Source organism: Erigeron canadensis, chromosome 4 (genome assembly GCF_010389155.1).
Source record: "Erigeron canadensis isolate Cc75 chromosome 4, C_canadensis_v1, whole genome shotgun sequence".
Lineage (NCBI taxonomy): Eukaryota > Viridiplantae > Streptophyta > Magnoliopsida > Asterales > Asteraceae > Erigeron > Erigeron canadensis.
The window spans coordinates 20,052,014-20,124,102 of NC_057764.1; the positions used below are offsets into that span (position 1 = coordinate 20,052,014).

General features: G+C 32.3%; 5 protein-coding genes and 2 long non-coding RNA genes across 7 annotated transcripts in view; 6 read left to right on the forward strand and 1 right to left on the reverse strand.

The window, feature by feature from the left end:
- Window positions 1-337: 337 nt before the first annotated feature.
- LOC122594848 lies at window positions 338-3,210 on the reverse strand. Its single transcript, XR_006323124.1, has 5 exons — window positions 3,112-3,210; window positions 2,953-3,005; window positions 2,431-2,550; window positions 1,003-1,060; window positions 338-691 (listed from the first exon to the last, which is right to left on the reverse strand). It is a non-coding gene; the product is annotated as an uncharacterized LOC122594848 (long non-coding RNA).
- A 12,769-nt stretch (window positions 3,211-15,979) lies between these two features.
- On the forward strand, window positions 15,980-16,963 carry LOC122596156 (VQ motif-containing protein 4). Its single transcript, XM_043768686.1, has one exon. The coding sequence runs from the start codon at window positions 16,063-16,065 to the stop codon at window positions 16,687-16,689; it is 627 nt and encodes a 208-aa protein (XP_043624621.1). The 5' UTR covers window positions 15,980-16,062; the 3' UTR covers window positions 16,690-16,963.
- A 3,436-nt stretch (window positions 16,964-20,399) lies between these two features.
- On the forward strand, window positions 20,400-24,252 carry LOC122597115. Its single transcript, XM_043769747.1, has 3 exons — window positions 20,400-20,598; window positions 20,687-22,279; window positions 22,328-24,252. Exons 1-3 carry the CDS (start codon window positions 20,400-20,402, stop codon window positions 24,250-24,252), a joined length of 3,717 nt encoding a protein of 1,238 aa, XP_043625682.1.
- A 3,026-nt stretch (window positions 24,253-27,278) lies between these two features.
- Window positions 27,279-27,815, forward strand: LOC122597116 (secreted RxLR effector protein 161-like). The gene has a single exon (XM_043769748.1). It carries the CDS (start codon window positions 27,279-27,281, stop codon window positions 27,813-27,815), a length of 537 nt encoding a protein of 178 aa, XP_043625683.1.
- A 17,312-nt stretch (window positions 27,816-45,127) lies between these two features.
- Window positions 45,128-45,855, forward strand: LOC122598587. Its single transcript, XR_006323656.1, has 3 exons — window positions 45,128-45,372; window positions 45,560-45,616; window positions 45,735-45,855. It is a non-coding gene; the product is annotated as an uncharacterized LOC122598587 (long non-coding RNA).
- A 15,164-nt stretch (window positions 45,856-61,019) lies between these two features.
- Window positions 61,020-65,917, forward strand: LOC122598494 (protein SMG7L). Its single transcript, XM_043771088.1, has 6 exons — window positions 61,020-61,196; window positions 62,014-62,147; window positions 62,251-62,802; window positions 62,910-63,032; window positions 63,412-63,623; window positions 64,129-65,917. Exons 2-6 carry the CDS (start codon window positions 62,085-62,087, stop codon window positions 65,783-65,785), a joined length of 2,607 nt encoding a protein of 868 aa, XP_043627023.1. The 5' UTR covers window positions 61,020-61,196; window positions 62,014-62,084; the 3' UTR covers window positions 65,786-65,917.
- Window positions 65,918-66,783: 866 nt separating this feature from the next.
- Window positions 66,784-72,089, forward strand: part of LOC122598031 — a 5,643-nt gene continuing 337 nt past the window's right edge. The window contains exons 1-3 of the mRNA XM_043770636.1: window positions 66,784-67,052; window positions 67,131-67,288; window positions 72,026-72,089. The exon at window positions 72,026-72,089 is cut by the window's right edge and continues 337 nt beyond it. Of these exons, the coding sequence (XP_043626571.1) occupies window positions 66,969-67,052; window positions 67,131-67,288; window positions 72,026-72,089 (306 nt within the window). The 5' untranslated portion in view covers window positions 66,784-66,968. The remainder of the gene's footprint in view (window positions 67,053-67,130; window positions 67,289-72,025) is intronic.

Genomic DNA, 72,089 nt, shown 5'->3' on the forward strand with positions numbered 1-72,089 from the left:
TGCAATTACATTTCTTATACTAGGTCTTTGTGTTTAATTTGTTCAAAACTAGAAGAGTACCCGCACGTCGCAGCGGTGACAGTCTACAACATGTGAGATGTTATTAGGACAATAATTTCAAACAAATATTTCTAAAATACAATAACATTTTTACAACCTGAGGATAGATGGGATATAAAGACACAGAACTATCACCGTACTAAATCTCAATGAATATATTTAGAAGTCATGTGGATGATGATCAAACATATGATAAAGGTATTGAAAGTTTGTCAACTTCACAGCAAACGTTTGATTTTGTAGTCCATGAAAACTCATAAAAAGAACTTGATGCACATTTCCAAATATTTGATCTAATTGGAGTATAATATGCAAATAAACCATATGAAAAAAATTCAATATCATGGCCCAAATACAACATTAATGGTATACTTGGTAGCCTTGCAGAGTTATACTTGATGAAAAACATCCGTTGACAAACTTGAATAATAAAATCAGCAGTATACTCGGTATTTGCAAGCGTGGTGAATAAGCTATTAATATGACTTGAACTCCCCAATATCGCATAAGGGACATTTGGCTTTCAATGAACATTTGTTAGTTGGTCAGTTTGGAAAACACCAAGTTCTCCAAGTAATGGGCAGTAACATCCAACAGCTTATGCAGCCTTTTCAACTATGGTATCTATAAGCTATAGCCGAAAAGAGTACACTATTAGTTTATATAATACGATAGTAGTAAGTCAACTGCCTCAAAATATACCACCATTTGTTGACCATTTGACCTAAAATGCAATTCTACAAGAAAGTAATTTTTTTTTCCAAATCAATCCAACTTCCAACCCCATTGGTCATATTATAACGTTGTACTAAAAATGACCTGATACAACTAAAAACTTTTTGACAGTTTACCCATCCCGCCTGACCCAAAGTTCAATAATAGTCCTTAACCCAAAGTTCAATAACTTATAATTTTGTGACACACACAATCAAAGCAACTTACCATAAGTTGAAACGAATTTGCAATTGAAACTTAATAGTTTATCTTGAGACTTTAAAATCTATAAACAGATATAAAAGGAATTATATTAGAGAGGAAGTGTTATTTAAGAACCCACAAATAAAAAAAAAACTCAAGAACTACTGGATCACACATTCATTCTCTCGTTCTCTCTCTTCAATTAAATAATAAAATTCACCCAAATCATTTAAAAAGTTTTATCTCCCAAACCGTAAATCGTTAGACGAAACAAAAAACATAGGTAGTCTTAAAATTTCGTCCTCTTTCAGTAGAGATGCAATTCGATATACTTTTGACGAGTTTTTAATTTTTGTTTTTTTTCCTCTTGTACTTGTGTACCTACACATGTGCAGGATCATTATTTTCACATATAAATTAGTAAATAAACATATGTACACAACAATGAAGGTTAAGGGTGGAGTCAGTCAATCGAGGGCGGAGCCATGGTGGCCAAGGGCGGAGCCCGTTAAGTAGATTACCCATCACCGGTCACCCCTATGACCTATCACCCTCTATGACTTATCACCCTCAATGACCTATCACCCTCAATGACCTATCACTCCCACCAGCTTTGGTTTATGAATATCCTTGATGGCGAAGCCTGATCCGAATCATAATTTTTGTTCAACCTACACATGTGAAAGTTATGTGTAAGTACCAAAATGAAAACGAAAATTAAAAAGTCGTCAAAAGTATATCGAATTGGATCTCTAATGAAAAAGGACGAAAGTTTAAGACTACCCATGCTTTTTGTTTCGTTTAACGATTTACGGTTTGTGAGATAAAACATTTTGAATGATTTTGGTGAATTTTATTATTTAATTGAAAAGGGGGAAAGAGAGAAATAATGTGTGATCCAGAATGATTTCTTGAGTTTTTTTTATTTTATAAGTTATCAAAATAACTCACTCCTTATATTAAATGGGAAAAGCTCAGCCCCAAACAAATAAAAAAAAAATAAAAAATCACACCCTAAGATATAGACACGTAAAACATCTCAGTGCTTCTATATGTTTTAAAAATGTAAATAACTTGTAACAATGACAGACTTGGCTTATTGACACATTAAGCATTTTTAGTTCATCACTTAATCTCCTTTAATAGTATTTGTAGATGTAAATAACTTGTAACAATGACAGACTTGGCTTACGAAAATCATATGCTTGTGGCTACCAAAAAAAAAAATAAAGTCAACATGAACACTACCCATAACATGAACACTACTAAATTCAGTCAACTTGTAGGCATTTATAAAATAATAAGCATTGATCATTTAATTAAGTGCTTCCTAACACGGATATCTTAATTCATAGCAAATATAGGAACCAGACTTAAATGACTCGAGAGTGTTACAGCGGTATACAAATGCCATTAAGCATATATAGCTGTGAAACAAATTCAAGGGCTTACCATAAGTCCAACTTGATGCTTTCAATAATTTGCATTGCCAGCAGATCACTTTCCGAATCGTGAATCAGAGGTAACATTATGATTCAATGAGCAGGGATCACTTTTCGGGAGTTGGTGCCCCTGTTGCGCAGCATACATTAATAATTAAACTAAGTTATGATTGGATAAAAAACCTTTAAACATCTCGGCCAATAAAAGTCGTTTTATATCTTAATATGGTTGAAGTGAGAGGAAGGTATGGATACAGAAAGAAAAAAGCAAATGCATTGCTTACATACAATCAGTTAGTAGCCCAGTTTTTGCAAAAAAAAAAAAAAAAAGAATAATCTCACACAATTTCTACAGCAAAAAACAACAGACTTTCAACAAAACCGTTACCTTGCTTTTTTCGATATGCAAATGAAAGATAAATCCTTTTTGATAGTTAAAAACCCCAAAAACTTTTATATCTAAGAAATATCAAGCTTATAAATATTCAAAGCCTTGAAGAATACGCAAGAGATGGTGGTGATATAAACATACCTGAAGAATGGACTATTTTAATCCACAAAAATTCTTCATCGGGAATAAGAAATCTGCAAAAAAAAAAAGAATAATAAACAGTAACATTTAAACAATCACATCTGACAAAATATACAATCAGATCTAACAAAAAACTGATTGGATGGAGGAAAAACCGACATTTTATGGTATCCAGGGGTAGTATAGGAATAACAAAAGACTTGGAAAGATGGGGATGGCGAGAATGTGTATGCGTGAGAAAGAGATCGAGAGAAAAGAATTGAGTTTATGGTATTCAGGGCTAGTATTGGAATAACTGAAAAGAGCGGGCTTAGAGTATAGATAGATTTGACTTAATAAAAAAATTGATTTTTAATAGGATTATTAACACAACTTAAATTTATATTAGTAACTAGATTATTATCCCGCGTATTACGCGGGCTAAATTATACGATTAGTTACATGTTAAAGTTTCATAATGATGTACATCTATAGTTTAATACATTATATGTTAAAAAGATAAGTTAAAAAAAAAAAACTAAGAAAATAAAAATGACATTTTATTATATAATTATGAAAATTGATAATGACAGCGTAAGAGGTGTCACTGGTAATTTATTACATGAATAAAAGTTGATCGATACTATATTAAACACTAATAATACGAAAGAGTTATTTACAAAGAAATAAAATTACTATATAATATATCATGTATTAATTTTTTTAATTAATTTTTTATTTTTTTGAAACAACAAAAAAGTCATGTAATTAATTATTGACTTGATATATATACTATTAGTCTATTAGAAATTAAAACCAAGAGCCTCTATTGGGTATAGAGCACAGAACATTAGCCACGAACATATATAGTTCGTTTCAAAATGATTTAGCACAATTAAGGTTAATGTACTAATGTAGTTTAGCATTAAAATAATATTAATAATAAATTAGTAAACAGATTTAAAAAAGGAAAATGAGGTAAGCAAACAATCTAAGGGTTAGAATTTTATATTATTTTTCATTTAAGGGTTATGATTTTTTCAAAAATGATTTTAGAAGACTTTTTTATACTTATTCGAAGATTATTTTTAAGCAATAACTTAACAAATTTATTGAAGAATGTTTAACTAGTGGATAACCAAATAATTTCACAAAATATTGGGCTAGCCCGTTTAGTAGACAACTTTTCAAAAAGACCTGAATGATACGTGTGCTTTTAAGTTTCAAAAAAGCAATGAACTTCAGAGCAAACACAAGAAAGATTATTGCTGCTGAAATCTCAAGGGCTGCTGATGACAATCAATGGACCACGTTTGCAATCAAGCTTCATCGTGAACTAAGACTTTGTTGATGAAAACCCCTTACATAAGATGTTGACGTTAATCGATTAGAGAAGGGTAGAGTTTGCCAGATCAGTTTGATGCTCTTGAAGTCGGTGAAGGTAATGCTCCAGATCTCTACCTGGTCTTCCACCCGATCGTGAGGTCGAGTTCTCTATTGAGCTTATGCCTAGTGCTACTCATATTGCTAAGCACCTTATCGTCTTACTCCTACAGAAATGATAAAGTTTTTTAGTTATCTTCACTCTAGAGTCTAGTCTAGCCTAATGCTACATCTTTTTCCTTTGAAAAGTATAATAGCAAACTTGCATATCCTCCAATCTAGCTCCAAAATTGTTCCTAGCATAACTGAGCATGAACCAAGTTTTTGATACCTCTAAATTATGATGCCTCTTGTGGTTGTTCACTTAGCATATTGGTTTCTCTAAAAATTTTTGCATCTCTAACTTATAATCTCGGCCCACTCTTGTGATTATTATGTATTATTCAGTGTCAGCTTAAGATTTTTGATGTCTTAAGTGAGATTAATTTTGTGGCCTTGTTCATTAGCATACAAGTTATAGTAAATAAAAAAAAGCAAAAAGAAAGGTAATTCGACTTATGTTATCGAACTATTAGTAATAAAAAGATGCAGATGTTGATGTAAAAACCAATAAGATTGTTATTGCAATGTAAATTATATAATGATATCCAGTCCAAACATTAAGTCTAGTATACAAAATGTTGAGACCTTTGATTTTTAAAGGTCTAAAGTCATAGTTGATTCGCATAATATTGTTGAGCTACGTCTGATGTTAGTAAAAAGATCTTGGGACTCCGAATAATTTTACTGATACATGAGCACACATTCACGCTACTGATGCTACCTATATAATCTATATATTAAATGACTTCGCTATAAATTCTCAAATTTCGCTGATTCTTTGAATTGCACGCCAGTAAATGGTACAAAATCTTCAACGTGTGGTGTACACGTAATGTTGATGATAATTCGACTTCCATCATTAACGACAATTGTTAGTCGAGCCCTAGGCATTACAAGAACACACGATTTTAGTAAAGGTTTTGTGATAGGCGCTTTTAAATCTGTTGCAAGTAGAAAATAAAATTGTTACTTACATTGGTCGGAGACTTGTATGTTAGATAATGTGTAATTAACTTTTGACTTAATTTAACTATGTTTTCCTTTGCTGGATTAGGAGATCTTATGTAAAGAAATTGCATATATCTATACTACTATATAAAGCAAACTGTCTTTCCCCTTTAAGTAATTAAGAACCTGAAATGACCATATTACCATTCTTATTTATTCACTAATTTAAACATCTTTACCTATATACCTATAATACCCTTAATAAAATAAACTACAACATCGATTCTCGAATCCTTAAATAACCATATTAACCCTTACCGCCGCACATCATCGCCAGAATTGCCGCAGCCACACCTTTGTCGTTACCACCATCATCGTTGCATCGCGCGGGCACCCCGTCTCGTTAATTATTAAGTAGTATATCTTTGACACATTTGTAGTTCTTAAGTTGCTCTTGTAGTCAAAGATAAGCCTCCGGGTTGTATTTAACGTACGACAAATGTAAGACAAAACTAAATGCCAAAAGGTTTTATGTATACTACTATATAAAGCAAACTGCCCTTCCCCTTTAAGTAATTAAGAACCTGAAATGACCATATTACCCTTCTTATTTATTCACTAATTTAAACATCTTACTTATATACATATAATACCTTTAATAAAATAAACTACAAAATAGATTCTCCAATCCTTAAATAACCATATTAACCCTTACCGCCGCACATTATCGCCACAATTGCCGCAGCCACACCTTTGTCGTTACCACCATCACCGCTGCATCGCGCGGGCACCCCGTCTCGTAATCTGAATAGAAAGTAGAAAACATAAACTAAATCCAAATTAAATTTTGTTTAAGTTATATGAAATATGAAGAACGACTAACAATATCAAATCTAAATGAAAATGAAAACATCTAAGCCTAAATCAGAAGCCAAATTAGTAAAAAACAAGGAATAACAGGCACGTTGTGTTTATATCTTTCAAATTCTGTTAAAGTATACCAAAAAACTAAATAGTTACAAATTGCACATATTGATTTATACAAATGTCAGGAACAATTATTTTGATTATCATTGAAACACCGATAATCAGAGTGATTCTTCACTCTGACGCATATACTTGGAATAGAAAACGAAATTTCATACAACACAATAGAATAAACATTACCGAGAATTTTGAATGGGCCTAAAAAGACAAACAAACCCCAAACAAAGCCCAACAAACGAAAAAAATAAAAACGCAAAGAACTCATAAAATAGAGTGTCTTTGGGAATTGGGACTAAAAATTGACGTTCTTCTTGTTTAAAACTTATGTTGCCAAGGTGTGTTGTAACTTGTAAGTTATATATATATATATATATATATGGGGATTGGAATATATAAGGCTGTTAAGTAATTAAACTTAGATGTGAAATACTCACATATTATTTTTTTAATTCATAAAATTCATGGGGCTCAAACATATGTTCATTAATCAAAAAATATTATAAATTTTTTTTATGAAAGGTTTCACACCTAAACTTAGGTACCGAACAACCTTATATTCACTTTTTCATATATATATATATATATATATATATATAGGTATGGTTTAACAGTCCATTTATGTTTGTATCTCTGCAGTTCATTTGTATTTGGATTTTAATTTGGTCCATCTAATTTTGCTTGTGAGTTAATAACATGGAGCTGGCCTTACATGTACCATTTCATCAATATTTCTGCTAATGCCAAATTAAATTGGTCAAATTAAAATAAAGCAAATAGCAGAATTTTACATCAAGTAATTCTTCTAATACTTGCAAGTAATGTGTGTAAACTTCGTGTGGTTTAGTACTTTTCATGCTCTAAAATAAAGCAAAGGAACACTCCATGCAATATAAAGACTTACGTCAATTAATCTAACATTGTTGCTTTCAGCCTCACTCCGAAAATTATAGGCCTCGACACAACCTTCTTTTTCATCGAATTCATTCCATAGTGTTCATAGCACAGATCATCCTTTTAAGGAATTGAAGGCTTTCACTTACCGTTCGACTTTGTTGCACATGGGAATTTTCTGCAACCTGTGAAGCGGCTTGCTTTTTTTTTCTCGTTAGATATACAGTTCATTGAACAGGATAACAGGATCAAGCTAATCATATAAAATGACTACGTTTTCATTTATATTTTTCATTCTACTATTAATTAATTATTATATAAAATTATCACACTTTCATCTGTTATCTCCTACAATTAATTCCAAGAATGATTCTTATATCATACGCTCGCATACGACATCATAGATTACCGGGGTTTGGAATTACATTTTAATTATTTAATTATTAAGTTCGTAAAATGCAAATAATCTAATAATACATTTGGATGCAAAAGTGATTATTTGTTATAGCATAATGCAAAATTTATTTTTAAAACAGCAACAACAAAGTTAACACAAAGGTTATACAAAATAATTGTAATATTTATATTGATATAGAATACAATTATTGGTAAAGTTATACATGCTAATTTAATATAATAGTTATGGATATGCATATTTATACATATATATATATATTTTTTTAATCAAAGTAAACACCAATAAGTAGTAAACTCCATGTGTAACTATGATATTTTCAATATGATATCCCTACTAGATTTAGGCCCGTCGAATATACGGGCTTACAATTTTATCAATATTAGATGCTAGTTTAGTATGATTTAAAATTTAGTTTATAATTTTTAGTAAAAAATATTGATTTATATGATAAGACTTTGAGTTTTATAGTGAAATATTTTTTAAAATATGTTTATCAAAGTTGTTTACAGTGACATACGATATTTGAATATTACAAAATCATCAAATGTCCATTCAAGTTATGAATTGTTACATACTTAGCGATATTTGAATATCAAAAAATCACATAGGTCGCTATCATTTTATTTGATTTATTGATACGCGAGATGATATAACATTCTTATTTTACACTTTCAAAAATTATATCTTATATGTAGATGAAACATATTCTAAATATATCAATTAGAATATGACAATGTTATTTTTTTTCCAATAAAGATTACATTTTTACATTCTTTGTTTTTCGTATACGTGTCATCATGACAATTAATAAAAGAAAAGTTCAAAAAAAAAGAATAATAGTACAATTACTTTTAAAATCTTAATATATTTACATTAAACTTTATTTACTTTTTAGTAGTTTAATTTATATTTATATGATACAACGTATAATTATGATATATAATAGCTATTATTCAATCGAATATATGTTATCTATTATTTTATTTGGATATGTATTAGTTATTATTCTTTATCTATTATATTGTAATTAATGGTTAAAAAATGTAAATTTATAAATGAAAACAAAAAGTGTAAATCAAAGTCAATATTAAAAACAAAAGTCAAACTTTAAAAAATAATCGAGAGTTGTGATTAGTAAATAAGTTTTAGAGAAAATGTTACAAATGGTCCCTGTGGTTGTTCATATTAGCATTTTGCCCCTTGTATTTTTTTTCGTTGCTAATGGTCCCTTGGTTTTTCAATTTCATTGTTAGCAGTCCCTGCCACTAACATCTGTTAAATTTGACCATTAAATAAGGGTATATTAGTCCTTTCAAGTTTAACATTTCTCTCATCCCTATCAATTATCATCTTCATCATCAGAACCTAAATCACATAACACAAACTTTTAATTTTTACTCATTCAAATTCAACCTAATAATAAGTCGATAAATCAATATACATCTAAACTCAAATTTTAATTGTGAAGCATTTAAAATCGGTATCACCTGAACACATAATCAAAACCCAACCCAAAATTATTCATCCATTTTTTCTCGTTCGTATTTTCTTCTTCAATCATCATCGTCATCATGATGTAAATTATATTTTGTAACACGCAATAGCAAACTATAAACATTGTAGACCCATAAATAGCAGATCTCAAAGCAATTAATTAGAAAGCATTGCAAATCCTTATAATGCATCTAACGAGAGCTATAAAAAAATAGATATAAATATTAAACTATAACAATTGGTTTATGATATTAATTTTATGTAGAGATAGGCCTGTACATGGACATCAAGCAAAGTGGGGATGTATATATATATGTATATATATAGATGTAATCAAACAAAGGGGATTTGGGTTTTAATTGGGCATCGAAAAACAGAGAGCCACAATAAAGAAAAAGGGATCGAAAAAAAGACACACAGGCGTTGCTGCTGTTCTATTTCCCACTGCTATTTGTTGCCGTTGTTGTTCCTACATCTATGTGTGTTTTGTATGTTTTGTGTATACATGTGTGTTGTGGTAGATATATATCAAATCATATTTGGATTGTATCATGGTTTTACTTTAATTTTGCTTATGTGCAGTGGGTTTGATTTAAAATTAGTTTCTTTGGATATGATTTTGATTACATTTGAAAGTGGTCCATTTCATTATTAATCTAGGATTTTTGAATTAAAAGGGGTGATTTTGGAATCAAATGTATAGATACGTATAATATACCGATATTGTTTTGGAAATAAATGTGTTGGGAAAGAAATGGTTGAAAAGACTACAATACCTTCATGTGCCATGCAAATGAGGGTTTTAACGGCCTTAATTTAACAGATGTTAGTGGTAGGGACTGTTAGCAACGAAATTGAAAAACCAAAGGAGAATTAGCAACGAAAAAAAATGGAATCAAATGTATAGATACGTATAATATACCGATATTGTTTTGGAAATAAATGTGTTGGGAAAGAAATGGTTGAAAAGACTACAATACCTTCATGTGCCATGCAAATGAGGGTTTTAACGGCCTTAATTTAACAGATGTTAGTGGTAGGGACTGTTAGCAACGAAATTGAAAAACCAAAGGAGAATTAGCAACGAAAAAAAAGTATAAGGGGCAACATGCTAAAATGAACAACCACAGGGACCATTTGTGACATTTTCTCTAAGTTTTAAGAGCAGCGGCCTTTTGGTATATTAAAAGAAAAAGATTTTATGGAAGAAAAAAATATATATAAAGTTAAACTTTTTTTAATTAGTTAAATGATGAAATCTAAAACAAAATTCTCAAGTTTAGTACAAATTGTAATAATTAATTAACTATTTAGTGAGGATTGAGACATCAAGCAAAGTGGGGATGTATACATATATATAGATGTAATCAAACAAAGGGGATTTGGGTTTTAATTGGGCATCGAAAAACAGAGAGCCACAATAAAGAAAAAGGGATCGAAAAAAAGACACACAGGCGTTGCTGCTGTTCTATTTCCCACTGCTATTTGTTGCCGTTGTTGTTCCTACATCTATGTGTGTTTTGTATGTTTTGTGTATACATGTGTGTTGTGGTAGATATATATCAAATCATATTTGGATTGTATCATGGTTTTACTTTAATTTTGCTTATGTGCAGTGGGTTTGATTTAAAATTAGTTTCTTTGGATATGATTTTGATTACATTTGAAAGTGGTCCATTTCATTATTAATCTAGGATTTTTGAATTAAAAGGGGTGATTTTGGAATCAAATGTATAGATACGTATAATATACCGATATTGTTTTGGAAATAAATGTGTTGGGAAAGAAATGGTTGAAAAGACTACAATACCTTCATGTGCCATGCAAATGAGGGTTTTAACGGCCTTAATTTAACAGATGTTAGTGGTAGGGACTGTTAGCAACGAAATTGAAAAACCAAAGGAGAATTAGCAACGAAAAAAAAGTATAAGGGCAACATGCTAAAATGAACAACCACAGGGACCATTTGTGACATTTTCTCTAAGTTTTAAGAGCAGCGGCCTTTTGGTATATTAAAAGAAAAAGATTTTATGGAAGAAAAAAATATATATAAAGTTAAACTTTTTTTAATTAGTTAAATGATGAAATCTAAAACAAAATTCTCAAGTTTAGTACAAATTGTAATAATTAATTAACTATTTAGTGAGGATTGATAACTACAAATTGTAATAATTATAAATTAAGTATTTAGTAAGGGTAAAAAGTGTAAATTATTGATGGAAAACAGAAAACTGTAAATTAAGTATTTAGTGAAGGTAAAAAGTATAAATTATTGATAGAAAACAGAAAACTATAAATTAGTGAGATTTTTTATACAAATATTAATATAAAAATAATATACTAATATATTTGGATAATGATAATTAATATTTTTGATTTATTATTAAATTAATAATGATATCATCAATTTTCAATTTGATAAAATCAAAAGCTATGATTGGTTAATAAGTTATTAGGTCAGCTGTCTTTTATTATATATAAAGATGAAGATAAAATAAAGATTTATAAGTATAATAATATAGTAAAATTCATAATAACACATGGGGCTTTTTACTGGTCGGGGAAAGTAAAATTTTAAACAGTATCTGGATTTAGAAACGATATTCGTTTTCTTCGAATTTGCATACTTGCGTATGTTTAAAATATCAAGTAGTGTAAAAATATTAAATCGTTTTTAATCCAAAAAGATAAGGAGGTTGTAGAAGTGAAGAGTCTGAAAAGTCAATGGGCAGACTTGAACCTTGTTTGACATTTTCGCCGTTCTGGGCCCCACCGCCTGCTTTGTATCGTCCTCACTGTCTACAGTAACGCGTGTGTGGCACTCTCCATAACTTCTTCACTATAGTTTACATGAGGGTTTAATGATGCAAACTCAAGCCCAACCATTGAGGACTAGGCTCTTTTGTTTTTAGAAAATCAAGACAAAAAGAGGCCATCATAAAATTGGGTATAACTTTTGCTAGAAGGCTCCGTTTTGGGCGTGTGACCAGTCAAAACGACCGCAGAAACGAGACGCATCAAGTTGCAAACGTCAAAGGCGGTTTGGTCGACTTTCGAGCTCTGAAACGGCCTTTTTCTATGAGTTTTAGACCATTTTGTATGTTTTTTCGGTTTTTTTGGACTTTCTTTTCGTTATAACTTTCGGCCCACTTGTATTTTAAGGCCCATTCGAATTTTGCAGCTTTATTTATATGTATCTAGACATGGGGAAATGATCAGTTCATGTTAAATCAAAAATTCATTTTTTCCCCCTTACACGTGTGCGTGTTTGTGTGAAAATCCCTAAATTTCGGTATTCTTTTTAAAATCAACGAATTTTAGAAGAATTGTTTCTGGGTATTCGTTGAATCAACAGAATCCATTGTTTATCTTTATTCTGTCTGCGTCAGTTTTTCTCTGGCATTTAGCTGATTTTCTCCATAACAGTAGTGGAACTTTCACCGCCAGTCATGTCCTCGATTGACTGTGCTGGTGACGTGGTCGATCTTTAACGGACGATAAAGAGGCATGCCGCTGAGTCCAATCACTATTACTGTTTTAAAAAAAAAATACCATATAAAAGAGGAAAAGATAACATAATTGTATAACTTAATAAACATTTTCTAGACTTTAAGTTTCAAATTGATTCTTTACTTTATGATTTGGCAAAAACTCAAAATATATCTTGCGAATTTGACTTTTATTGTAGATTTGGATGTCTTATCTCTTAATGATTAATTCCAAAGTTTCATGTCTATAAAAATATTTCTTTGTTTCGATGGTAGGTTTTTTTTATCATTTGAAGAGAGAAATTTTCTGCGACCTTAATGCAAGTGCTATAAAGTTTTGTTCTAGTAAAACTCTTTAACCATTTTCCTATACCATATTAATTATTTAGGGGGTGTTTGGTTAATTGAATTCCTAGGAATTCATTAGCATTGAAATTTGAATTTCATGCTTTACTATGTTTGATTTGAGAAAACTATGAATTGGAATTTAAAATTTTCTATTGAATTCCCAAAAACAAAGAATTTACAATTCCATCACTTATGCCATGGAAAGTTTGAATTCCAATGGACTTCAAAGATTTTGACAAACTAACCCTTTCTATGCAAAGTTACAAACTTTTGTATCCCACTGAACTCTGTTCTTCCTTTCATCTATTGACTGAACACGACTCACCGGCCACCATCTACCACCACCGCTGAACACCATCCACCACCACCACCACCGTCGTGGCTGCTCTTGAATTCCGGCTATTAACTACCACAACCATATATGAAGTTATCAACGTTACCTTATAAAGGAATATTAACCGCTACATAATATTAATCATTGTCAGCCATTAATATTGGTAGCCATGTAAACGGCGGCCGACAAAAAATGGTGATATAGAATTAGGGTTTTGTTATATGTCTTCAAAATAAACAATAACTGGCTGAAATTTACTTACTATTGGTATCAATTTACTCCGTATCATATTTTTTGCTTCTTGTTTTTGTTTGTACATGGATTCAAAAATATGGTTGAGTAATAATTTTGAAGATCGAGAGGATGGGTTTGACTATCGGTTGGATACTTGGATGTGGAAATATTTGGGGCCTGTGTATTGTCATATGTATATCAGTATATGTAATCAATCAATATCAATATCAATATTATAATATATATGTTTTATTAAAATGAAAAGATAATTATTATTTATAAAGAATATATAAAAGTATAATATTGTCTTTTAACATAGCTGGTATATGATTTTTCTAATTGAATTCCATTGAATTTTGTTAATCAAACACAATGTCAGATTTTAAAACTTTCAAATTTCAATTCTTTCAAATTCCAATTACTTTAACAAATTCCAATTCTTTCGAAAACATTCTGTGAACTAAACTGCCCTTATTATCTTCGGTTTTTTTTTTCTTAATACAACTCTACAATTTATTTACTACTTAAATGAGTGATAATTCGTATAAGGTCCAAGAGTGCATCATATCTTCTGTTGCTAAAGTGATATTATGACTTTTTGATGGATATCTAAGCCAATCCAAGTATGTATGCTTTGTATATCTACAACAAAAATTCTTTCAGATTAATTATTCAGAATTACTACAATTTTTTCTTAAATAATTTAACTTTAGTAAAATTTTCAAATAACAACTTTTATTCACCTTCAGATTTACTAAGTCAACTTTACTGCATATGAACGGGTACACTGCTTGAGAATGTACAGTAGTAAGTAGTTAGGTAATTCGTGTTTATAAATTAAAGACTAGAAATTACACATCATCCTACATCAGACCACACAACGAATAGCAAAATTAAAAAAGTCAGTCAGCATGCATGCTAGCATTTAGATTGTGAATCGAGGAAAGATCAACACCATGTTAGCTAATATTGCATGTTCCAATTACGAAACCCCTATGCAATTCATATCGTCTAAGGTGATACTTTTCTATTCAGTTTTAGATTGATCATTAGCTTCAGCCTTATTGTACCCTGCAACAATGTCCACATATAAGTACACATTACAAATAATATTATAATTATCTATAATTTTAGTTAGCATAAGCAAATAATAAAAGTTTGTCACCTTTTTATATATGTAAAACTATTAAACTAAAAGTGTATAGATAGTTATCTACACCAAAAAGTGAGAAGTTTTAAAAATTCAAAATTTTATGTGTGAACTTTCATGTTTAATTTGTCACACTACTTTTGTCGACGCTAACTATTATAATTAGTGTGGATAAAAATAGTGTTACAAATTAAATATAAAAGTTCACACATAAAATTGTGAATTTTAAAAACTCTCCACTTTTTAGTGTGCCCTATGCCCCTATACTTCATGAGCTTTAATATATACAATTGGAATTTTTGAAAGCAAACTCTGTTTACGATAATGCTCTACTCTTGAAAATCTAACCACATCTAGAAAGGGATTAATACTCTCCATCAAAACAGTTTTAAGGTTATCAATAAGATTAATCATGTTTGTAACCCTTACAACACGAACAAAGCCAAATCAAGAGCCTGATTTGGATACCTTTAAAGGAATATACTCATCAAGCTATCTTTTCCCATGTGTGACGTGAGTAAGAGATCTTTAGTCATCACCTTCCAAGGGATATTTGAAAAAAGATTGACGTAAAGATTTATCCACATCTGCTATATTTGATCGCCCGTTTATACCTTTCCTCATATCTGTTAAATTCCTATCGAACGCCCAATTTTGACTCCCTTCTGATCCCATTATGATAATACCATTAATGAAGAAATTTCCGTTGTTAACAAGCCACCGCTCGCCATAACCTTAGTAGAGAACCATCGTCGTAAGGGTTTACGATCCCCATGAGAAAATCTCATTCGTTTATAGACCCATCATTTCTTAAATACTTTCTAAAACATAAGATTTTCAAACACCATCACTTATCACTTAACCAATATGGTATTGATATCCTAACAAACATCATCATCTTGTCAAGACAGAATTACATATCTTGTCGAGAGAGAATTACATATTTTAACGAATAAGCTTGCATAACTACGTGGCTTAAATGATGACCATTTTGTCAAATTGGCAAACTAATTAGGCAACTAAAACATTCATTTTTCTTAACTAATCATTAATTCAAACGTTAAACATAAAACGGTCATTAGACCAAACAACCTTTTCAAGTCGGCATCAATAGTCAAAAAAACTACTTGGTCCAACCCAACTACCGAAGTATTGTTGACTCTCTCATAGATGCGAGTAAGCAAAGTTAAAAGAGCAGTAGATCCAAATTAAGTCCCACCAATACATTTCCTACCAAATCAAAACAAATTAAAAGCCAAACCATTTTTTCTCATTTCATCTTGTTTTTCAATCTTTCCAAATTTCACACAAAAACACACACTTTTTTTCTCCATTTCTTTCTCTAAAAAAAAAAATGGAGAACAAATGTTCACCTAGACCTACAGATACCACAAAAAACCCATCACCACCATCAACACCAATCCCAAGATCCGACCCGAATAACGCCTACCCAACTACTTTTGTCCAAGCTGACACTACTTCTTTCAAGAAAGTTGTCCAAATGCTAACCGGATCCTCAGAAACAGTCAAAGCTGCTTCAACCCGACCCGATCCACCAACCCGAAACCCAATTCCTCCAATGAAAACGGGTCAGAACAAAAAACCCACATCAAAACTATACGAAAGAAGAAACAGTATGAAGAATTTCAAGATCAGTCCTTTAGTACCCGGATTTGTAAACGGGTCGGGGTTTTCTGGGTCGCCAAGAAGACCCAGTACGCCGGAGATACTATCCCCCGGAATTCTTAACTTTCCAGGGTTGGCTCTTAGTCCGGTGACACCACTTGTGCCTGATCTTTTTAGGTCTCCGGTGACCGGAGATGGCTCAAATTTGAACGTTGAAGCTGAAGATAAAGCGATTGCTAAAAAGGGTTTTTATTTACATCCATCGCCGGCGAATACTCCGAGGAGAGATTCGGAGCCCCGACTTTTACCTTTGTTTCCGGTAACATCACCTAGGGTGTCATCAGGTTCATCTTGAATGTTAATGAGTTTTAATTTTTTTTTACTTTTTTTTTTAATGATTGTTAATGTAATTGTTTTTAATGTAGTAGTTGAGCTGAATTTTCTGTAACAAATTGGTCAAAATTTGGAGGTAAAAGAAGGTAAAAAAAAATAAAAATAATATTGACCTAGTCAGAAAAGTTACAACTTGCAATGAACAATGTACAAGGCACTAATGCAGTGTTGTGAGAAAAAGAGGAGTTTTACCATGAAATATTTTTTGCTCTTATTTAATGTACATGTTCGTACCATTTTTACTTGTGTAATTGTGTTCTCGATTTCAAGCCCAGTTTCAGAAATGTGTCTATACTCTAATAGTGTATTAAGATTTCGGTATTTCATCCAGATAATCTATATTTCTGGTGTAACCTAACTTAAGATAAAAATGAGTTTATATTTTCGGTATTTCACAAGTATAAACACACATATAGTTTCTAGTTCCTACTTTGTAAATCACCAAAAGCACCCATCATTTTTCTAGTTATTTTTTCTAGTATAGTAAAAGTTAATCTTGCAATTCATTGTATGATAATATAAAAATTATGGTTTGGAAAGAATTGTTCTACATTTTAATATTTTATTTGTACTTGTGAAACGAGTGTAAAATGGATGAGATAGCCAGATAGCCGTGAATAAGAAATACTAACAATTTTTCTGTTCTTTGTGTTGTCATTTGTCAATTGGGTTAAATTGTCATAGTGACCAAATCCAATGCAAAGGTACAAATTCCTATGCATCAAGGTACAAGTCAATTTAGTAAATATCGATGGAGAAAGGTACCACCTCAGGACAATTTTTTTCCATGTTGCAACAAGCAATGTACATTTTGTATCGAGAATTGTATGTTTGTGAAGGTTGAAAAAGATGCTAAATTACAAAAGGGTCAATTTTATTGAGCGAGTGAAAAAGAGTAAAAAAAATTACTATATTTTTGTATGTGTTTGTCATGAAATAGCAGTAGAAGAGTTTTATGATGATATTTAAATAAAAAAATTTACTATTCTATTAATTGATGATATTTAAGTAAAATTTTATGGTATTAATATGCTCATAAAAATGTTTGTTGTTTTTATTAAATAGTGTGTTAGATTGTTGACAAACGGTTGAATTGAATAATTCATATGAAGGATATTGTAGGTATTGAATTTGACCAATTCTTAATAGGAAGCACCAAGAACCATATTGAATGAACAAGACTTTTATTGTATATATTTGTTGGTATGTTCTTGGAGTTCATTAAAGCTTGACATAAATGTGAATTTCGAATTCAAATTTTTTATTTTTATTTTTAATAGTTAACCCATCTGAAAAAAATTTCAAACCATAGCTGGATTTGTTCATAAGAGGGAGTAAAAGTTCTTCCAAAGTAAAGAAAAAACATTAAAGGGACCATATGGCTTATGAAGAATGTATGAACTAGTTATAGATAAGCATTGCCTACTCTAGATATGGAATCCAAAGGATAATATTGTTACAAATGTAAAACCAAAGTCAAGAATGCCTTTTAGTTAGTACCTTTGAAATTTGGCATGTAAATCATGTAATGGGTACTTGCTTTCGACATATCTCAACATACTCAAGTCCACTTTTTGACCTCAAAACATATAAAAGAGACCAAAGCATAATGAATAAAGACATGAGAAAGTGAAATGGTAGGGAAAGTGGAAGCTTGTGATGATGAAAGGCAAGAAAGAAGTGGTGCAAGGCATGAATGATTGATAACACTCATTTTTGGTTGAAGTGGTGGTCCTTTTTGTTGCATTTACACACCTAGAAACTTCAAATTACAAGTTTGAAAACGTAACTTGTAGGTTTGATGTTTATAAGTTATAAAGAAAAATATCTTAGTGAATTCTTTTTTATTTGTTTGACTAGAAAAACAAAATATGTATGTACTTGTGTGGGTGTGATTTGAGTGGAGATTGGACCTAAAGGGATAGGGATTTGTGGGTCATTTGATTTGAAAACTTTCATGTGGTGTGTTTGGGTCATCCTCAATTTTGCCAATCATATGTCTCTATCTTGATTAGTTGTTGATGCCCATATGGTTGGTGCTCATTGTTTGACCATCTATGTCAATATGCTAGTTTTATGTTTGATATTGACACTCAATTATCTAATGTACTTACGACTTTAAGCACATAAAATACATAAATTATAAACAATTTAGCAAGTAAATTTCTCAACTTCTTTGTTTTTTCTTTTTCTCCTATTTAATTAAATTTTTTCTCCGATTTAATTAAATTGTGAAGAGAATATATGCATAAGTCGACCTTTACAATGCTTTTGTTTGAGATAACATTTTAAAGTCAACTACACTTCGATTATAAGTCACCCGGAAAGAAAGTCAATCTTATTGCTTTTCATTCACCTTGCACTTTAGCTTTGGAATAGAACAAAGTGTTGCATACATAATGTATTCTTATACTATTTTATGGGTTAGCTTTATATTTTGTAGTGCGTGTTTTGTATATTAGCATTTGTATTGTCCTTTGTGTTTATTAAAGATTTGTTGAAGGATTTATCATGTAATTAACTATGTACTTGTTTGTAATTATGAAGGGGGTTTAAGTACAATTTATATGCCTATATAAACCCCCCACATGAAATGAAACTTAACCTTTTGCCCAATTAATTATTGCATGTTCTAATACCTACTTTCTCTCTAAATACCTACTTTCCCATTTCATATAAAGGTTCACTACACATTTTAGCATAGTTTACACTTGGTATCAGAGCAAAATCACAACGTGTGAGAGATCCATTGCTTGATTTTGTTCATCCTTGTGCTAACTTGTGTTTTTATTTCCTTTCCGAAATCCTCAATCTTTTCCCCTTTACCATGTTAAAGTAATCGAATTTCTTGTGCTAATCCACTCATTATCATCCCAAGATATCACCCATAAAGTATCAAATCCTAACTCAAATCACAATGTCTTGAAATCAATTTTTTAAGCTTCTGATCCAAATACCGGATTTCATCCCGGTTTTGTTTAGTAGTTCTAAAACCGGGTTTCTGTCGGGAGTTGCTTGTACTAAAACCGGGTTCCATACTGGTTTTCATTGTCTCAATTACTTTTAATTGTAATAAAAATACTTGGTTTACACCAAAACCGGTATTTGTTCTCTCATTCATAAATAGTTAATTCTCGTTATTATCTTAATTTTATTTTCAGAAAACCGGTTTTCTGTTTTCTTCAGAATACTGGTATTAGTTCTTCAATACTACTTTATATGTTATAATACCTGGTTTATCTCAAAACCGGTATTTGTTCTTCTAATATCTAATTTTCAAGCTGTTATAATCTTGAAATTTCTCGAAGAAAACCGGTATTAGTTCCCTTATTATTGAATACCAGTTTTAGTAAAGGATTGTTGGTTGTAGTTGTGCTTTGAATGTATTAATACCTGGTTTACTCCAAAACCGGTATTAGTTCCTCCATTAATCATTTTTCTTAACCAATACTCTGTTCAATTGGTTTCCTAAAAACCGGTATTCTTACATACGAATACCGGTATTAGTTCTTCCATTTCTGAAAAACCGGTTTCTGTCGTGCTTTGCTGTGTGGTTGTGTGTTGTAATACCTGGTTTACATCAAAACCGGTATTAGTGCTCTTTTCATCAATTTTGTGGAAAAGTTACGCTGCTCAATTTTCAGCTTGAATACTAGTTCCTCACACTGTGTAATGGCTACTCAAGACTCCTTAATCATCGGTTCCGAATCTCGCCCACCTGTCCTCTATCGTGACTGCTATCCCCAATGGAGAAATCGTTTTCTGAACTGGGTTGCTAAACAACCTAATGGTGCTGATGTAAAAACATCTCGCAAAGAAGGACTTGCTGTTCACAGAAATCTCGTAACTAAAGAACTTCTACCACCTCAAAGTTAGAATACCACACAGAGAAACCGATCCCAAGCAGATGATCTTGCTGTTACATATCTGTACTTTGCTCTTCCAAATGAGATCTATAGAAACGTTGATTCCTATACCACTGGGAAAGAAATATGGGATGAACTTGAAGGGGGAACCATTAGTGAAAACATATGATCGATTATGCAATGTGATCAATGATTTAAGGAAAGAAAAGGTGAACAAAACAGAGATTGAGCTCAATGTGAAGTTTCTCCGATGCTTAGAAGAAGTCTGGGAACCTTATGGCACACAGATAAATGTTCAACCAGACTTCAACAAGCTCAACATTCACAATCTCTATGAGAAGTTGAGATTGAATGAAAAAGTTGTCCTGAAACAACAAGCAAAAATTCAAGAAAGTTCCTCTTCTGATCCTCTTGCTCTTGTGGCCAACAGAATGTCACATCTCTCCATAAACTCAAATGTTGAAGACACCTTTTCTGAATTTGGTGATAATGACCTCATCGAAGTCAACATGGATGACAAAGAAAAGGAGATGTACAGAGACGTTGCATATTTAACTCGATCCTTCAAGAAAAAGTATATGACAAGGAGGCCGACCAATAATCAGCTTCGAACATCTTCTGTTTCATCTTATGTCAAGAACAACCAAGCTCCCAAATTTGATTATTATCCGGGAAGCACAACTGGTGAAAAGAAGTTTGAAACTCCAAGATCATTTGAGAAGAAAGTTGCTGAAAGGAAACCTGAAGAAAGGAAATGCTACAACTGTGGACAAACTGGTCATCTAGCAATCAATTGTACCAAGCCTCGTCAGAAGAACTCGACCTACTATCAAAACAAACTCATGCTAGTAAAGCAACAAGAAAGTGGTGTCGCTCTTCTTGCTGAAGATGATAAATGGCTACATCTCTCTGATGAAGAAACAGAACAACTTGCTGTTAATGTGTGCTTCATGACTAAGATCAAGCGTTCCAATGAGCTGGAAGATGAAGGTAACAAATCTGAGACTGATGATGATGAGGTATGCGAATTTCCAAAACTTGCTTTAGAACAATTATTGCATGAATGTGAACAAACTGCTCGCACAAATACCTCTCTAAAAGAAGAAGTAGCTAACTTAACCAATGCTTTACAAGAAAAAGAAAACTCTTTAACTGATATTCAAAACAAATTTCAAATCCTTCAAAAGGACTTTAAAGATCTTTTAACTAATAATGCATTGGTTTCTTTTACTGCTTCTTCTGAATTACATCTTGCTAATCAAGAACTTGAGCTCAAAGTATTTGAACTAAACAAACATGTCAAAGAATTAAAAATTGCTCAATCAAGTGAAATGTTTAGAACAAATGCTTTGGCCGAAGATCTTGAAGCTCTTCAGTCTAAGATCAACGATTCCAACCCTTCTGTGAAAGAATTACAAAATTTAATTTCTGATTTAAATCATGCATGTTGCATCAAAGATTCTCAGAACCAAAAACTTGAAATTAAAATTGATGAACTCACTGATGAAATCAAGTTTTATAAAGTTAAGGTTTATAGAATTGATCAATCCAACAAGCAAATCTTTTTAAACAAACCAAGAGATTTTGATGATTTTACTAAAGGGTTAGGATTTGAAGATCCAAAGAACTTAATCACGGGTCAACTCATTGTACCACCCCTGTATGATGAAAACATGATGCGATATGGTTTGCTCAGTCAATTTGTTTGACCTAGTTATGATGATTTTGATACAGAAGAACAGTTATCCAAATGTGAAACCAAAATTAACTATGATCATATCAATGATTCATATGATTTGTTTAATCTTCCACTTTGTCCTAAAATTAAAAAACACTCTGTTATTATAGTCGAACTGGATGAAAACTCAAGTGAAGACTCAACTGAAAAACAATCTGTTGTTCATACAAGTGAGTCCAAACCTGAAAAAGAAATCGTTCTTCCAAAACCAGCTCCAGTTCGACCATATATTCCACAAAGTGTTTTGGAAAAACAAATAAAAGATTTGAAACAAATTCTAAATGAAAAACAAGATGTGATAAATGCGCTTTTGTTTCAAAATCACCATAACATATCTGTCCCCAATAGCTCATCAAGTGTTGTTTATGACTGTACTGATCTTAGTCAACTAATGTGTGTCATTGTGAATCCCACCAATTGCTCTTTAAATGATGAAGTGTGTGACATTGAGGATGTCTCTGTGCAACCCAACTGGGATTCTATTAAGACCAACTCTGTTGCCATTCAAACTGAAGATGATTGTGTTTCTAACATTGATTGTGTGTATGATGAAGAGTATGATGAACAAATGTCGGTGGATAAAATTGAACACATTTACTGGGATTCTATTAAGACCAACTCTGTTGCCATTCAAACTGAAGATGATTGTGTTTCTAACATTGATTGTGTGTATGATGAAGACTATGACGAACAAATGTCGGTGGATAAAATTGAACACATTTTTCCAAATCTCTTTGATACTGAGCCACTTAAGTTTTCTGAGGAAACCGAGTCTTATTGTAACGAGTTTAACTCTCTTTCCAAACAATATGAATTTGAGAGAAATCAAAGACTGAATTTGCTCACTGAACTCAATAAACTTAAGATGGAAATGGAGTATAAGAACATTATACTTCAAGCTTTTGTGGATAACAACACTAAAAAAGCAACAAAGTTACTGTCATCAGGTCAATTTTCAAAACTTGTGTCCAATTTGACTCCACCTAATTCATCACATGAGTCAAAGTCATCTACCGATACTTCATGCTCTTCCATCAACTCGACCACCTCTCAAATAAATGTCCAAGTATATTTGGATGAAATTGATGCATTGAACATCTCATTAGAAAAAGTCAAAAAGGAACTTCAAATCAAGTCAACTCTTTTTGAAACAAGAGAAAAGCGATACTGTAAAATCATTCAAGATCTAATGAGCCAACAACCCGTTGTTCAAAATGACAATGCATCAACCTCATACAAAGAGACTTCCAGACCTCTGAAAACTACTGTCCCTAATGTGACTGTGGATTCCGATTCAAAGAACAACGGTTTTGATCTAAATATTTCTAAAATCCTTGATCTAAACACATTTTTGGAAGAAAATAATACTTATGATCCAGATTTTGAAAATAAATTTGTTAAGAAGAACAAACCTTCTTTGAAGAAGACTCCACCCTCACATCCCTCAAAAGCAGCTTCATTACCAAGGAAGACACCAAAACAAAAGATCATCATTACCAGTTCAAAGATGTTGCCTGATAGCTGCAAGAACAAAACCGAACCCCAGACTCCTACCGTGGTCACTAATCCATCTCCCAAAACTAAAATGAAACTCCAAAAGCAACACAAGGATCAAAAGTTTTCTAGCTACCCTAAACAATCTCTAACCACCCCTAGGTGCACTTTAAAAGTTTTTAGAGATGAAGCTGTAGGAATAACTAGATACCAAGATCAATATGGATGGTTTTCTTCCACTCCAAAGAAACAAGTGTCATCTGTCAATAAAACTTTCAACAGAAAACCAAATGTGTACAATCATAAACAGTCTTCTTCTAATTCTAAAACTATTCATGTTTCAGGTGACTTGTGCTTAAACTGTCGAAGTGTTTGGCTTCCTAAAGATAGACATTTACATGCATCTAGGAAAGTCAAGTCTGATTAAAAGTCACCTTCTGAGAAACAAGTTTGGGTTTGGCGTAGCACTAGTTCTCTAGATAGTTTCAAGTCTTGTAGGACTAGCTCCGATTAATTTTCATCCTTCTGAAAACATTTTCATATTCCTTTGTCTGTAATTTGTACTTTCTGTTTGAAATCGTTTATGTGTGCCTTTATTTTTCAATAAATGGTTGGATATGTTGTGTGCTTGTTATGTTATATATGCATCTTCAGTCATGTTATGTTCATGTTTCTGTTTCTATGATCCTATATCTTCCTGTTATCTTACTTTATTCCGCATAATCCTCTAACCACTTATGGACCCAGTTTAAGTGGGGACCTAAACCCATACCTCCTGTTTTGACAGGAATTTCTTATTTGTGTCTGGTATATCGACTCCGGATGTTCCAGACACATGACTGGCAATAAATCCCTACTTCGGAACTTTGTTGAAAAGTTTATGGGCACAGTCCGTTTTGGAAATGATCATATTGCTCCTATACTTGGTTATGGTGACATTATTCAGAATGGGATCACTATCAAACGTGTTTCATATGTTGAAGGTCTTGGTCACAATGTCTTCAGTGTTGGTCAATTCTGTGACAACGATCTTCAAGTTCTTTTCAAAAGATATGAGTGCAAAGTACAAATTGAAGACGGAATTGATATTCTCACTGGGTCCAGGGATGACAACCTATTTACCATAGATCTGAATAACATTCGTTCTCCTTCTTCTGAGATTTGCCTTCTTTCAAAAGCCTCAGCACAACAATCTTGGTTATGGCATAGACGCCTTTCTCATCTTAACTTTCATACTATCAATGTTCTTGTAGACAAACAGCTTGTTGATGGTCTACCTGACTTCAAATATGACACCAATCATGTTTGGTCTGCATGTGCCGTTGGTAAACTTAAGAAAGCGTCTCATCGTCCAAAGAAATACTTGAGCACTGAAGCCCCTCTTCATCTTCTCCACATGGATTTATGTGGTCCCATGCGTGTTCAAAGCATCAATAGGAAACGTTACATTCTGGTTATTGTTGATGACTACTCTCGTTATACTTGGGTTTACTTTCTTCATGAAAAGAGTGACGCTCCTCAAGTCATCATCGACTTCATAAAACGAACTGAAGTTAACCTCCAATCCACTGTTCGTATTGTTCGCTGTGACAACGGTACCGAATTCAAGAATGCCACTCTTGAAAATTTCTTCTCCTCAGTGAGCATCACTCATCAATTCTCCACTGTGCGTACACCTCAACAAAATGGAGTAGTTGAGCGTCGTAATCGTACTCTTGTTGAAGCTGCAAGAACTATGCTTGCCCATTCCCGTCTTCCTCCTAACTTATGGGCCGAAGCTATTGCTACAACATGTTTTACCCAAAATCGATCAATCATCAACAAGAGGTTTAGTAAAACTCCATATGAAGTCATCAACAGTAGAAAACCAAATGTGAATTTCTTCCATATCTTTGGTTGTGTGTGCTATGTTCTAAATGATCATGATAATCTTGGAAAGTTTGAACCAAAAGGAGATGAAACTTACTTTATTGGTTATTCTAGGGAATCAATTGCTTATCGTGTGTACAACAGTCGCACCAAGAGAATTCAGGAAAGTATGAATGTTAAATTTGACGAACTTTCAGGAATGTTTCTTGAACAAAACTTTTCTCCTCCTGTTCATTCTTATCCACAAACTTCCGCCCCTAACTCTATCTCCCCTCTGATGAATTCCTTTCCAACTCCAACGTCCGCCGAGTTAGATACTGTTTTTGACGAATTCTATCATGATCACCCTTCTCAAACACCTCCTACATCATCTATGTCCGATAATTCTGGTATCAATATCAATCAAACTGAGAGCTCATCTTCTGATCAACAAAGTTCATCTCCCTCATCTACCTCACCTGTGTTAACTCCTCCACCCATTGAAAATTCTCCTGCAACAATCGCATCATCTTCCTTTGACTCTACTATCACTTCTCCACCTCTTGCATCCTCTCAAGCAAATAGCACTAGATCTGAAGAAGAAGAAACCATGATTCTACCTGCTGAACCCACGTTTGAGCAAGTTACTGAACAACACTCTCAAGGCTTTACCAATTCTGATGAGGACAATGTACCGGCTGCAACACTTCCTCACTCCCGAAAGTGGTCTCGCTCCATGCTTCCTCATCCGCCTAGTCAAATTATTGGAGATCCAAATGCTGGTCGGACCACTCGTGTTGCTTCCGCTAACGAATGCTTATTTGTCAACTTCTTAAGTATCGTCGAACCCAGTAACGTCAAAGACCCATTACAAGATCCCGATTGGGTGAAAGCTATGCAAGATGAATTATCACAATTTGAGCGTCTTGAAGTGTGGAAATTGGTTCCAAATCCGTATTCTCACAAAGAACCAATTAAGACAAAGTGGATCTTCAAAAACAAGAAGGATGAAAGTGGTGTTGTTGTTCGTAACAAGGCTCGCCTTGTAGCCAAAGGTTTTTCTCAACAAGACGGTATGGATTACGATGAAACATTTGCTCCTATTGCTCGAATTGAGGCCATTCGTATATTCTTGCCTATGCTGCCTTCAAGAACTTCACAGTCTATCAAATGGATGTCAAGTCTGCTTTTCTCAATGGAATCTTGAAAGAAGAAGTTTATGTTGAGCAACCTGAGGCCTTCGTTGATCCAAAACATCCGATTTATGTCTACAAGTTAGATAAAGCTCTTTATGGTCTAAAACAAGCCCCTCGTGCATGGTATGATGCTCTCTCTACTTATCTTCTGAGATCTGGATTCTCCAAAGGTACCATTGACACTACCTTGTTTATTAAAAAGCAAGGTAATGATATTCTGTTAATCCAAATCTATGTTGACGACATCATATTCGGGTCTACTAATCCTACATATTGCAAAAACTTTGCTGCTCTAATGGTTAAACATTTCGAAATGAGTATGATGGGTGAATTAAACTTTTTTCTTGGTCTTCAAGTCAAACAACTGTCAAACGGTATTTTTATTTATCAAAATATATAAATTATTGACATGCTGAAAAAGTTTGATATGTCTTACTGTCAACCAATTGGGACACCCATGGAAGTTCGTACCAAAATTCATGCTGATTTACATGGAAAACTGTTTAACCAGAAATTGTATCGCAGTATGATAGGATCCCTACTTTATCTAACTGCTAGTCGCTCGGATATTATGTTTGCAACATGTATGTGTGCTAGATTTCAAGCTAACCCTATGGACAGCCATGCTCAAGCTGTTAAACGAATCTTTCGGTATCTTAAGAGCACTATTAAGCTTGGTTTATGGTACCCGAAAGAAACCGGTTTCGAATTAAGTGATTTCTCAAATGCAGATCATGCAGGGTTTAAGTTAGACCGCAAAAGCACTTCTGGCAGTGTGCAATTCCTTGGTGACAAGTTAGTTGGGTGGTCTTCAAAGAAACAAACTTGTGTTTCTAGCTCAACGGTTGAAGCTGAATATGTCGCTGCTGCTAGTTGTTGTCAAAATCTGTGGATGAAGACTCAACTCTCTGACTATGGCTTTAAGTATGAGCATATTCCGATCTAATGTGACTCCAAAAGTGTAATTGCAATTTCTTGCAATCCCGTTCAGCATACAAAGACAAAGCATATCGATGTAAGGTACCATTTCATAAAAGATCACGTCGAAAAAGGTAACATCGAACTCTACTTTGTCCCTACTGACTACCAACTTGCGGACCTTTTCACTTAATCCTTAGATGAACAAAGGTTTAATTTTTTGAAAACCAAGTTGGGTATGCTAAATCTTCAAGCTTAATTGCCATCCTGTCATGCTATCTATGTTTATTTTCTTTTTCAAACACTTGATGTATGTTTACATGCTTTTTACATGCAATGTTTGAGGGGGAGAACAAGGGTAGATTACATGATTCTAGGGGGAGTCTGTAGATTTCTATCTGTTTATCTGAATGCATGTTCCTAGGGGGAGTTTGTGTATATCTGTGCTCTCTTTTGATAATGTGTTTCCCAACTTTTCCTATTAAAAAAATAAAATAAAATAAACGGTTTTGACCACTATATAAACCGGTTTTGAAGTCATTTGACCCTTTCGCAAAATTTTCTAAGTATTTTTATCTTTCACAAATACCGGTATTCTCTCAGTCAAAACCGGCTTTCTTCACCAAAATCCCGGTTTTAGTTCTTCTTTATCCAAAACTCTTTCATCAGAAACGAATCCCGGTATTATAACATCCAAGTTTTGGAATCCCAGTATTAGTTCATCCATTCTTCAAAACGCATTCAGGTTTTTCTATTTACTTTTACCGGTTTTCCTCTTTTTCAATGCTTTAATACCAGTTTCCTATTATTCAACGCTTTAATACCGGTTTTCCTATTTTTCAATGCTTTAATACCGGTTTTCTATTCCATATACTTAGAATTTGTGTTTTTTTATCTTTCAGGGGTGATTATTTCTCGTTTACGTGATACATTACTATCTTTCATCTTATTTACGTATTCGGGTATCTTATTTCTTCTATTTTCATTTCTTTTTACTTAATGATTAATTGCCTTATGTGTCTTTTATGTGCCGTTTTTGCTCTGTATACTTATTTATCTTATCTGCATGCTTATATGTGTTTTTCTTGCTTTGCATTCACTTTATGCCATATTAGTTTCCACAAGTGCATCGATAACAAGTTTCAACTTGATATCTTGATGCTTTGCAAAATACCGGGAATTAAAACACCGGTATTTGCTCTTACAAACTCATTTTTATGAAATGTCACTCTGTCCAAATTTTCTCTAATCATACCGGTCTTTCAATTTTCAATCATAATATACTAGTTTTGTCACCATAAAATTCATTTTTCCACATATAATTCACAAATTTTTCTAATAATGCTAATTCAAATATTTTGCTACACAAATATGTGTGACCTCAAATCACTCTATTTGTGAACAATCTAATGCTCATAAATTCTCTTGGGTCCACAGACACTCTTGTCGCACAATCTCCTTTTGTACATTCATTCTCTTGATTATCCATTTGTTTTCCTTAAGAAGTAAGGTATTGAACGCCTTGATGTACTACCTTTACATCTTTCGTGAACAACAGATGTATAATTAACATTTTCTTTTATCAAACCTTGTTATACTTTTCATACATCGGGTTTCCTTTAGAAGCAAGACATTGAACGCCTTGATGTACTGTCTTTGCATCTTATGTGAAACAAGGTGTATGATTAATTCTTTCAATAAAATCTATTTTTCATAATCGTACATTGATTTTCCCTAAGACGTGAGGTATTGAACGCCTTGTTGTACTACCTTTACATCTTTTGTGAAAAACAGTGTATGATTAATCTTTTCTAACCTTGGAAACGATGTTTCCCATTCGTATACTTGTTAATTTCAGAATGGAGTTTCTTAAAGATGGTGCCACAGAACGAAAGACGAATAATCTTCGTCTTATGATACCGTTTACCTGTCCATTTGGCATAATCCCAGTCATGCTCACGTATCATCCGTTGATAAATATTTTCACTATCACGGCTGAAGGCATTGAAGAAGAACTTCTATAGCAAATGTGGCGGACAATCGAGTATGTTCCCGCAAGAGGAAGAGCATGTCCATTCTTCCGGTTCTCTCTTCAAACAACAAATGGAGCTTCATAGCAATTCACATTCAATCTGGATGATTTCCGGACAATTCTTCGCTTTCCATCTGCTGATTCAAGACCGGGAGAAACAAGCTTTGTTGAAACTCCACCAACTTTTGAGATGCTTCATCGAGTACACGAGTTGGGTTACAATGGTGACGTCTCTGCTCTAAGGGGCATTAAAAAGAAGGATTTTCATCTGTTGTGGCATACTCTTTGTTCCATCATCAACAACTGCTTGTCACCATCAAGAAAAGGTCAAGATGACTTCACCAAGGCCACTCTAACATATCTCTTTGGAATCGCGTTCAATGTCCATCTTGATTTCGCTGCCATTATGTTTGATCATCTTCGGCTTCAAGTTAACAGTAAACATACTGCCAACAAGAAATATATCGCGTTTATCCGTTTCTTGTCTGTTATTATGCAGCATTTTGTCAACAATCACAACAACATCAAACGTTTTCCTGCTTCAAGACGTGTCGTTATCTCAAGTTTCCGTCACGTATATACGAACAACCGGATTGCTCACATTAACTTCATGCCAATTCCTGAATCTCTGCTCTGCCAGGTGCCCATAGATAATCCTGATCTCAGGATTTACAGAGAGTATTTAGCCGGGTGTATGGCCACTCAACACCGAGATGTGCCTTCCCCATGCCCGCATAGGTCACCTAGTGAGGGTATTAGGTCAAGGAAAAGAAAAGAGGGGGGCGCCTGGCTTCTCTGTTCCTTCTTCTTCTCCTACCGATCTTCTTGCATTTTTTGCACCTCCACCAAAGAAACGCAAGTCTCGTCATCACTCTAAATCCAAATCAAAGTCAAAATCAATTTCATCAACTTTCTCTGCTCCTTCTCCTCTCACTTCTTCATCTTATTCTTCCGATCCTCTTTCCTCACCATCTCCTTCATCCACCACCGTTGGGCAACTCCCAATTCATGTGAGATCTCCACTTCAACCAATTCCTGAGGAATCGCATGATGAACGATCTTCCTCTCATCACGACGATATTCAAGATGATATTCCTTTTTGTGATGATGTGTTTGATATTCCGGAGGTACAAGGTGGTCCTGAGGGAGGGGTTGAAAAACATAATGGAGAGGATGAGAGGTCAGGGCTAAGCATAGGGCAAAAAGAAAACGATGGCCCTCCGATAGTTGAAACAACTAGCCGGGATGACACCATTAGGAAAGAAGCCAAGGATTCCCCACCCTCGCATGATTCACCTTCTCGCCACTCTGGATTCTCTTTACAGAATCCAGTTTCATTTTTGCACAGGCACCAACCACGTCCTCTATCAATTCCTCACTCGGAGGATGTCGATATTGAAGCTGCGGAGACTCTTGCCTCTCTCCCACTTTCATTTCCTCTCACAATTGAGTCTAGATCTCCTAGGTCACATGTGTCGGAGCACGCACATCCTTTGGATGTTGCATCAACAGACCGAGAGTCGGTGATTCCACCTTCTCAAGGAGTGTCTGGAAGTCCTGCTCATGACAGGCGTTGAGGATACAATTCCCAGCACAACGGGCAATCTTGGAAAACCCAGTAGTCCCACCATCCGGAACATTGCGCTCGACACTTGTGTAGAGCCAATTAGTTCTGAAACAACCAATGTCAAGCACTTGCTTCTTAAATCATTGGGAAGTCCTGGTGGCCAACACCATTCAGGCCACACTGTAAACCCACTGGAGCCTACAAGTGTGCAAACGACATCTAGGTCGGTCATTCCTGTTCTTCCAACTCAACCGTCACCAACCGAAGTGCTCCGTCCACCTATTGATAAAGGTAAAGCCCCAGTCACATCCCCATCATCATCATCAACAACTAGCCCTCCTCCAAATCCTGACGGCATTAGACTTAAAGCCAATCCAGAAGAAAGACAACTCTTTATGGACCTTGAAGCTGCTGGCCTTCTTCCGCATACTAATCCTCATAAATCTCCACCACACTCGTCACATTCCGAATCCTCCTCACATCAAATCCGCCATCCCCAAAATTCACCTCCTCACCGTACTCCATCTCCTCGCTCAACTGTCAATGTCATTTATGGTGACTTATATGCCGCCCTCATATCTCTAGATAATCAAGCCGATGCATTTGACAAAGCCATTCTCGCAACTCTTCAAGCACGCTTTGACCATCAACATCAACTCTTGCTTCAAAAACAAAATGCCGAACAAGAAAAGTTTCTTGCTGACGCTCAACTTGAGGCAGCACTGAAAAGAATTGCTGAATTAGAAGAAACTTGCAGAGAAGCAGCAGTCGTCCATCGTAGACGTGATGACCCTGATGATCAGGATCAACACGAGGGGGAGAACAGAGAAGATGCGAAGGCTGAAGTAAGGGCTAGTGCTGATACAAAAATTATTGGAAGCAACGAAGTTGTTGGAGATGAAGCTCAATCTAGAGATGCTCCTCATGATGCTGGAAATGTTGATGATCAAATGAATGAGAATATAGAGCACACTGAAGAAAGGATTCAATCTCGATCCTGCTGTTATTGTTGAAGATGTTGATGTTAATGATGATGAACTTCAAGATACTTTTGATGTTGGAGGCAATGATGTTGATCCAAATGATGAAAATGATTCTTCTGACAATGATGAGCGTCCTCCCCCTGGCTTTGATAACTATCCAACTGTTCCTCAACCCAATCCATCCCTTAATCAATTAAAACTTCGTCAACTTATTCACCACCTCAATCATCCTCAAATTCAAGATCACACTAGAATTCCACCCATACAAATCAATGAAGGAGGTTTTCAATCAAATAAAAGAAGTAGAGTCAATTATCTTGTCCTTCATCCTCATTTGTTCAGATTGACTAAGTTTTTTGAAGAAAAAGCTTCGCAGATTTTCTCTGAAAAAAAAAGAGCTGAAAAAGATCGACATTGACGAATTAAGGGCTCGTAGAGCATATGATTTAGAGCTTCATAGGGCAAAGTATTTGAAAGATCTCGTCACTGCCAAAAACATCAAAGCTAATAAAGAATGGAAGAAGCAATTTGAACTCAAGATTGTTGATGTTGTGGGTATTCACTTCAAAGAATGGCGTGATCCTGGATTTGCAAGACCTCCTGGCTTGATCTGGTTAGTGGTTCGACGTGAGGATGATCGTCAATATATGTTTGGGGAAGCTCGCTTCAACTATCTTTCTGCCGATGATCTCATCTTCCTTCTTCATCACTTTGCTCGAAAGCTTATTCAGCCTGATCCTGAAAATCAAGAGGCCTATTATGCAGTAAAAAGGTATATGGATAGTCTTATTCTTAGCCAAACCCAAAAAGACTTCCAAATGGCCATTGAGAAGAGGAGAAAGAAAGTTAACCTCACCATACCAAATTAAAGAATCAGGGGCATAAATTTAGAAAACTTCAGCAACGGAGCAGTGTTTGATAACCCAAGAGGTTTTGTATTTGAAAGCAATCAAGGTCATAAGATTTTTATACGGCTAGACGAACTTGCCAAGTATTCTGATGGAACGTTGAAACTATGTTTGACCGTTTTTGAAAGCCTTTTTGAGTTCGAAGAGTCAGAAAAGGAAAAGAAAAGACTGATGAAAGTGATTGGAAAGATCAAGTCTAGGCTAGAACATAGAGAAAGATCAAGACGAATCATAGCTGCCAGACTTCCAAAAGAACAGAAAGGGGTCATTCATGTTCCAGAAGACACTTGTGTTAGATATTCGCCGAATAACGAACAAGGAATTCATAATATGCCCCCAGTTAACTTTGTCGACAACATCATAGAACCACCAGACTGCCCTGAGAATCCAAAATACCATTTTGTGCCAAAGAAGTTTTGGAAGGAGTCAAAACACAAGTACGAGAAAAGAGTATTCAAATCTCAAACTGACACTCATGACAAACCCGAATAATCAACAAAGAAGCAAAATAGACGTCAAAGGAAGAAGAAGAGAGCTCACCAATGATCATTTACAAAACAGCACTAAGGAGGAGATTGTTAGCTTTATATTTTGTAGTGCGTGTTTTGTATATTAGCATTTGTATTGTCCTTTGTGTTTATTAAAGATTTGTTGAAGGGTTTATCATGTAATTAACCATGTACTTGTTTGTAATTATGAAGGGGGTTTAAGTGCAATTTATATGCCTATATAAACCCCCCACATGAAATGAAACTTAACCTTTTGCCCAATTAATTATTGCATGTTCTAATACCTACTTTCTCTCTAAATGCCTACTTTCCCATTTCATATAAAGGTTCATTACACATTTTAGCATAGTTTACACTATGTTCCAACCACATTCTTTAGTTTGGTTCATATCCCACATAAAATCTCAATGTTCCTTGGCAAAATAGAATCAAAGTTCTAAAGCTCAACTTTATAAACACTAAGCATCAGGGAATAATTGCATAAAGCTAAATAATTTATCGATCTGGAATTACATCAATACTAAGAGCATAATGCATCTCATCCATCCAACATATTATATCAAATCTTCTAGTACAATAAGTTTTTCAATATGCTTCATTATGTACAACATAACATAGAGGCTTGGCTTGATGGTAGAGGATGTATCATGTATGAATGATAACGTATAAGACATTATGCGTTCTTGGACACCATCGTTCATATGCTTTTGTAGCATTTGAGAGCAACTTCAACCGCGAGTTAACATTCTTAGGGACGAAGCTTTTAAGGGGCATGTGCCCCTCTGTTTTCTCGTTCGATGTATAGTTAATTTTATTTGTAATTTGTTTGAAAAAATTTCTTAGTGTTATTTCCGGGTCTTGTAAGTTTTGTTCTCTCAATTATTTTTCTTAGTGTTATTTCTAGTTTCGTGACGTTCGACCCTCCCGTCAACTAAAGTTTCGGCAATGATTCCTCTAACCTAGAAACCGACGTCAACAAACCAAAGATTGTTGTGATAGCATCATCTAGAATAACAACAATGAGAATGAGAATAGAAGCTATGACAACAAGTAGATAGATGTAGGTGGCAAAATTGTGTTAAAGAGGTTTAGTGATGATAAAGAAGATTGATGTATTACGTGTGTTGTTTGAGAAGCTAGAAGATTGAGTTAGATCACCCGTACTTATATAACAAAGGCAACTTTTTTTTTATTTTTTATTTTTTTTTTTACGAAATAAGCTTTTTGAGGGAGTAGATTAATATACTACTCGTATTAATTAATAACTACTCGTATTAATACTACTCGTATTAATATACTACTCGTATTAAAATACATGGATTTGGGCTCAAAGTATCTTTGGGCTTCATGAAACCGATGTGTAATAGTCCAAGAAATATGACAGTGTGTGTGCTCTAAACTTTATCGACTAATGCCGGCCCATTATAAAATCAACAATGTCCCCCTTTTCCGGCTTTGATTGCATAAACTTGAAGAACCCTTTTTTTTCTTGTTCTTTTGAAGGACTAATATTATCTTCATATTATAAGTATCATGTCATATGTTTTATTTTTCTTGTTCTTTTGAAGGACTAATATTATCTTCTTATTATAAGTATCATGTCATATGTTTTATTTTTCTTCTTCAAGGACTAATATTATCTTCTTATTCATAAGTATCATGTCATATGTTTTATTTTTCTTGTTCTTTTTGAAGGACTAATATTATCTTCTTATTCATAAGTATCATGTCATATGTTTGATATGGTGAAACTGTCCCAAGTCTCAACCATCCAAAACGTAGCAAGAGGGGTGTTTGGTTCGCCTGAAAAATCTGATATTGGTCCAATGTTTTTCGATATATAATTTACATGAGCAATGCTACATTTTAACATTCACTAACAAAATTTTACAAACAAAATTTACAAACACATGATGCATCAATAACCACCAATAAAATTATGAGAAAATATAAAATGCTATTAACATCATTCTTGCTACTCTCACAAATACCCCCCCCCCCTGAATTTCCCACATGATAAATAAATAATCATCCTCCTGAATGTGAGGTCAACAACAGTCAACTAAATGTTCTTAACAGCATATTAGTTAATCCCTAAAATTATATATATTTTCTTTTCTTGATTTACTCTCTTTTTTTTTTCAATTAGTCCACATGTGTTTATAAATATTGTTAGTAACTATATCATTTCTCAAATTACATAGAATTATAGATGAAATCCCCATTGATTCCAAACCTTTTTGTTCTTCCTTACCAAACAATGGTATTAAAAATGTACTTTCATTTTGTGAAGATCATGGTGAACGTAAATACGTGCGCACTCTTAGTAAAAGTTGCAATATTTTTATACTTTTGATTCGTTTTGAAAGTACGTGTAATTTAAAATTTATATGATTTTGATTTGTAACATGTAAATCTATATAATCACTTATTAGCTACACTTTACAATAACGTAACTTGTTTATTTATTCTTTAAAGTTTGAACCATCCCCAATAAACTCAAACCGAATTGGTTTTATACGGTTGGAAAATAATTTAACTACGTTTAGGTTTAGCTAGACTTGATTAAAAAATTTTGTAAGCTCAGAAAAAAGGTTTCTTATGACAACGATGATTTCTGTTATCCTTTATATAACAAAATTCTGAGAGTGAATAAATTTTTTTTACGGAATATATTATTCGACCCAAATTATTGAATACTACGTGACAAGATACACAACGGGCCAAAATCCATTTAATTTTGCCCTTTTACACAGGGCAACCTATGTATTTGTTCTAATTTTATGTTGCTTTTGAATTGGTTTTTCAAAAGACTCTTTGGATCAAATATTAATTTCTTCCTGATCTTTTTAGGCTTATTAGAGATGTTAGATTAATGAGATTTTTTTCCAAAAAATTAAGTATATAATGTGTAATTTATGAAAGGACGATAAATAAACCGTAATGGTGTTGTAAAATTTATTGTGGTGTCTAGACCCAACAGGCCGACACACTATATGGTCTAAGTTTGTTCCATTTTTAACAATGGGTCGTTTGTCTTTGTGTTGCTTCGATAAAACTTAGACTTCATTTTATTGGAATATCGTTAAGAAAAAGTATATATAGACTTTGGTTTGAGGGTAAATTATTAGGTAAACAATAAGTTATAACAAGAGAAAAGTAAAGGTGGTGCAGTTATGCACTTTAGTTGAGTGAAATCTCTCTCACAAATTAATTTTTTAATATTTAATGTATAATGAATTAATAATTGTCCCTCATGTTTTTTATGGATTAAAAAAATCAACATGTGAGAGGGATTTCACCAAACTTGGATACATAACAGCACCAGCTTTACATCCCCCTTATAATAATGATACAGTATGTAAAAGCTTTAAGTACTTCGTATATAAATGTGTGTTCATGGCATTACTAGATAGAGGAAGGGTTATTTAAGAACCACAAATAAAAAAGAACTCAAGAACCATTTTGGGTCACACATTTTTTATCTTTTTTTCTCTCTTTTCAATTAAATAATAAAATTCACCCAAGTTATTTAAAATGCTTTATCTCACAAACCGTAAATCGTTAGCCGAAACAAAAAGCATGGGTAGTCTTAAAATTTCGTCCTTTTTCATTAGAGATCCAATGATATAAGCTATCACATTCTATGACCTAGGTATTACCACTACTATCTCACCGCCGTAATGCACGGGTACTTGCTCTCGTACTTTTTTATATATAAAAAAAATACAATAACAAAGTGGTCCGGAGTTTGAAATATAAGGAGTAAAGCGATATCTAAATTGAAATATTTTGTCATTAATTATCTCTTCGAATCTCCATCCTAAGGATTTACGTACGAGAAGACCACGGTGGGTGCTATGTTGTATTTTGGTTTTCCTAACAATTGCTTAGATATTAACACTTTACTTAAGTTTTTTTTTTTTTTTTTTTTACTTTATGAACTTAATACTAGTAGTTCGGAACTTAATCATTCAGTCAAATTTTCTGTTTTTTTTTTTTTTGACTTAATAAGCAAAAGTAACCGTCAATTACCTATATTTACTTAATACATACAGACATTTTTAATGCATTCAGTCACTTAATACACTCAATACTTAATGACTAAAAAAATGATCAGGCCCTAAGTGTGTGATAGAAGTGAAAAAAAATTAAAAATGTTTAAATATTAAATTAAATATCTCTGCGAATATGGGGTTAGCACATTTGATAGGCCTATTTACCTTTTAAATAAAGACCAAGGTTCAATTTTTAACATATATTAGTTTATTGTTACGAGATGGGTACTCGCGTAATGCGGCAGCGGTGGCGGCAACGGGTAGTACTAGTGGCGGTGATGGTAACGATGTGGTTATTAATCTAAAAGTCATTTACGTAAATGGTCGTGTTGTTATTTTATGATTAAGAGATGTATATCTTTTGTAAATAACTTTATTAAGAATATTTTAGAGATATTAGGTATAAATATTTAAATTAATTAATAAAGAAGATAGATATTTTGGATAAATATGGGTGTAAAATATTCTAGGGAATTATTAGGTAGATTTAGTCTGTGTTAGGAATGTGTTGAAAATTAAAGGTATTTTAATGGTAGAGAGTTGAATATAGGGAGAGTAGTTTGTTTATTAATACGAGAGATAGTGTCCGCACGTTGCGGCGGTGAGATGGTGGTGTGGTAGGTAATAGGAGGTGATAAGACATAGAATGTGATAGCCATGTGCCTTAGCCATACGCCATCAAATTTAAAAATTGTCGAAAATATATCGAATGACATCTCTAATGAAAGAGCATGGAATTTTAAGAACACCCATACAATTTTTATAATTTATCGATATACGGTTTTTGAAATAAAAGCTTCTGAATGAATTAGATGAATAAAATGATTTATAGATGATAGAGAAAAAATGAGTGGTTGAAATTTGAGAAGAAAAAAAAAATGAGTGGTTTAGATTTAAGTGTATATTAGATATATTAGGTAAAGATGTTTAAATTAGTAAATAAAAAAGAAAGGTAATTTAGGTAGTTCAAATCACCTCTTTTTTTAATAAAAAAGATAGAAATGCTTTATAATGTATTATAGATATAGATACGAGGAGTATATTAGTATAGATTTGAGATAGTTTAAGAGTTTGAATAACTTTATTTTAGCCTTAAATTGTTATATACATTTTTTTTTGAAAATTAAATTGTTATATACATAAAAAGTCAATAAGCCAACTATATTTTTCTATCTTAATTTTGACCTATAAATCATTTATAATGTTGTGACGATTATTAAATAGACCATGACCTCATTCACAATGACATCTGTTTCATCGCCCCCATTACTCCCTCACTGCCTCCCCAACCCAACCCCATTCACGCCCTCACCCCAAAACGATCACCTACCCGTTGAGAATAATCCGAATATAATCTTAAGTTCTTAACAATGTTTATATTGTTCATTTAATCTCTTACGAAAAGAAATTGATTAATTTACTAAATTTTACACTAGATATTTTCCTTTTTATTTTGAATCATAACAAAATCCTTTCTAACACCATAAAAGCTACGATCGTCACTTTTCCTTTATGTTATAAATCATATGAAGGTCCAAATATGAAGCCAGGCTCAAGCTCAAACTTTATTTCCATGTACGTAAAATCAACCTAGATCTATATAAAAGTTACGATACCCCTTTGGATCTGGTTTATCTAATGGTATGCGTAGTCAAGCCAAAACACATCCAAATCCACGTAAGTAAGCACCTAATGACGTTTTCCACGAGTTTTAGGTCACAATACATTAACCGTGTATGGGGTTAAGATGTAGACAATCTTACCTTACCACAACGGTGTAAAAAGGCTACTTACAGATTTTATGAATAAGACCCTCCAGCCTTATAAGGCATAATGCCCCTTGTCTTTAGAGGCAAGGATGCTAATTACTTATCTAACCTTGCTGCTTTTACATCCAAATCTGTGTACCCTTTCTAAATGCTAAAGCATGTGTTCTTGTGAAGAAATGGGAATATTGATGAGCTATCTTTGAGATCCAATAAGATATAGACTCTCGATCAACTAGTACAAAATAAATGTTATATATACGCATTTGGTTAATGGGGACAATGTCATACTTTCACTAATTAGTTACATTGAACTGTAAATTTTAAGATCGAATTTGTGAAAGCATTTTAATTAACTTGAAAATATCATTATAGACTAAAGGATACCATTGTCAATTTGTTATGTTTTTTTATACTCCATGGTTGACTTATCATTGGCAACAGATTAAGACTTGAAAGTAACGTTTTCAAAGTAAGTAAGAAACCATTTTATGTATGACCAACAAGTTATCAAAGATGTAAAAGGGTACCCTTTTGGAGTCATGAAAGCTGATCACATCGACTTGTTCAAATAGATTAGCTTTAATCCATCTTGGTGGTTAGTATCATCTTTATCTAGAAAATTATCTTTCGTTTTAATAAAATAACAATTATTTTTAAATGGTGACGCAAATTGACACAACATAGCCTGTATACTATTGTGTATAGGGATCAATTCATTCAATATAAGAAAAATATTACCCTGTCTTTGGTCACAATGTGACATGTAACATTCATCATAGAAATAATAAAAGTGTCATTGATATTCAAAATATATTTATCTATATCTATATTACTTATTAAAAAAAACATCCTTATTGAAAGTTATATACGAAAATAACAAAAATGTCCCTCCTTAATCCTTATCTATATTATTTAATATTTTCATCTAGCATGCCTTCAAGTATTTTTACATACACTATTATCCACTTAACATTAATGATTAAATTACACTATCAATCATTTATTTTTTTAAATATCTCCATTAACATTTTAAGTTAATTATTTTTATTTCAACTATCTACACTACTCGACGTCGTCTCTACCACCAACAGTCGCCCCATCATCACACCGCCGCCTCTATGACTACTGCTGCATTACACGTGTACAATGCTAATTTATACGTAAAAAGGTGCAAATGAGTAAATATTTTTACCTACTCTACATCTATGATCTATTTACATTTATAGAGATCATCCTCTAGCTAGAGTGTAATTTTGGAGAGATTAGTGGTCAGTCTTTCTTTTGTATGGGATACGGACTACAAAAGAAATTGTAGTACAAAGTTTAATAATAAGGCTTTATGATATTTAGAAGTGTGCATAATTATCTTCAATTTAAGATTCACACTTATTTGTATTTACTAATAAACTAAAACAGTATTGAGATATTCTTGAAACGACACGTGTCGTAATCCTTAATTGACACAAGTCCTTTTAAGTTTTTAATTTTATTAGATTAGCTTTTTTAATTGTATATAGATTCAATTTTCTTATTAGACTTAGAATTAAACTATAACTCTTATCTTATAGATACAAAACACATTATAACCTTATTTGATTGATTGTATTCTCATTAACAAAGTTTTCTGTTTTTCTTTCTCAATTCTTCAACTTCTATTACTTATATTACTTATAATTAGTTAATAACATGAATACTTCAAAAATTGTGTTTATGATCCGAAATCACAAGGCTATTTGTTGTCATCCTCTATGCTTATAATTTCTGATTTTGATGTGATTTTAAAAATTTAAAGTAAATCCAAACTTTAACTAAACATATATTATATTTATCATTACCGTTTATTATACGTAGCTTCGATCATCATTTTACTTTAACCACAATTTATTTCGTATAGTTATTAGGACTAATGAATAAATAAATAATGATGTTAAACTTAAAAAGTCTACACTTGCATTTCGAAATTTGGAGTTGTAACAAATTTCTCTAGACACAAAAGTGTGGAGATTTATCGCTCAAGAGCAAAATTGTCTATGCTTCCTAGTGTGGAGCCGAGTAATCCCTACACAACTTATTTTTGCCATACACAATAAATATATGCATTACATTATATATATATGGGAAAAGGGAATATAAGGTTGTCTGGCACCTAAGCTTAGGTGTGGAACCCCTCACATACGAATATTTTATTATTTCTTGTTTAATGAATAAATGCATGGGCCCTCATGATTTTTATGGATTAAAAAAACAATATGTGAGTGTTCCACACCTAAGCTTAGATACCCGACAGTCTTATATTCCCATCCCCTATATATATATATATATATATATATAGAGAGAGAGAGAGAGAGAGAGAGAGTTGTATTTATGTGAAAACATAAAATTTGGTGAAACCCAAGGGCTAAATCTCAGCCCTTGGATCAAAACAGATCTACGGTTGATATTAAAAAAAAACACGGAGGGGTATTTTCGTCATTTGACACATTATCCCACTTTTTTGCTATCTAGTTCCAAACACACATACACACAGAGATCCCTTTTTTCTCTCTCATTCCCCCCCCCCTTCTTGGAAAATCACCACTAACATCACCACCATCACTACCACCACCACCACCACCATCGTGTTTAGGTCACCGTCGCGTTCCAATCGAAATGGCACATCCATCGTTTCCGTCGTCATCATCATCTTCATCAGTCATCATCAATGGATCTTGAGATGTTAATATCAATGAAGGATGTATTGAATACAAACATTACAACTTTTTGTTATGTAAATTCGAATTTTCTTAGGTGATAATCAAATGTAATTTGATAATATGTGATTAGATCTATTGTAACATTTGAACTTGTTAAATTTTATTAATTATTTAATTGACTTTGTTGTTTGGTACAATATTGCATACAATGTGTTTGATGAAATGTCTAAACCAAAGTTTCTTATATATGATTTAATATCAAATCACATTTGATTGAGTATTGCATAAGATGTTTGATGAAATGTCTAAATCAATGTTTGATAATATGATTTAATCAACTTTATGATTCTGAATTAAATTTTTTGGTGTATAGGTTTGTGGATATAAACTCCATTTATTTTGTGGAAATGTATGAGTAACATCAAATTCGATTTGTTATTTGTTATTGTTTACTTTTATGTTCATCATCATATTTGATTATGAATAGAGATTATAGAGATATCTATATTTGTAACTGTATGTGTAAAATCATATTTGATTTTGTATATATATTCTATAGATTTGTGTTTTGTACAATCAAATTTGATTTTGTATTAAGGTTTTAGTTACGTGTGTTCTTATGCCTAGAATCATATTTAATTTTACTCTTACATTGTGAAAATCCTATATATAATGAACTATTAAAAATTAAAACTGATTTTATGCATACATTGTGAAAAACCTATTCAAAATCAACTATTCAAAATCAAAAATGATTTTATGCATACATTAAGGAACACTACTAGAAAACTGGGCTTTACCGACGGAAAAAAAGCCGTCGCAATTACCGACGGATTTACCGACGGATATACCACCGCAAAGTTGTTTATGAAATTTAAGATAGATTACCGGCGGATTACCGATAGATTACCGACAAAAAAACTCCGTAGGTAATTCGTCGAAAAGAATCAAACTTTACCGACAGATTAGCGACGGATTTCTAAAATACTATTTTATAATTTATACTTTTATATAAAATTTTATGTTTGCCGACGGATTACCGACGGATTTAATAAATTAATTAACTTGGTTTTAATATTTTAGTTAATATAGATTTGTAAATTTACTTAATCTATAATTAGATTTTTCCGTCGGTAATCCGTCGCTATAACCGAGGGATTACCTACGGATTTTAAAAATAAATGAACTTTTTAAACATGTTCGTAGGTAATCCGTCGGTGATAGCTACGGATTACCGACGGTTAATTTCAAGTTTTTAGTTTTTAGCTCTGGAAACTAACTTTCTAGTTTATAAATTTCGTACATGATAAAAAAAACCATACAAATATGTAATTACAGGTTGTTTGGACTCACAAACTCGTGTTTTTTTTGTCATCACACGTTTTACAATTATCATTAATTTAAATCCGATGTTCATCCTTGACAATTGTAACCATTTTAACATCTTTTCTATGATACTTTGCATCGATAATCATAAGATATAACATAAAACTACCACTTTTCATGTTTACTTCTTTTCTTGAGTTTGCTTCGCCAAAGTAGCATTTGAATAATTATACTAAACAACACCAAACTACAACATTGTTAACATATTACGGAGTATAAGAGTTAGACAACTTTTTTTTTTGTCTTTTAGATTGAAAAATACAAGTTTATAGATTTGAAACCAAAAATGTACAATTATCCGTCGGTAATCCATCGGTATTAGCGACGGATTACCGACGGATAATTATATATTTTGAGTTGTTTTGTTTTGAAACCTAATGATGGAGCTATTAACTTTGTACATAATTAAAAAATATATAAATTCTTAATTATATTTATGGTATACGCGTGAAACTCGTATTTTTCATTGTTTCGTGTTTTTTTCAACTACAATTAATATTAAAACCATATTCATCCTTGGCAATTGTGGTCATAGTGTTATCATTAAGATAATACTTCTCATTACTCACTTTCATGTTTGTGTTTTTTATTCATTTGTTTAAAAATAATGTAATTTACACTTTTTTTTATTAAAATAAACTATATAAAATATAAAACTCATGTTTATCCTATAAAACCAACTAATATAAAAAAAATACTTCTTAATAAATAAAACTCACTTTGCTTACAGTTTTTCGGTAAAAGACCGTTACCCTAGAATCACTTTGCTTACAGTTAATGTTCGTTAAACTATAGTTATAAATTATTCAATATATTTATAATTATAACTTAATAAATTATCAACAATTATATATAAAAATAAATATATATAAGGGAAAAAAAGTATAAAACTTTCTTAAATTGTAATATTAATAAAACTTTTACGACAATAACAACCCTTGACATGATATTAATAGACGAACAAATTAAACGTTTTCGTCAATGTTTTAGTAATTGTATTTCAATTTACGGTTTGTTCTATTATAATTTTTGCTACATCTTTTATATTTGAGTTCACTGATTTGTCCTTTCACAATTTTTCTTGGATTGCATAAATTTATATTTATTTTTAATATGTCATAAACAATTCGTATATTTGACACGAGTCTAAATCTAGTACTCGTATTAATCTACACCTTAAGTTAATTTTGCATAGTTTTTTATTGAAAAAAAAGTGCGAACTTTTTACTATAAGCGGCTATTAGTCTTTAGTTATAATATTTTTTAAAAATATTTTATACATTGTAAGACTATGTTAATGTTGTAATTACATAAACTAATTTTTATTTGATTTAATGTATTGTTTTCTAGATATGGCAAGATGGACATGAAAATGAAAAACTACAAAAAGTTTTAAAATTTCGTTTCCCTCTATCATTACCTCCAAACACTTAACTCCATATCCCAAGACAATCTCTCCACCATATATTTTTACATACAAGATTCTATGAACCTTATCCTCTTTTTTCACATTCATTTCTTTTTCTTTTGGCAGCCTCTTTCATCTTCAACAACATAAAAATTCCACCACCAAAAATCATACATTTATAAAACCATCATAAACATTAAAACCTATACTACCTTTCTGCTTATACTTCAAAACTACCATCGAATCCATGTTGACCAGCCATCATATTTCGGGTTTAAGTTCTTTTTTGGTTATTATTTAATTGTTATTTTTTATTTTGTATAGATTTATAAATTATAGCAAAAACATGACCGAAGATATAGTTTATTTGGTTGAACTACACAAACAAAAGTTATGTATATCTTTATTCACTTTTTTTTCCATACTTGAAAATCCTATTTCTTTTTTTTTTCTTTTCAGATCCTAAGGATTTGAAGTTGGAATTATAAGATTTCATAGAAAGTGATTGTATTTCAGGTGATAATAGAAACTAGAATAAATTTTATGTTCTATTTTTTTTTTATTTTAAATATTTTGTGATATTTAATATGGGTTTAAAAATTTATTTGGTTTCATGTTCTTGTATATGTTTCAGATCTGGGAATATGAAGCTTGGAATATTGGTGGAATAAGAAGAAATTAAATATATAGTTTTAGGATGAGATTTACCTTTTAGCAATAAATTGTATATATGTTGTGATGTTATTTGTTTGTAATGATGTATATTCTTAAAATATTTATATAAATTAATGAATATTTTTTTATCTTAATCTTAGTTCTGATTAATAATTTATATTTTTTTGGATTACCAACAAAATATGATGTTAATTTTAATAGCTAAAATATTTAATTTAATAGTTTTATTTAATATGGAAAATTGTTTCACCGTCGGATTTCCGACGGAAATTTCCGTAGGTAAAATTTGAGTTCCATCGTTAAATCTGTCAGAAAATATTACCGACGGGGTTTTTACCTACGGATATTTTCCGTCGGAAATAGCCGTTACCGACGGATTAGCGACGGATTTGACCGTCGGTGAAGCCCAGTTTTCTAGTAGTGGAAAACCTATACACAATCATATATGATTTTTTATAACACATTGAAACAAAACCAAATGAGTTCATACAAAGAAGGTAAACCATTTAAAATAAAAAATGATTTTACCTATAGAGTGTCAAAACCCTATACAAAATCATATATGATTTCTTTCATATATCTAGACAAAAAAAAGTGAGTTTGATATCATTAAACATATTCAAAATCATATATGATTTTGTATATGCTTCCGTACAAATAAACTTTTTCAAAATCAAAATTAAGCATACGCTATGAAAAATTTATTCAATGTCATATATGATTTTATGTATAAATTTGACATAAGGCAAATGAGTTATATACAAATAAACCTATTTAAAATCAAATTTGATTTTATGCGTACAGTGTGAAAAATTTATACAAAATCATATATGATTTTACGCATATGTTGTCAAGAACATATATAAAACCATATATGATTTTGTATAGCACATTGAGTTAAACCAAATGCCTTCCTTAAAAAAAATTTATTCAAAATCATTTTTGATTTTACTCATAAAGTCTAGAAACCTATTCAAAATCAAAAATGATTTTACGCATACATTGGCGAAAAACTATACAAAATCATATATGATTTTGAATAGAACATTGACACAAAACAAAATGAGTTACATACCAAGAAACCTTTTAAAAATTAAAAATGATTTTAATCGTACAATATGAAATATCCATACGAAATCACATTTGATTTTATTCATACATCTAGACAAAATAAATGAGTTCGGTATCATTAAACCTATTCAAACTCAAATTTGACGGAATTTCATTTGTTTGTGTAAATATATGGAATTTCATTAAACCTATTCAAAATCAAATCCGAGGGGGAAGTGTGATCACGAGGGCCTTCGCCCCGCGCTTTAGTTTAGGGTTTAAAGTCGGCTAACCCTACAACTTCAAACCTTAAACTAAAGCTTTATCACGGGGGCCTTCGGCCCCGCCCTTTAGTTTATGGTTTGAAGTCTTACAGCTAACCCAATGACTTCAAACCCTAAACTAAAGCTTTATCACAAATGATTTCACATGTATAATGTTAAAAATCAGTATAAAATCATTTATGATTTTATGCATACATTTTAGAAAAGTTGCATTTTAAAACCTTAAAAGCTAAACCCTTAGGGACTAAAAACTAATCCGAGGGGAAGTGTGATTACGGGGGCCTGCGGCCCGCGCTTTAGTTTAGGGTTTGAAGTTGTAGGGTTAGCCTAGGGTTTGAAGTCGTAGGGTTAGCCGGCTAACCCTACGACTTCAAACCCTAAACTAAAGCTTTATCACGGGGGCCTTCGGCCCCGCGCTTTAATTTATGGTTTGAAGTTGTAGGGTTAAACCCTAAACTAAAACTTAATTTCTAATTAAAAATGATTTCACATGTATAATGTTAAAAATCAATGCAAAATCATTTATGATTAAGCATATATTTTAGAAAAGTTGCATTCTAAAACCTTAAAAGCTAAATCCTTGGGGGCTAAGGGCTGTTCCAAGGAGAAGTGTGATTACGGGGGCCTGCGGCCCACGCTTTAGTTTAGGGTTTAAAGTGGCTAACCCTGCAACTTCAAACCTTAAACTAAAGCTTTATCACGGGGGCCTTCGGCCCCGCGCTTTAGTTTAGGGTTTGAAGTTGTAGCGAACGCTACAACTTCAAATCCTAAACTAAAGCTTAATTGCTAATCAAATTTGATTTCACATGTATAATGTTAAAAATCTATGCAAAATCATTATTGATTTTATGCATACATTTTATAAAAGTTTTATTCTTAAACCCTAAAATCTAAACCCTTGGGGGCTAAAAGCGAATCCGAGGGAGAAGTGTGATCACAGGGCCTTTGACCCCGTGTTTTAGTTTAGGGTTTGAAGGTCGAGGGTTAGCCTGGTTAACCCTCGACCTTGAAACCCTATCCCTAAAGCGGGATTTAGTAGGGGAGGGACATGGAAAATCAAATTTCATTCAGAGGGGGAGGGGCGCATTCTAAAACCCTAAAACATACACCCATTTCGGAGCGGATGGAACTCATTTGTTTTGTCTCAATGTCTACACAAAATCGTATGTGTAAAATCAATTTTGATTTTGTACAAGTTTTTGAAACCGTATGTGTAAAATCAATTTTAATTTTGTGTAGGTTTCTTGGTATGCGCTAAATTTGTTTTGTTTAAATGTATGCATAAAATCAAATTTGATTTTCTATAGCTTTTTACACTGTATGCGTAAAATCAATTTTGATTTAGAATAGGTTAGTGATATGGAACTCATTTGTTTTGTGTTAATGTGTGCACAAGATCAAATTTGATTTTGTATAGGTTTTTAAAACCGTATGAGTAAAATCAATTTTGATTTTGTGTAGGTTTCTTGCGATGGACTAAATTTGTATTGTTTAATTGTATGCATAAAATTAAATTTGATTTTGTATAGCTTTTTCACATTGTATGTGTAAAATCAATTTTGATTTTGAATGGGTTTATGATATGGAATTCATTTGTTTTGTCTCAATGTGTGCACAAAATCAAATTTGATTTTGTATAAGTTTTTGAAACCGTATGCGCAAAATCAATTTTGATCTTGTTTAGGTTTCTTTCTATGGAACTCATTTTTTTTTGTCTAAATGTATGCATGAAATCAAATTTGATTTTCTATAGCTTTTTACACTGTATGCCTAAAATTATTTTTGATTTCGAATAAGTTTCTTTGTATGGAACTTATTTGTTTTGTCTCAATGTGTGCACAAAATCAAATTTGATTTTGTATAAGTTTGCACCATATGTATAAAATCAAATTTGATTTTGAATAGGTTTCTTGATATGGAACTCATTTGTTTTTTCTAAATTCTCTATACATAATCAACTTCGATTCTATACATAAAGTTGTAAAAACTGAAATCACCAAAAATATCAACACATAATCAAATTTGATTGTAGACATATAGTCACAAACATATAAGTAACTATAAACTCAATACAAAATCAAATTTGATTGTACAAACAAAGTTACAAAATTAAAATCTCTAAAATCTCTATACATAATAACATTTGATTATAGACATAAAGTTGCAAAAATAAAAATCACTAAATTATCAACACATAATCAAATATGATTATAGACATATATTCACAAACACACAGGTAACTAAAAACTCAATACATAATCATGCACAAACAAAGTTACAAAACACAAATTTAACAAATTCAAATTTTAGAATAGATCTAAAGTATGATAGAATCAGTAAATACGTATATAATCAAATTTGATATAGTACATACATTTTGGTTTAGACATTTCATCAAACACTTTGTGGGCAAAACTCATTATAAAAATTTTAAACAACAACTAAAGATATAACTTTTTATCATATAAAAAACAAAAATAAGAGAAAATAACTACAAATCATGTATAAAAATGGTTTGTTTATCCATTTTTTATATAAAAAACATAAACTAGATAAAATAACACTCTAATAATATTTAAAACATCATCTTTCACTTGTTGTTGTTATTGCTAGTGGTTTGAGATGAAGATCCAGGCTGTAGTGGTGGTGGTGGTGGTGGTGGCGGCGGCGGTCGGATATGGTGGTGTTGGTGGTGGTCACCGTCCAAGCTAGGAGGAGAAAAGAGGGAGAGAGTGTGTGTTTGTTTGTGTTTCCATCAGGAGAAGGAAAGGGAAAAAAAAATTTTTTTGTTAAGCAAATTTACATATATGCCCCTACGTGTTTTTTTTTAATTAAGACATAAGTTTCAATCCTAGCCATTGATTGAGATGATTCAATGGCTAGGATTTGGTCCTTGAGTTTCATGAAAAATTAAATATTCAAATGAACATTTACCTATATATATATATATATATATATATATGTAAGGCTGTAGTCATTTCAAGATTTACCCAGGTCACAGGTTTGTCACCCTGGAGTGACGTGTACCAGAGTTTGTTTTTTCTTTAATCACCTATAAGAGCTCAAGATTTAAATCATATAATTTAAAACTAGATAGGTGCCCGCACAATGCAACGACGGTAACGACGGCGGTGATGTGTGGTTATTAATGTAAAAATAATTTCATTGTGGTCGGAGATGTGATGAACTTTTGTGGTGGGATATGAAAGGGGGGAGGAGAGCGACGAATTTTGAGTTAAGGTTTTTGCTATATGTTTCTGCGTGAGAGGAAGATAGATGTTGAATTTTTATTAAGGACATTTAGTCACATTCTATAAAATAAAAATAAAGATGTATTAAGATGAAGAGTAAATGTGCCATTTCATGATCTTAAAATTAAGGAGGGAGGAACAGTTTCTTTTATAAAGGAGTATAGATACGTACAAGACTTTGTCATTATATGTAAGTCGTCTGCCTTAATAAAAATTAGATAAACGTAAAAATACTACTCTGTTTTAATTAATAACTAGATATTGACACCGCACGTTGTCGCGGAGTACGTTTTTTATACAATAAAGTATTGGCAAATTTATGTCAAATATTTGAACCCAAACTTTTATAATGACAACTAAGCATCTAGCAATAACATTAAAAATATTATAAAGGAATAATAAGTCGTAAAAAACACAAACAATAACTATATTAATGTTTAAAATGTTTCATGAATGTAAGACGTAAGCATGATGAAAATTATTATATATTAAAAACTTTATAAATATATATATATAAACAGAAGAAAATAATCAAAAAACTAAATCTTTAAAAGTAAAACCATAACTGTATACAAATTGTATGATGAGAACCTGGGAACACAAAAGATTAGTGTCAATAAAAATGAAAACGAAAATTTTGATGTGGGATACAAGTTAAAAGATGAAAACTTTCATTAAAAAAATAACTAAACATGTAGCAATACAATAAAAATAATGTAAAAGAATATTAAGATGTATAAAAACATAAACAATAACTATATTAATGTTTTAAATTAACATGAACGTAAGACGTAATGATGATAAAAATTATTGTATAATGAAAATGCTATATGTATAAAAAGACAAATGAAAATAATCAAAGGCCAAATGTTTGAAAGTAAAACGGTAGCTGTGTGAAAGTTGTATAATGAAAACATGAGAAACTAAAAGTTTAGTGTCACTGAAATTAAAGCGAAAATTTTGATGTGAGGTAAAAGTTAAAAAATAAAATTTTTAAGGGGTTAAAACAAAATTTGGTAAAAATTTTGGGGGTTAAAATGAAATTCGGTTAAAATTAGTATATGCTTTAAAAGCTTGTACATTTCACGCATAAAATATTTATACATTTACATAGATTTTTTACTATATATATATATATATATATTTATTAAAAGAGTAGTTATCTTAACATTTTAAAAGCTCTTTCAATTTAAAGCTATTTTTAAAAATTGACACATAAGCTTTTATCCCATGTGTCATTTTTATAAATTTTTATAATAATTATCTTATTTAAACATATTTAATGAATTCCAAAAATTCTATATATGGCAAAGATATTTTAACAAATTCTCATCACATATAAATATTAATAAACTATTTTGGGGTTTATGGAATTTTTTATGGTTATCGTTTGATTTTGACAAAAAAAAAAAAATATATTATTTAGATTTTTACATGTATAGTCAATTTAATCAGGTTCAAGAAAATTATTAACATGTAAGTTTGTTTGTTACTCACACATATAAATTATACTCGGTAATTTATAAATAAATTTTTTATCATTAAACCAATTCTTTTTATTATCCGTGTCAAAATTATTTTCAAAAAATAAATTTAATAGCCGCACATCGTGCGGGTAAAACACCTAATATATATATAATACATTATTTAAAGAAGTTCTTTGAATGTAGGTGGGAGTGGGTCCGAGATGAACCTAATCACAGCTAAATTCGATGGTGTGGGTTCAGACTTTAGAAGACACTTGTAATATCTTGACTACAATTTCTCACCTTCCAGTCTTTCATAAACAATATCTTTTTTTTTTTTATCGGCAAATACGAGTATATATTAAAGGATAAACTTTAAATAGTACAACTAATATGAAGTAATCTCTATCCTTTATGAAGTTTCCAACTTTAATCTTCGTCATAATTAGGTCAAAATTCTTACATCATCTTTGACTAAACTTTTAAAGAAAGATGATATTAGTCTTCCAACGTTAAATAATTCAAGTGTTACAATTTGACTTTCACACTTTTAATTTTTAAATGTGAACGAGCATGGTACTCGCGCAATGCGGCGGTGATGACAGTGACAGTAATGTGGTGACATCGACGAATGGTGGCGGCAGATACGTCAAGTGGTGTAGATATTTGATATATAAATATTTGATTTAAAAGAGTAGTAGATATCTTTTAAAAGATAATTGAATGATTGTGTAAGTTAATTCATTAAGAGTAAAATGGTATTTTTATAATTCACATGTACCAAAAATCTTAACTCTTCAACATGAGGGTATTATTTTTATATAATAGTATAAATATATGTTTGATATTTATTCACACTTTTATGTGTGACTTTTTTCTTTCTACATATATAAGTGTGAAATAATTATAATTTTTTTAAATTTTCTTCACACTTTTAAATGTGTATACTCGTACTTTCTTAACATTTTTAAATGTGAACAAGTTAATAAATTTTTTCACACTTCTTAAAAGTTAGTGTGAATAAATAACATTTTTGTTGTAGTGATATTTTGTATTCTTAACAATTCAATAGCTTGTTCTTTTTCTTAGGTTTTTTTAATCATGAGCTCGTGTCACAAAAATATATTCACATATGAGAATATTTGTATTTTGGATATTCATATTCTAAAATAATATATTTTTGTGTATGATGATTTAGAAGTTGTTACTAGAAGTCTAGAATCGTGATCTCGTGTTATATACAAATTTCGTACATATGTTACTTGGTGTAATTTGCTCCGATGATTAACTAATATATATTTACTTTCTAATACTAAAATATAAGATATTTACAAAAAAAATTATAACTATGTTATATATACTTGAAAGTAATCAAAGAAAAAATAAAATGTCCGATTTGTAGTTTTTTCAAAGCAAACAAAGATGTAGAAAGGTCTTTATGTTTTTAAAATGTTAGTTTGGGTAATTGTTTTTATTTTATTTTTTATTCTTCAAGTATTTTATACCTTTATTATATTTTTTCCATTATAACAGTATTTTTATATGTATAAAAATATTTTATTTAATTATATGGTTCTTCCGGGTTATAAGAAATGAAAAAAATAAAAAAAATTCTCGTTAAGTATAATTTATTAATGGCCTTAATATACAATAAAAAATGCAGAAGTTTTGTTCAAATCGCATGTTTGCGCCATATCAATGAGGAGTTTTGGAGTTCCCTTAATGACCTATACGTCTCAGCTTCGAATCTCATTCCACCAATTTTGAGATATAGATAGTCATTCTGTGAGTGTTTGGGTTGGGTATACCTAGGTTGAAGTCTGAAAGGGTATAATTTACCCCTATTAATCGTCGTGCCTCCGGGCGGATTAGTAGGGGGTTTTCCCTTCATTGGGTATTTAGAATAAACATTTCTACTTCGAAGGAGCTCTCTAGCACGGACCGAGTTAAAACAACGTATTCAAGACCTCTCGCCGTCAAATCGCGACATGAAATTTCAAGCGAATTTCACCTTTAAAAAAAACATGTTTGCCCCGTATCATTACCAATTTACCACATTTAATCTAGATGTTTACTAGAAGTAACTTTGATTGAAAAGATGCATACATAACCACACGTATCTAAATTAGTCATATAAAATCTTGTTAAATATAATCTTAAGGCTATAGTCAATGCATAATATAATTTTATTCAGTGTTATTTTTTTATAAAATAAACCACCATTCCTTCTTTTCAACATTCTATCTTAAAAAATTAAAAATATATTTTAACAAATTCTCAAACCACACATTACATATACCCAAAAAATATTCCTAAAAAAACTTCCAACCATATCTATCCAAATACTTCTCTCATTTATTTAAAAATTTAAATACTTCTACGTAATTTACCAATAATATCCTTGATAAAATTATATGCAACATTCATCTACTACCCATAAAATAACTACACAACTTTTCACATCAATTACTTTTTCATTAATAAGCATACTGTTACAGCACCACCACCATCACCACCATTAGTCGCTGCTACCGCCGTCACAATACGCGAGTACCTTTCTTTTATATATATATATATATATAATTATATTATATATACATGTTAACTAATATTTTTGGTTCATAATATCTTGTGAAGTTTAGACACTTATATTGATGTTTGCATCAACAATTAGGCTATACATAGTTTAGAAACCAAACTATTGAAAATTTAGTATATACTTCTTACATCAACTAACGAATATATTTAGATAAAGTGCCGTTTTAACAAACAATTTTTGATCGAACTGGATATTATTCCAACCTTTTTCATCCGGTGGTTATGAATATGGATCAACAAAATAATTAAAGTTAAATGGATATATCTTTCTATATAAGAGATGATTATTTTTTTATTAGTTGACAATTATGAGAGAATGTCATATAGGATTTTTCATTATGTGTTATATTTACATTAATTTCTTAATTTTAAGTTTTTTTTTCAAATTATTTCTTTATCCCAATCATCATTAATTAATAATAAAAAAACTAAAAAGTAAGAAAAAAAAAACATCAATACCAGTTGGCTTAATTCATTGTATATTAAATTTTATTGAATTTAGGATATGGATTACGGTTAGGTTGTAATTCATTCATTGTATATTAATATTACTAAATGGATACCCGTACGATGCAACGGCGGTATACTGCGGTGGTGGGCAGAAGTGACAACGGTTGATGGTAGTAATTTCCAAATCAGTGTCAACAAAATTGTGGGTTACAAAAGAGGGACAATAGCGTGACTGATTTTAGGGTAGAGAGAGTATTATGGGAATAAAAATATCTAAGAGCAAATAAGGTATTTCAAATACAAAATAATTAATAGGAGGGATTTGTTTAAATAGGAAGTATAGATATAGATATAGATTATATTATTACTCGTATTACGTAATCAAAATGATCATGAAGACTAACTAAAAAGTAAAAAGTAAAGTGTAAAACAATATATTATATTCTAAATATTCCTACGTAGGCGTAGGAATTGAAGGAATGAATTTAATGGCCAATTTGTTGTGACATGTGAAGATGTTGACCATTAGTAATGTCTTTCTCGTAAATAGTGAAATATTCAAAAAAGGAAAAAAAAACAGAAAAGGTAAGTCCAAGAATAAACAAATAATTTTTAAGGCAGAAAAAATTTATTAGGGGAGGTAGTGATTTTTTTTATTAGGTAGTAGAGATTTTATATTTTAATATTGTTAAATTTTAATTTATTGATATTAAGATATGTTTTACGGTTACCCTAGATTCCATTTTAATATTTTAATATCAATATAAATATCATATCTATCTCAAAACAAAAATAAATAAATAACAATGTATATTTAATTTATTTAATCTCTTTATATTTAAATTGTATCTATTTAATCTTTCTTATATTTAGTGTTTATAATTTAGGGCTAATGTGATTTAAGTAATTAAGTGTCAACTGAACTTTCCACTTATTTTTTTTTCCTTTTTAATATTTTGTTATATTATTTAATGGAAATACTTAGTCAAATTTAATTGTTATTGATTATACAATGAATAAAAACTTTCAAGTTTAAACTTACTTATGTATTTATTATATATACTTTATTTTCTGGTTTCATTTGTTGTTACATGTTTGTATATCCTTTCTTAGTTATATATAAAGAGATTATGATTAAGTAAGTTTATATTTGAATATATTGTTATTACAATTTTTAATATATTTTTAAATAATAATTATTTATCGTGCAACGCATGGATCTAATCTAGTATGAATATAAAATACTACGAAAAAAAAAACTGATTTTAAAATATGGATATGTTTCCACTCAATCGTATATATATTGTTATCCCTATCTTATGCACTATATCATATTTCATATTGATCATTCTTTTCCTTGAAGTTTCCTAGCAACTAATTGCCCAATTCTTTATTTCTAGGCACTCAACCATTGGCCCCCGTAGTGTAAGTAGGTTTTTGTGTACATTGTCCATGAAGATACTTTTCTAATGTTAAATTAGTTTTCAATTATCTTGACTTTATAGTATCGTGACCTCAAAACATGTATGCATCATTGGTTGTTATTAAGAGTTTTGTTATCTGACAGTATTAATTAATTTGATATATTAAAATTTATATTTTGTTTTGTGAAAATTCAGTGAGCGTTTATTGATATATAAAGTATTACTTTTTATGCATGTAATAAGCTCTTAATAACCCTTATTATCATTTTCCATTAATTAATGTATGTTTTCTTTTGATAAAAGAACATCAACTTTCTTTCATCATTTCTACCGCTAGATTGTACAGAAATTTGAAAGACTATTTACATAAGTATCGACGATTTTTGGACTTAGAAATATAGAAGCATGAATCCATATATAGTGCACACCATCCATTAGATGTGGCGTTTCTTACTCATTGTTCCTCTATCCGTCTCTTATTGAACAAGTGTGTTTTATTGCGATTTCTATACACGTACCAATTAAAAGAATAAGAACGAATATAATCAAAACTATCGCAAAGTAAAATAGTAGAAGACTTAAAAACAATAATTGAGTTCCTTATGTGCCATATGTACCACCACACCGTGAACATAACCGATAACACCAACTTTTTAGCAACCATCTTCAATTGAGCATTATCCACCAAATCAATAACCATGCCGTGAACAAGTGTGTTTTATTCATTTTATTTTTTGGCCTTCCCCCTAATCCCAAAAAAATCAAAATTTACACTTTTAATCTCTCAACGGCTAGGTTAAAAAAAAAAAACTCAAACTTTATCCTTTTATTCTCTTAAATGGCCATTTTTTTTTCTTTTTCTCGGCATTCTAGACCTTTTCATCCTATTCGCATGTCTTAATATATACAACCATTTCATCAATTCTTTTGTATATATAACACACACTTTATATATACAAATCATATGTGTTTTACCATTTTTGTCAAGCATTAGCATGTACTCGAGAGTCGAGACAATGGCAAATTTCTAATGACCCGGAAGACGAAAAGCTTTTGGGTATCATGACAGATTGTGTCGACCTATTCGACGATGGTGAATCCTCGGGCAGAGTTCACATTCGCCAATCAAAAACAAGAGATTGATACAGTGCTGAAGTCTGATTGATGACAGATTATTTTATACACGACACAAAGTATATGTCGTAAATGTTTAGAAGACAATTTGAATGCAAAAAGAGTTGTCCATATGTATAGTTAACGAAATAAATTTTTTTTTTTTTTAGTGAGATGTTTTTTTTAATTATTAATATAATATATAATTTAATTTTATATATGAATTTTTAGTGTATACGAGAGGGGACTCGCGCAATGCGACGGGTGATAGTGGCGTTAACGGTGTAGTTATTAATGTAAAGGCAGTTCACGAAAAAGGATAGTATAGTTAATAAAAAAGGAACATCGTAAAATATGAGATATGTCTGAAGATGTTTGGATTTATGTAAAGATATTTTAATCATATGAAATGTTTAAACTTTAATAAGAAAAAAAAGGAGATTTACTTTATTAGGTATCTCCCAATCTCCGAATAATAATAAAACAACACCCTAAATACAGTTTTTTAAAAAACCATAGCCTTCGAATGAAAAGCAAGGTTTAATTCTAGCAATTGATCATCCACCCTTATTAAATTTATTCCTTAAATTATTAAACATTAAATACGAGTACTAAATTACATTTTCTTTCAATGAGGTTTATGTTACGTACCTTATAAATCATTAACATTGAGTTGATAAGAACTTTTATCTTTACTATAATATATAAGCTATCTATCGATTTATTAATATAATAACTAAAGGAAATTTGGATATTTGTTTATTTAAACTTCTTTTCTTTTTGTATGTGAGCTGATTTTCTTCTTGCTACATTCAATGTAAAAATAAGAATTAATACTTTCTTATCTAGATAAGGATATATAATTTTTATATTCATGATATACATTATGCTGTTTTTACATATATATTTATCATATATTTATCTTGATGAAATGTTCTTACCTTTCCGTTGTTACCGAAAGTTTGAGTTTGTAGTGTATGTTTCCGAATTTTACTAAGCAATTTAAATACATTTATGATTTTCATCTTTTAAATATTTTTTAATTTCTATAATTTTTATATGATTTTAGATTATGCCTTTATATTTATTTATCTAATCTTAGAATTTGATATAAATATAAAAGATCACTGTATTTATTTAAATTATTGTTTATATTATAAATTTTTAGAAAGTTATAGCGATTAAGAACACTAGAAGTGTGCCATGCAATTCACGAGATCTGAATTTTAGCATAAAAACTAAACTTGGCAAGACAAAATAATAAATAAATCTAAGTGTATTTTGACATATTCAATTATCAATCAAATAACTGTACCAAACAAAACAACTTTTATAACAAGAATCAATTGTAAATTATATGCGTTAACATCTATCATTACTTTTAATATATATTTTTAATGTGTTATTCTGCGTAATACACTGGTTAATAATCTAGTTATAGATAAATTTGCATACTTAAAAAGAGTTAAATTTAATTGAAACGTGGGTATTTAATTAGTCTTGCATTGAAGTAGTGCCTGATATAACTCTAACAAAGCTTATTGTAGATTGTCTTTTCAAAGGATGATTCCTACGATGTGATTATGTGACTACTAGCTACTTGAACTAATCTAACCTTGTTAGTAACAATTTATCATTATTGCCACATATATTTATTGATATCAACTTTTTATTCTTTCTTCCCTACGTTTTGAAAGGGGTAATATATTCATAAATATTGAAAGATTTAACATTCATTATTTTAGTGAGACTCGTGTTAAAAAGCCCTCTTAACTAACAACTCCCCAATTTAACCTTTTAATAAACCTTATCAACAAAAATCCGAAAAGACAATTCTATTATTTCTAGAGAATGTACCTTTGATATTTCATGTCTTGCAAAATCACAATAATTTCAATTCTATTGGCACAATATCTATTTTCAATTATTATATTACATATTGTAGGCTTTGCAGCAACTATACAATTTTTTAAGTATTAAACTTTTATTTTTTTATTGCTTTGTATACAAGAAACATTAGACACAAAGATTTGTTAATGACCTAAAGGAAGACATTTAAATTTTCTTTTGAAAAGGACAAATGGAAAACAACGTTCATATTCAAAACAATATAGTAAGTTTTTAATTAAATATAACACGACATTCCTTTTCATTGGTTAGATATGTAAATATTGAGTTTTAAATTACAATATATGAATATGACATTACTTTATTTTGGTTAAATTTGTAAATAATAAATTTTAGATTGAACAATATACGACATCACATTTCTTGTTTCATTTTATAAATAAATAAACTTTGAATTGTACAATATAGGATTTTACTTTTCTTTGGTTAAATTTGTAAACCAACTTCAAAGAGTCATTGCTATGAGATTCAATTTTATAAAATTTCTTTTTTCTTTTTAAGACGACAATCTATCCTTTGTATATATTATCACACAATAGATTATAGGTATTCATTACCAAGCCCAAAGTTCTTAACAATGAACTGACTCAATGGCTTAATATTTTGAAAAAAAAAACCTTAGATAATGATGGATCGATAATATTGAAGATTCACAACGTAGTGTTTATAAGACTACAGATAAGAGGCTATTGAAACAAGTGGGACTTGCGCTACATGGTGTCAACTCATCATGCAAGGGGCACCCGAAAAATCCTTAAAATGAGACAATTCTTGTAAGTGGGGGGACTTTTGACAAGTGATACTATGTAATTGGTTTGGAAAATAAAAAAAAAATCAGACTACGTTGTAGTCTTGTAGATAGCGATATAACGAACAAAAGGGTAAAGGCCGTCCATTTAGACGCCTCATATAGCATGGTCTAAGAGCCATCTTGTTGCACAAATAAAAACTATAAGCTCATTTTACGAGTAAACAAATGAGGCATTTTGTTTACTTGGAAAAAAAAAACACCTTATTACACATACACCTGTTACACATACACAAAAGATAAGTTTATTAATGAGATAAGTGCAGCAAAATGTATGTAACTAAGATAGAAAAGTTATAGTGTGCATAAACTATTCGGAACTTTTATTGTATGCACGAACTTTGTGAAAATTCTCAAATTATGTAACATAGTATACGTGGCACCTCATATGAGTTGTCACGTGTAAATTTTTGATTGGTTAATCATAGTTAGTTACATAACTTAAACATTTTTAAAAAGTTCATGCATTCAATATATATATAGAGGTTTTGAAAAAGTTCGTACACACTGTAACTTTTCAATCTTAGTTATCTAAATTTCCACGCACTTATCCTTTTATTAAATTACATTCCTATGAATCATTTGACCCTTTGTGTTGACCATTCCAAATATTTTTTTTTACTTATATAGATAAATAGAAACATGGTTACAAATTATAAGTGTTCACTTTATATGGTAAAAGAATCACCTTCAAAAAAGGAAGTGTTAAGTTTTTCAATTATCTATAATGATATGATACTAAATACAACCTTTTAAAATTACCATGAAAGGAAATCAAAGTGAGGACATGATCGTCATTTCACAATTCATATCATGAAACATCTTGCTGTTTTTTCTGGGTAAATCATTAGCACAACAAAGATTCATTCATTCAATTTACAGACCAATAACATCTAAACAGTTTGCTGCAACATACCACTTCTTCTCCTTCTTTTGTTTTTAATGACCTGTCCAATCAATACTTTTTCTCTCCCTCTGTGTATCTGTATATACTTCTCTCATATTCTATATACAACCAATATATATAGCTTTTCAAGTTATCTTGTAAACCCTGCATAAGCTTCATTAGGTAACTTGCTTCTTCTGTTTTCCTTAAATATAACAAAATACAGTATATAACTTTTTTGCTATCTTTTAAGTTTTGACATATGTAGTGTAAAGGAAGTGGTTTTTTGATCATCTTAAGTGTTCTTGCACATGGGTACTTAATTTTGTTGTTCGATATGTTTTTTGTTTATCATCTTTTATTGAATTGTTATAATTGAACTAGAGTAGGATTAATGAAAAAGATAATAATTTATCTGATTTTTGATATGTTATGATTATGGTTTAGTTTTCGGATTTTTATGGTTGCTATAGGTTTGATTGTAGTATTTTATATGTTCATTAAAATATAAGCCTTGTGGTAGTTCTGCTTAAATACAAATTAGTATGCCGTAAGTTAAGTAGGTTTTCGAATTTAACTAGTACTCGAGACTTGATTGGTTTGAGAAATACATATATTTTGGGCTAAAACATTGTTGGGTAAAGTTATTTATTGTAGTTACGTACAGCAGAATCTGATGTATGAAATCTTTTCGTTGTATAGAGTTCTCGAAATTATGAAGTACATAGGTAATTATGATTATATTAGAGGTTGAAAAGCCGAAAGATATATATGTCTATGGTTATCATTAGGCTAACCTTAGGCTGCCCACACCATACTGTCCCAGGACTAATGTGTGAGAGGCAAATCGAGCTAAATAAATAGTCAGGGTCATACAAGGATGTCAACCACAAGGATTGAGCAATATATATGTATATGTCTTATTACTGCTAGTGATTCTTGAACCAATATATATATATATGTATATGTTTAACTTTGTACTATATGGTTTTTATTGCAGAATTAGGTGCTAGCACTGAATTATCCGTGCCTAATCTATAGAACCGATCTTCAAACATTTATATTATAATCATGAACGGTAATTCGTCTGCCACTCTAAAAGATCAGAGGGAAAAACAGACTTCACTGCTAGAGGTAAATCCCTTTGCCAACATTGTATTGTCCGTCATTCTTTGAAGAAAAGTTTCCAATGTAAAAGAAATTTATTTTAACTATCTTCTGGCCTACTTCTTTTTAGATTGTCAATACTGAAAAGCTATTATGGGCCACTATTCAACATAAAGGTATATCACATGAAGAGGTTCAACACTTGTACCGCAAGGCCCGCTCTAGTTATGAGAAAGTCATCCTTAATGATTATCAAATGGTTGATCTTCAAGAAATTGAGTACTCTTTGTGGAAACTTCATTACAAACATATTGATGAATACCGAAAGAAAATTAAGAAAGTCTCCACAAATGCAGAAAGCAAAAACAACCTTAATAGTCATGTGGAAGGATTCAAGATGTTCCTCTCTGAAGTTGCAGAGTTCTACAAGGATCTTATTGCAAAATTCAGAAAAACTTGTGGCCTCACTGAGGAAACTTTTTTGTTTAAAAAGAGTGGAGTTGAACCAGATATCCTGAAAAAATGGCATTACGTGTGCCATCGATTTTTGGTTTGCTTAGGTGATGTTTCAAGATATATGGAACTCTGTAAGAAACCCGATCTCCAAAAATGGGACATTGCAGCTACATACTACTTAGAAGCAACATCGGTTTGGCCCCTTAGTGGAAACCCTCAAAATCAGGTATTTTGTGATATTGAGGTCATTTTTAAAATTGTTCAAAGATGTTGTGGTTTGTATAGATATTGTATGCACAATGTAAACTGTAATATTTATGAGCTATTTTGCAGTTAGCACTGCTGGCCACATATATTGGTGACGATTTTCTTGCATTATACCATTGTGTAAGAAGTTTGGCTGTCAAAGAGCCTTTTCCAGATGCGCGAGACAACATTATGTTACTGTTTGAGAAGGTAAAAATTAGTAGTTTTCATATGAGGTGGTAAAATGGGTGGGTGGGATCAGGTTGGGTAATGGGTAAAAATGGGTTGAGCCAGACACATTTTTGTCCAGTATTCAAAAAATGGTTAATTCATGAAATTATAACTAGACTATGTTGTTATTAGGATACTCTTAATCTTTTGAGACGATTTAGGAGGTTGTATGCTTTTAACTTAGACTTGGCGTGACTTTCAACCCGGCTTATTTTAATTGTTCTCATTGTAGCTATTTTTTATTAGTTGAACCATTTTAGATAAGCATACAATGCAAATTTACCCATTTATAAGACATTGGTTCAAGTGTGGCCACTTGTACTGTGCACTTAATCTATGTAATTTACCTTTTTTGCAGAACAAAACATCCCAATTGCAATCACTTTCCACCGAGGCCCATATTGATTTCTCGAAGCCACTTAAAAGGCTGTCCTCGCAGATTAAGTCACACTCAAGCATGGATTCCGCAAATGTCAACAAATTAAGAGCTAGTGAAGTTGTCCCTCCTGCAAAAACCGATCTTTGGCCTCTTTTTGTGAGAATGACTAGTTTCTTTCTGGTTAAACCTAGGTACATAACCTTTTCTTGCATAGCTTTATATATATAAATGTTTACATTTGTTAGTTCTTTTTTGCATATTAGGTTTAAACATAAGAATCACCAATAATTCTTCACTGCAAGCCATCAATATATAATAATAAAACATCCAAGTACAATATTCTTGAACAATGGGACAGTTTGGCTTTCTATCTTTAATGGGTCAAATCTCAAATCGGCAGAATGAATATATCAGGCAACTTAAAAAGCAAATGGGTTAAAGTCCCTAAATTTTATTTTGATCTATAAAGCCTCCTAAGATTTAATGATTTCAAACCATAATCCGGCACGCTTTACAAATTATAGAATATTGGACAAAAAGTGTGTTGGTCTAACGACCCAGTTTACCCTGTCCAAACATCACCTATCTTGACATGATCATGTTTTGTGCCATTACCTGACCCGCCCACTTTTAGGCACCACTACAGATAGCCACAAGGACTCTTGAATAGTTACAAATTTCTTAAATGCTATGCAGCTTTGAAGACTTACCATACACTTTTGCATCAATGATGAAAGAGTTAGAAGCACTATTGGCACTAAATGACGCAGAACTGAATTCTGCATTAGAACCATATGAAGCATTAGATTCATCAAGGAAAGGACCATATCGAGCCATTCAGGCCATCACAATCCTTATCTTTGTAGTTCACAATCTGCTGAAAAGCCCACAACTAAAGGACCCAAAAGTGGAGAAAGATGAACAGGTTTCCGCTAGTATTACATGGGCGTGGACTTGCACATTTTCTTTCTTGGGCCATCTTATTCAAAGGTGTGTCTCCAGCAATAATCATGAAAATTTCTGCTCATTATTGCCTGCTGTGCTCGTGTTTGTGGAGTGGTATGTTAATATGCTTGAATCTGCAGAAACTTATAACAAAGATGAGAAAGTATCTAATGCTCAATCGTATTTCTTTGGTGCTTTGGTTGATCTTTTGAGTGGATTCGATATCAAGGAACATAAGTTGAATAATGCTGTGACCCATACCCACTTGTGGGAAGACCATGAGCTAAGGGGGTTTGAATTAGTGTCTCAGTCTAATGACTCATTAGATTTTCATACTCATACCGAGTATAGAAAAAAATTCGAATGTGGAAACTATGTTCGTATTACTCGTATTCTTCAGGCTTCCATAATAATAGCTGATAGATTGAAGGGCTCTCCACACAGTCCAATAATTTATGATCAATCCAAAATGAAATTTCTAAAGAAAAAGGAGAAAGAGGTTGTGGAAGAACCAGATGTCGCAGAAGAGGAGGAGGTGATTCTCTTCAATCCTCTCACTAGATATAACTCAGAACCAATTCAGACGTCAAACGATGAACTGGGTGACCCAGCAGAAACTTCTGAAGAAAGTCTACGTCGTTCTTCTTCACTATATGCTGCACAAAACGGGTCAAACGGACCACATGGACAGCCTTCCCTTAGTGGCTGGGTCCTTAACAGAGAAAGTTTAAATCTTGAAAAAGAAAGAGAAGTAAGGAATTCTAATAAGCTAAATTTAGCTCCTATTTCAGAATTCCCGACATCATCTTTAGCTAATATGTCCATAGCCGATGCACCATATGTTGCTCCTACTCCTTCAGCTCCAATGTTACCCGAAGATCCTGTTTGGCTCAGAGGAAATTCAGTTAAAGAGGAGGATGGAATACTTGGTGCACCGCCTGTGAGCAGATTGCCAAATCTTTTTACACCACAAGAACCATTAGGTTATACTTCTGGAGCTCCTGGCGTTGTTGATGCATACCGTCCCCCAGTTTTTGGATTAAGTTCTTCTGAATGGCTTTACCGGTATAATAACAACCTCAGTCTTGAGCCTCCCAATTCCAGTAACCATATGCCCAATATGGGAAATAATTTTCCAGGAAACCTTGGACCCTTTCATGGATATGATGGTATTCCAAGGTTTGATCTTGTTGATAAGTGGGGAAACCCGTTGCTTACAAACCGAATGGTGTATTATGAGAACCCAAATCAGAGAGAAAAGCTTTTGTTTGGGTACCAAAGACCGAACATTGGCAGTGGTGCTGAGGTAAGAGCAGAGCAACCCCCACATTTGCAGCACTTGAAAGAGAGGGAATGGCAGTTGCAAAGTGAATCTCCATTTAAAGGTCATCCATATATGGGGAATTGAATTCAGTTTAGAAGTTAAAGAAGTTTATGCATACTATATATCAAGAGTATACATTTTCTATGTGATACTTTGTATATCTATCCACTTTTCAGGCTTGCAACAAAGATTTGTACAGTAAACGTTTGAATCTAATATAGAGTGGTTTTGTTTTAAAAAAAAAGAAGTCCGTAACATTAACCTGAGAACGCTTAAGTCATCGAGCTCACAAGAAGCCAGCCTTTACAGGACAATATGATTGGAGGTCCAGGAGTCCTGGTGGTTTTGTTGAGCTTGGTATGTTGCAATAAAAGTCAAACTATAGTAAATTACAATCAAGTGATGGCAAAAGATTATTCACAGGAACAGGATGAAGCATTTCTTAGAAAATAGGATCAAGTCTAGTTCCAATAGTTTTATTTATGTGTGTAACACAAGTGACACAAATGTATACAAAGCTACTCTTAGTCTTATACGTTTATTTTTCTAAGGTACTATATACATTTTAATAGTAAACACCAATGACAACCCTACCTAATGAAGGATGAGATGTAAACAACTGTACCCCTACTTATGGGTAAATATATATTCAAGTATTCATTGTAATTATTCAATTTAAGGTATCTTATATAGTATTGTCTTGTATTTTAAAATTTACATACTAAGGCTTTTAATTAGTAATTTAGATTATTGTGCTTTCAAATGAAGGACAAAATAAGGGATGAAAACCTTACTTTGACAATCAAACCTAATATTTTTCTATATGTAAGTACTTTTATCCATCACCAAGTAAAGGTAAAAATCCGTTGCTCAAACCAGAATAATCAGTTGTCTTAATCGTGTACCCGTTATGTCCGATCGTGAGGGATTATAAGAAAAAGCCACACCCGATGCACTTTCTATAGATTAACGGGACCTCTGCCTTACGGGTAAAACCTCCTAACGAACCAATAGAACTAGCATCATTGCCATCAACGAAACCTAATTAGTAGATATAAATATCATATTTGCGGTCAAAATCACCAAAAGCATTGACCTTCAAACCAAATCAATTTCTCTCATCACTCCAAACAATACTCTACAATTCTTTCCATATATCTTTTCAAAATCACAACTTCTCTTCATTTCTTTTACATTACATAACAAAAACACAACCCAACTTCCAAATTATACTTGCAACCAAAACCCCAACATCCAAACCCCATAAATGGAGACAAAACAAACACCCAAAAAAGAAGATGTTTCATCAGCAACAGCAGTGTTTCTTGGGGCATTAGCCCCTGGTGTTAATGTCCGTACACTTTCTTGAAAATCTTAAAGTTTTCATTTTATTAACAAATTATTGATCTTTTTGTTGATTTGATATCAGGGTCCAACTTGGAATGCATTAAAAGGGGCATTTGTGATGTTGGGTGTTTGTCTTTGTGTTATGTTGGGCTTGGCTTTCTCATCTAGTGACTCAACTCTGGTTATTCATGTCACTTTTCTTGTTTTGATCACTGGGACTCTGTTTTTCCTTCTTAGCAGGTAATTTCTTGAAGTTTTTATAATGTTTGGTGAATTTATAGAAATTGGTCAATTGATATGGGGTTGATTGATGTATATGAGAATATGCTTGTAGTGATCTATAGATATAGAGTTTTATAAGAAGTTAGTGATTGCATTCTATGATTAGGAAGGAATGAGTGAGCTTCTTGATTTTTTGATTTTCGGGTACTTGAGTTTAAGGTTTGATATGTTTTCAGAAGTTAGAAACTTTTGTTTGGATTTACTATTTAGCTGTACGAGTAATTGGCTACCCGAGGATGTGTATCTTAGGATGCGAATGTGTAGTTACTTGTTATTGATCAATGATATTACATTAGCTTTACTATATGGGATTCTTGTCGTTCTGATATAAGAAAAAGTAAATCAATGCCAATGTATTGGAGTATGTGTATAACTGCACTAGAGTATCTCCGACACATCGTGGTTTTTTGTTAGTCACTTAGTCGTACTTGACAACATTACAAGTGTAGATTAGTACACCATATGCATTTATGTGACTTATCATGAATCTTCGCCTTTATTCTCTCCAAATTAAAAGCATCTTAAGTATATCTACTCACCTGCACAATGTGGAAGGTCATATGTCCCCTTGAGTGTTTGATGAAATATAAGTCGACTCTGTAGAATATGTTTAATTTAGAAATCCAATATTGGTACTAAAGGGCCTTTGGACTGGAGGCTGGTGGTATTAGGGTGATTCATTAAATCTAAGATTTTGGGTCCAAATCTCATTTGAGACAGTTGGTGTACTTATTCAGTGGTTGTAGGTCTGTATTTCTATGTCTTTCCAAAACAAAGTCCAACATTGGTTACGTAAAACTTCATATTTTGTTTTTGATCCGAGGGTGACTTATTTTGCTTCGAATTGGTTGTTTGTCTAGTCACCTGGTTTTCGTTTGAAATAGACAACAAACTGTCTTTACTTTGAACCACTGGTCCATAGGGGCCTTTAGAGGTTAGTTGTACTTGACAAGTAATTATTACAAGTCTACATGCCTACCACATACGCATTTTTCATGACTTAACATGATGTTTTGTGATTTATGTATATTAGCATATAATTTCATTGCCTTAGTTATTTTTGCTTTGAAAGCATATTCAGTATATCTATTTCACCTGAACTAGAACTATATGGAAGGCTTTATGTTCCCTTGACTGTTTGATAATTTGCTGAATATGTTTGAAGTAGTCTAGTAGAATTCTAACATTAGTTATATAAAAATTCATATTTTAATTTATGTGATCCAAAATCCAATGGTGACTTCTGTTGCTTCAAATTTATTGTTGGGCTATCCACATGGACACATGGTTTTCTTTGAGATAGTTGACAAACGGGTATACGGATATCTCTATAGAGATTTAAAACCATTCGCCCAAAGTCCACTTGCCTAGTGTAATGGTCGGAGATTTGACTTTGGGTTCAAATTTGACTTTGGGTTCAAATTTGTAATGGTCGGCGATTTGACTTTGGGTTCAAATTTGTCACAAAAGAACATATTGTATTTCTTTGGGAATATCTAAATAAGAATTTGGTTGCATCTGTTTCTAAATGAATCGGTGATGTCTTTATGTATTATATAATCTGATACCGATGGGCATCATGGGCTGGACCAGGAACCCATCGGCGGGAATGAGGCCGATGGGCTAAGTGGCTAAAGCATGAATTATAAGGCAACAAGATTCCAGCAAACCCTAGTTTAGCTTTCCTTTTTTTTACGTTTTCTTGTTTCTTAAGTTAGGGATTATTTTTGTCTTTTGTTTTCCTATTTATATGGTTATAAACTTTTTTGGTTGGTTGGTTAACAATTATTCAAGCTTCATACTAAAACACGTCTTTTGTGTTCTCTTAATCGGTTGGCCGAGAAGGATTTTTCCGACGACAAGCAACTTGGTTGGCCAAGTGCTCGCCGCTGCTAGGGTTCAGTCCTAGGGTTCCGATTTCCTCCCTACATCCCTATCAAGTGGTATCAGAAAACCAGGGCACTCAAGATGTCGACACGGGGAAGAGATCATCGTCACCAACAACCTCGAAACACCGCCGCAGGGACCAGCGGTCATGCTGCACGTGATCCCCGTGATGTTGAGATTGAACGACTCCGTCAAAGGATTAGGGAGCTCGAAATCAATCCTTTTAATAGTTATGAAAGGCTGTTTGAAAACACTCCAGTCCATTCTAATGTCGAAGAAACGGAAGAAGATGAATTCGAAAATTACTTTCATAATTCACCACCACAAACACCTCCACGATACCACCGCCAGCCACCAGCACCGTGCCACCCCGAGGATCCATTGCGATCTTTAGGTATTCGTACTGAAATTCCAGAGTTCGATGGCAAGCTCCAACCCGACGATTTCCTTGACCGGTTACAAACAGTCGAGCGGATCTTCGACCTTCGCGACATCCCTGACAACGTGAAGGTCAAATTTGTTGCTATCAAGCTAAAAAAATATGCATCCTTATGGTGGGAAAACATACAACAACAACGTTATCGAAAAGGTAAAAACAAAATCGCCTCCTGGGATAAGATGCGACGCCTCCTACGTGCCAAATTCCTTCCAGTTACTTTCAAGCAGGATGCTTATCTTGACTACCAAAACCTCCGACAAGGATCTCTGTCTGTTGAAGATCTTATTACTGAGTTTGAACGGATGCGTTTACGTTGCGGAGCTGAAGAGGATGAGGAACAGCTAATTGCTTGATTTTTGGGGGTTGAAGGGCAGGCCAAATTAAACCCGTGCCATGCTAAATGGGTTGAGATGTTAGAAGACTTTACCTTTGTCATTCGTCACAAAGCTGGTTGTGCGAACATAGTGGCTGATGCCCTTAGCCGGCGTCATGTTTTGACCACCACATCCACTGTTCATGTGGCCGGATTTGATAATATCAAACCGTTATACGCGGATGACCCTGATTTTGGGGAGTTGTGGAACAAATGCAGCCATACACCATTTCGTGATTACGTTCGTCGTGTTGGTTTTCTCTTCAAAAGTCGTCGTTTGTGCGTCCCACTTTCTTCGGACCGGGAAGCCATCATTCTTGAAACACATCAAGGGGGTTTAGCGAGTCATTTTGGACGTGATAAAACAGTTGCTCTGATCTCCGAACGTTTTTTTTTGGTCAAAGTTGGTAAGAGATGTCGTCAAAGTATTGACATGTTGTCGCATTTGTCGTCTTGCAAAGACTCATCATACGAATCAGGGCCTCTACACTCCTCTTCCCACACCGAATGGTCCTTGGGAAGATGTCTCAATTGATTTTGTTTTGGGTTTACCATTGACACAAAGAAAAAAGGATTCAATCATGGTGGTGGTCGACCGTTTTTCTAAAATGGCACATTTTGTCCCGTGCTCTAAAACATATGATGCATCTCAAGTGGCTCGTTTATATTTTGCTGAGATAGTACGCTTGCACGGGGTCCCCAAAACCATTACGTCGGATAGAGATGTTAAGTTTGTTAGTCATTTTTGGCGTACTCTATGGAAGCAGTTGGGAGCAAAGTTATAGTTTAGTTCATCTCAATCACCCGCAGACAGACAGACAAACTGAATTTGCTTCGTTCTCTGGTTGGCGATAATAAAAAACAGTAGGATCTCGTCCTTCCTCCAGCTGAATTTGCTTACAACTGATCCTCCCATAGCTCGACTGGACGCAACCCATTTTTGGTGGTTTATGGCCGTAATCCTTTTACACCTTTGGACCTTGCCCCTTTACCGGCTGTAGATTCTTACAGTGCTGAGGGAGAAGCTCGCGCAGCTCAAATTAAGTCATTACATAAGCAGGTTCGTGACCAGATCACCAAACATAACTTACAGTATCAGCAACGCACTAACAAGCATAGGAAACAGGTCATTTTCAATGAAGGCGACTTGGTTTGGATCTTCTTACGCAAGGAGCGTTTTCCATCAGGTTGTTATGGGAAGTTACAGGATCGCGTGGATGGACCTTTTCGTGTGTTGCAGCGTATTAATGATAATGCTTATAAGATTGATTTGCCCGGGTCTTATGGCGTCTCTGCCACTTTTAATGTTGCAGACTTGGCACCCTACGTGGACAACGGTGATTTTCATGGTGACTCGGGGTCGAGTCGTTTTTTAGAGGGGGAGGATGATACCGATGGGCATCATGGGCTGGATCAGGAACCCATCGGCGGGAATGAGGCCGATGGGCTAAGTGGCTAAAGCATGAATTATAAGGCAACAAGATTCCAGCCAACCCTAGTTTAGCTTTCCTTTTTTTACGTTTTCTTGTTTCTTAAGTTAGGGATTATTTTTGTCTTTTGTTTTCCTATTTATATGGTTGTAAACTCTTTTGGTTGGTTGGTTAATAATTATTCAAGCTTCATACTAAAACACGTCGTTTGTGTTCTCTTACTCGGTTGGCCGAGAAGGATTTTTCTGATGACAAGCAACTTGGTTGGCCAAGTGCTCGCCGCCGCTAGGGTTCAGTCCTAGGGTTCCGATTTCCTCCCTACATCCCTATCATAATCTTTGGGTAATTTTCGGGATGTAAAGTCCAAAAAATTAGTAAATTATCTTGATGCAAATTCAGTTTGTAAACAAGTATCATGCTCTTGTTGTAGTATAGCATTTAGGGGATTAAATTCTTTGACTGAATTTCCATATTTGGTCACAAAGTCACATCTTTGGCAAGTGAAACGAGAGAAGAGTACGTAATTGTTTTTTTTTTTTTTTTTTTTTTTGTTGCTGTTTTTGCAGCTTCCTTGCACAGACTGGCTTGGTTTCAGTGGAGGATCAAATGCAGGAGATAGGCTTATCACCA

Bases quoted from the DNA above. Each gene is read 5' to 3' on its own strand.
- LOC122596156 (XM_043768686.1), top strand. From the start codon at position 16,063: ATGGAGAACAAATGTTCACCTAGACCTACAGATACCACAAAAAACCCA.
- LOC122597115 (XM_043769747.1), top strand. From the start codon at position 20,400: ATGGCTACTCAAGACTCCTTAATCATCGGTTCCGAATCTCGCCCACCT. The intron at 20,599-20,686 runs GTTAGAATACCA...TGAGATCTATAG, and splicing joins AGAACTTCTACCACCTCAAA to AAACGTTGATTCCTATACCA. The intron at 22,280-22,327 runs GTTTGCTCAGTC...ATTTTGATACAG, and splicing joins TGAAAACATGATGCGATATG to AAGAACAGTTATCCAAATGT.
- LOC122597116 (XM_043769748.1), top strand. From the start codon at position 27,279: ATGCTGAAAAAGTTTGATATGTCTTACTGTCAACCAATTGGGACACCC.
- LOC122598494 (XM_043771088.1), top strand. From the start codon at position 62,085: ATGAACGGTAATTCGTCTGCCACTCTAAAAGATCAGAGGGAAAAACAG. The intron at 62,803-62,909 runs GTATTTTGTGAT...GCTATTTTGCAG, and splicing joins GTGGAAACCCTCAAAATCAG to TTAGCACTGCTGGCCACATA. The intron at 63,624-64,128 runs GTACATAACCTT...AATGCTATGCAG, and splicing joins TTCTTTCTGGTTAAACCTAG to CTTTGAAGACTTACCATACA.